General features: G+C 46.2%; 3 protein-coding genes and 1 long non-coding RNA gene across 11 annotated transcripts; 1 reads left to right on the forward strand and 3 right to left on the reverse strand.

Moving 5' to 3' along the window:
* Positions 1-24,163: 24,163 nt before the first annotated feature.
* Positions 24,164-33,392, reverse strand: LOC125523557. Its single transcript, XR_007290289.1, has 3 exons — positions 32,548-33,392; positions 27,897-27,898; positions 24,164-24,176 (listed from the first exon to the last, which is right to left on the reverse strand). It is a non-coding gene; the product is annotated as an uncharacterized LOC125523557 (long non-coding RNA).
* A 3,064-nt stretch (positions 33,393-36,456) lies between these two features.
* Positions 36,457-43,568, reverse strand: LOC125523663 (diphosphomevalonate decarboxylase-like). Of its 8 annotated transcripts, none has more exons than XM_048688721.1 (13): positions 42,943-43,568; positions 42,714-42,773; positions 42,539-42,619; positions 42,307-42,393; positions 41,938-42,095; positions 41,806-41,854; positions 40,404-40,535; positions 39,811-39,927; positions 38,596-38,860; positions 38,402-38,484; positions 38,020-38,180; positions 37,441-37,495; positions 36,457-36,784 (listed from the first exon to the last, which is right to left on the reverse strand). In XM_048688721.1, the coding sequence occupies exons 1-7, from the start codon at positions 43,555-43,557 to the stop codon at positions 40,473-40,475; spliced, it is 1,113 nt and encodes a 370-aa protein (XP_048544678.1). In that variant the 5' UTR covers positions 43,558-43,568; the 3' UTR covers positions 36,457-36,784; positions 37,441-37,495; positions 38,020-38,180; positions 38,402-38,484; positions 38,596-38,860; positions 39,811-39,927; positions 40,404-40,472. The 8 variants fall into 8 exon arrangements, with proteins under 8 accessions (XP_048544678.1, XP_048544677.1, XP_048544675.1 ...); XM_048688720.1 differs by having other exon boundaries at positions 38,596-38,875; XM_048688718.1 differs by having other exon boundaries at positions 39,811-40,171.
* A 4,791-nt stretch (positions 43,569-48,359) lies between these two features.
* Positions 48,360-49,791, forward strand: LOC125524201 (ornithine decarboxylase-like). Its single transcript, XM_048689276.1, has one exon. The coding sequence runs from the start codon at positions 48,435-48,437 to the stop codon at positions 49,659-49,661; it is 1,227 nt and encodes a 408-aa protein (XP_048545233.1). The 5' UTR covers positions 48,360-48,434; the 3' UTR covers positions 49,662-49,791.
* Positions 49,792-64,984: 15,193 nt separating this feature from the next.
* On the reverse strand, positions 64,985-67,571 carry LOC125522281 (lysine histidine transporter 2-like). Its single transcript, XM_048687354.1, has 6 exons — positions 67,251-67,571; positions 66,077-66,869; positions 65,882-65,987; positions 65,690-65,781; positions 65,456-65,524; positions 64,985-65,346 (listed from the first exon to the last, which is right to left on the reverse strand). Exons 1-6 carry the CDS (start codon positions 67,427-67,429, stop codon positions 65,248-65,250), a joined length of 1,338 nt encoding a protein of 445 aa, XP_048543311.1. The 5' UTR covers positions 67,430-67,571; the 3' UTR covers positions 64,985-65,247.
* Positions 67,572-72,089: the final 4,518 nt, after the last annotated feature.

Consider the following 72,089-nt stretch of genomic DNA (forward strand, 5'->3'; position numbering starts at 1 on the left):
GCAATCGTCAGAGCAACTCCTTGGAGGTGGTGGACAGGGCGGCTGAACCGGCAGGACGACAAATCCTCATCTGTGGAGATGGATGAGGGACGTCGAGCTGTTGCGGTGGACGACGTCGTGAGGAAGAGGCTCCGGCTGGGCAACGGTGAGGTGGCGGACGGAGGAGTGTGGGGTTTCGCGGCTGGAGCGGAGAGGTTATGGCGGCCTAGGATTTCGAATGGTGAAAAGGAGGCGATGGGAGGGGGAACCATGACTTAGGGACGCGCTTGTCCAAAATGTAGAGTGTGTTACAAAAGTACCCCTGCCGATTTGAACTAGCGGCCCTTTTGGCTCAGGGTTAGAAGGGGGATTTCGCGTGTCAGGATTTGGCAGCTGGAGGGAGTTTTCGTGCGCATTGTAATTTCAGGAAAGCAAGACACAGGTTGTGAAGGCGCCAGTTTTAGAAGCATGATATCTGAATTTTTAGAAAATAACAAGGCAGGGGTTGAATTTTAGGGACAAGCCTAACGTGTAATATTGTACTTGTACATACCAAATAAATTCGCACTTTCCTCAAAGAAAAAAACGAAAAAATAAAACTATTCACACCACACAAAGAGAGAGTCTTGTCCCGTTTTACTATACAAATGCTATTCAAAATAGAGTATGAATCCATGTTATGTCCAATTAAATTTTTTCGCTAACTGTATAGTGCATGTAACTTACTCATACCAACATTCTAGTGCATTCTAAATGTATATACTACCGTTGCAATTCAAATTAAATTTGAATTCGTTTCTCTATTCAATAAAAATCTACAATCATGATTATTGCCAATTTCAATCATTATACGTGTATTACCTTAACAACACGCCACATGATTACTATAGAGATAGATATGAACTATGTGTACTATATAAACCATGATGTCCTCGTCTACCACTTCCACCTTGCCACAAGGCCTTGCGAGCGTTTCTCCAGGTTTATCAAGAGCTCCGACTACAGTTTCGCTACGGTGGACACCACAAACGATCTAAAAGCGCTCAAGGTTTCGAACTTGAAATGCCCGAATCTTGTCAACCTCCAGCACCACTACAAGGTCTGGGGCACCGACAAAAGCGAACTGAACTCCCTGGTTGACCTCGTCTCGGCCATCATCGACCCCTACTACGCGAAGATGAAGCAAGAGAGCAATAAAGACAAGAACGCCTGGCACAGTATGTGGCATAAGAGACTGGATGAACAACATGTCAAGTACACGGCCATGGACACATGCACAAGCTACGAGATGTACGTGCGGATCGTTGACATGAGGAAATGTCTTCTTCCTGACCCAGACGAGGGATCGAGCCACATAGCAGTGACAGGAGCGTCACAAGAAGTAGATGACTACACGATCGTTTCTCCTACTTTAGAATGCATGCAAATGTTTATTGAGGTGTGTTCGAATGATCTGTATAGTCACTTATGTAATTGGATGTTTATTTCAGTTATATATATACATGTTATTCTACTGTAGACAGAGCAATTCACACGGCTTATTAGCAGCAATCGTCTGTGTTATTATTGGTCTTCACACAAATTTCAGATTATGGATTTGTTTGCCGCGTATCACACACATCTTGTTCAGTTGAACCGTTTCCATTGTGTTACCTAATCACACACAGTTCATCCCAGTGAACCGTATGCTGTATATCGCACACGCCTTCATCTAGCTGCTCGTTTCTTTTGTGCCTCCTCATCACAAACAGTTTATTGAACTGAACCATATGCCCTGGATCGCACACGGAACTAAATTCTGAACCGTGTTTTATGCATCTGTCATCGCAAACATTTTGCACCTTTTTTGAATTTTTTTACACCACTGTTTGCGATTATGGCATCGCACACAGTTTCGTAGAAGGGCCTCTGATTCGAATGTCGCATTTGGACCATCCTGCAAGAGTGCATATCCATAACTAAACATAGAGAACCATAGAAAACCAATAGTCGAAATGGTTCTCTATGTTTAGTTATAGAGAACCATAGAGAAACATAAAATCCACTTAGTGATAAAGAATATTCTCATGTGTGCAATCCCTACCGCAGGGATCCCTCATGCTTGCGCGACACGGAGAGCACCATAGGACAGCACCAATAATAAAACATGCAACTCAAACCAATCACGTTTATCAATTAACCCATAGGACAAAATAGATCTACTCAAACATCATAGGATAGTCATACATCATTCGGAAATAATATATAGTATTGAGCACCATGTTTAATTAGAGATTATAGCGGGTAAAATAGGGGTTACACCGCTGCATAGAGGGGGAAAGAGTTGGTGATGACGTTGGTGAAGTTGTTGGTGTAGATCGTTGTTGCGATGATGGCCCCGGCGGTGTTCCGGCGCCACCGGGAGAGAGGGGAAGAGCCTCCCTTCTTCTTCTTCGTATTCCTTGACCTTACCTTAGATGGGAGAAGGGTTTCCCCTCTGGTCCATGGCATCCATGGCGGCAGAGGGGCGAGAGCCCCTCCGAGATTGGATCTCTCTCTTAGTTTCCTTCTGTTTCTGTGCTCCCTGATTATTCCCTTTCACCGTTTCTTAAATTCCCAAAGATCCGTAACTCCGATTGGGCTAAAACTTTGACACGTTTTATCCAGATATTGCTTTCTTGCGGCGAAAGAAGGGCACCAACCGCCTCACGAAGTGCCCGCGAGGGCCCAAGGCACCCCCTACCCCCAGTGGCGCATGCCTCACCCTCGTGGGCCCCTCGGGCATCGTCTCATGTTGATTCTACTTTCCAAAATTCACATATATTCCAAAAAAAATCTCCGTAAGTTTTTATCCCGTTTGGAGTCCGTTTGATATTGATTTTCTGTGAAACAAAAAACATGCAACAAACAGAAACTAACACTGGGCACTCGATCAATATGTTAGTCCCAAAAATAGTATAAAAAGTTGCCAAAAGTATGTAAAAGTTGAAGAATATTGGCATGGAACAATCAAAATTTATAGATACACTACTAGGAAAAGGGCTATAGATAATATGGACACTAATGGCGCACCAGACATGTGGTGCGCCACTACAATATAGCAGTGGCGCACCATGTGCTGGTGCGCCATTAGTGTCTATCACACTAATGGCGCACCACACCAATGGTGCGCCACTACTAAGATATTTTTTTCCAAAAATACTAATGGCGCACCAGAGAACAGTGCGCCATTACTAGTTAAACTAGTAATGGCGCACCACTCACCACGTGCGCCACTAGTATCATTTTTTTGCAAAACTACTAATGGCGTACCACAAGCTGGTGCGCCAACCAGGGTTACTAATGGCGCATTTGTGGGTGGTGCGCCATTAGTAACTTGGGACCAACTAGATATTTTGGATAGCCACACCTACACACTCACTTTTCCCACTTCATTCTCTCCACCTCCTCCTCCAAGCTTGTCTCGGCTGCCTCCTCCTCCTCATCTCATTTGCACCATATATTCATCCAAATTAAGTGGTTAAATTGCCCTTTTTTGATAGGTAAGTAAGGGGAAAGCTATCTTTATGTTGTAGATCTACCTTTTTTCTCCCTCCAACAACGTGCACATGCATTTTTTATGGCCTAGCTAGATCTATGTATGTTTGTGGTGTTGCATATGTTTGTGGTGTTGCACATATGTTTGTGGTGTTACATATATGTTTGTGTTTGCAGCTACCGGTATTTGAAATGCGATAGTTGCCAATATTTTGCCGGAATGTTGATTCATTTCCGTTTCAGCGAGAATTTTGGCACTACGCATTCTTATTGGTCCTATTTTTAGGGAAAGTCATGCCAAATCTTTTCTTGGTTCTAAAATATCGTTTTGCTCTACCCCGCAGGCGACCATGGTCCGCACGATGACCGAAGGCATCATGAATAGGTTTTTGAGTTCTGCGAAGGCCGAGATGCTTCAAAAGAACGAGACGGAGATAAGATGTCCGTGTCAAAGATGCAAGCTGAAGAGCCTTATTGCGGACCCGGATTCCGGGTAGGTGCGGGACCACCTGCTCTTGCGTGGTTTCATGGATGGTTATCGGTGTCAAGGTGATGAACATGACTATGAAGTCGTTCATGCGGTCCGGGCAAGAAATGAGGAAGGGCAGCAAGACAACCACCGCGGCGAGGGCGGGCGAGAAGACGAAGAATCTCCAGGACATGATCACGACGGTGATGTTGTACACAGTCATCATGTAGAAGATGCCGGACATGATGATGAGGAAGATCAAGACGGAGGGCATGCTCATGAAGATGAAGATTCCGGAGTAGACAACGATGGAGGCTGGGTGCAGGACCCTCATATTCAAGAGCTGCTTCTCAAGCAGACGGATAACGCAAGAGCTGCCGCCCGAGAGAAAGCCAAGCTGGATCAACTGGAGATAGACGTGGTTACTCCATTGTATGAAGGATTCAGGCCCGAGGATACCCGCCTGAAAGTAACGCTCATGGCTCTGGAGATGAAGGTAAAACACAAAATGACCGACGCATGCTTTGATGAGAACATGTCATTCTGGCACGAACGTCTTCCCAAGGGGAACAAGTGCCCGACCAGTTTCGAGGAGGCGAAGAAAATCATGTGTCCTCTGGATTTACCACACGTGAAATATCGTGTGTGCATGAACAATTGCATCATTTATCGAGACGAGCACGCGGAGTCTACCATATGTCCGGTGTGCGGCGTCACTCGATACAAGAAGAGGAAGAAAGCTCCTCGAAAAGTGGTGTGGTACTTTCCGAACACTCCTCGTCTGCAGCGATATTTCGCGGACCCTAAGCTAGAAAAGCTCCTGCGTTGGCACGCGGATAGGGATGAGAAGAAGCGAGAAGATGACGGAAATGATCCGGAGATAAATAAAAAAGACAAGATGCTGAGTCACCCTAAGGATGCGAGCCAGTGGCAAGCGTTGAACTTCGAACACCCAGAATTTGGGGACGATCCAAGGAACATCGTGCTGGGCGCGAGCACCAATGGAGTCAATCCGTTTGGCAGCCAGAGAAGCACACATAGCACCTGGCCTGTGTTTGTGTGGATGTACAACCTTCCCCCCTGGTTGTGCATGAAGAGGAAGTACATTCACATGAGTATGCTAATTGAAGGGCCGAAACAACCAGGGAACGACATCAATCTGTATCTAGGGCTGCTGAAAGAGGAGCTAGACACGCTATGGAAAACGCCAGCCAATAAGTGGGACGCCGCAGAGAAAGAATATTTCCCTATGAGAGCCACAATCCTCACGACAGTGCACGACTATCTCGGTTACGGATATCTCACGGGGCAGGTGGTCCACGGATTTTCTGGATGCGTCAGGTGCATGGATGGCACAACGTATCGCCAGCTAGATAGAGATCCCTAGTCTTAGAAAACCGTGTTCATGGGACATCGAAGGTGGCTTCGCGACGATGACCCATGGAGAAAACGCAGGGATCTGTTCGATGGTGAAACCGAACCCCAAAGACGCCCGCGTACGAGGAGCGGCGAGGAAATAGACGAGCTGTTGAAAAATTGGAAAGATTGCCCACTGCCGGGAAAGAAGCAAAAGGCGCCAGAGCCGGGAAAGAAGCGAAAGGCGCCAGATCCACTGCTGAAGGTATGGAAAACGATGTCTGTTTTCTGGGACTTGCCGTACTAGAAGATCCACCGTGTGCCTCACAGCCTTGATGTCATGCATATCACGAAGAACGTGTGCGAGAGTCTGCTTGGTACCTTGCTCAACATGCCAGAGAGGACCAAAGAGGGGCCGAAAGCAAGGGCAGACTTGAAATCAATGGGCATCAGGGAGGAGCTTCACGTTAATGATGATGATGAGGCGAAGCGGGACACGGAAAGTCGTCGCAAAGGCAAAAAGGCCAAGAAGATCGGAAATGACTACCCTCCCGCGTGCTTCACTCTAAGTCGGGAGGAGATCAAGCAGTTTTTCACCTGCCTCGTAGGAGTAAAACTTCCTTACAGTTACGTGGGGAAGATAAGCAGATACCTAGACCCAGCGAAGCAGAAGTTCAGTGGGATGAAGTCTCATGACTGTCACGTGCTGATGATGCAGATACTTCCAGTTGCAATCCGTGGGATCATGGATGCGCACATCCGTGAAACGCTATTTGGCCTATGCAACTTTTTTGACGTCATCTCTTAGAAGTCGGTTGGCGTGAGGCAACTCAGAAGGCTACAGGAAGAGATCGTGGTGATACTATGCGAGCTTGAGATGTACTTCCCGCCCGCATTCTTCGACGTTATGGTGCACCTGCTGGTCCATATCGTGGAGGATATCATCCAACTCGGGCCGACGTTCCTGCACAGCATGATGCCGTTCAAAAGGATGAATGGTGTCATCATCAAAGGATACGTTCACAACATGTCACGTCCAGAGGGAAGCATAGCCAGGGGCTTTCTGACCGAAGAGTGCATCTCCTACTGCACAAATTATCTAGGCATCGAGAACCCCATTGGTCTGCCCGTCAACAGGCACCTCGGCAGGCTCGCTGGATGGGGTCACTGTGAGGGTCGCCGCGAAATGCATGTCGACTTGGAGGGTCGACTCACCGACTTTGAAAGAGCAAACCTAGTCGTGCTACAACACAAAGACGTGGTCGATCCTTTGGTGGCAGAGCACAAAACCTTTATTGAGAAGACGTACAATGACCGAGGCCAACAGAGGACGGACGGAGATATAATCAAAGAGCACAACTCATGTGAGGGAGTCCTGGATTAGGGGGTCTCCAGACAGCCGGACTATATCCTTTGGCCGGACTGTTGGACTATGAAGATACAAGATTGAAGAATTCGTCCCGTGTCCGGATGGGACTCTACTTGGCGTGGAAGGCAAGCTAGGAAATACGGATATGTATATCTCCTCCTTTGTAACCGACCTTGTGTAACCCTAGCCCCCTCCGGTGTCTATATAAAATGGAGGGTTTTAGTCCGTAGGACAACATACAATCATACCATAGGCTAGCTTCTAGGGTTTAGCCTCTCCGATCTCGTGGTAGATCAACTCTTGTACTACTCATATTATCAAGAATAATCAAGCATGATGTAGGGTTTTACCTCCATTAAGAGGGCCCGAACCTGGGTAGAACATCGTGTCCCCTGCCTCCTGTTACCATCCGCCTTAGACGCACAGTTCGGGACCCCCTACCCGAGATCCGCCGGTTTTGACACCGACATTGGTGCTTTCATTAAGAGTTCCTATGTGTCGTCGCCGTTAGGCTTGATGGCTCCTACGATCATCGATAGCGATGCAGTCCAGGGCGAGACTTTTCTCCCCGGACAGATCTTTGTATTCGGCGGCTCCGCACTGCGGGCCAACTCGCTTGGCCATCTGAAGCAGATCGAGAGTTACGCCCATGGCCGTCAGGTCAGGTTTGGAACCTTAAACTACACGGTAGATATCCGCGGAGACTTGATCTCCGACGGATTCGAGCCTTTGCCTAGTGCGCCACACGGTCACGATGGGCGTGATTTAGCTCTGTCATCGGACAGTGTCCAGGAGATCGCACCGGCAACCGCTCCGACCCTCAATTCGGAGCCAGCTGCCCCATCCATGGGCGGGTGGATAGACCCCGCCACGGAGGCCATATCCTCAGCGGCGATCGAGCCGAATATCGGCCTTACCCTTCACGAGAGCTGTGATGCCGAACTACCGGATTCTTCCCCGGCCACGGACTCCGAACCGCCTGCGCCCGTACCTATCGAATCCGATTGGGAACTGATCATGGATTTTACCTCCACGGATATCTTTCAGCACTCGCCCTTCGGTGACATACTGAACTCATTAAGGTCTCTCTCCTTGTGAGGAGAGTCCTGGCCGAACCATGTCCGGCAGGATTGGGGTACGGATGACAAAGAAATTCGCCGCCCACCCACCACCCACTTAGTAGCCACTGTCGATGATTTGACCGACATGCTCGACCTCGACTCCGAAGACATCGACGGTATGGACAACGATGCAGGAAACGAACAGGAACCACCGCCCACAGGGCACTGGATGCCCACCTCATCATATGATGTATACATGGTGGACACACCCAAAGAAAATGACGACGAGGAACGGAAGGACGCAATGAAGGGTTGTTCCCTCGAGAAGCAGTCAAAGCGGCAACGTAAGCGCCGCTCCAAACCCCACCTCGCCAGAAACAACGGTCACATAGACCCAGCGATAGAGCAGGCTGAACCATCGCCCGACCAGGGCAACACGGAGAATCAAACCGAACAACCCGACTCCGTCGAAGATAACAGTCCGGACGATATCACACCAGACAGGCGCCCAGAGCAACAGAATGGCCATCAAAGGCTTGTTGCCACTGCGAGGAGTCTGAAAAAGCAGAAGCAAAGGCTCGGGACTGCGCAAGACACACTCAGAATCAGATGGAGTGAAGTACTCAACACTGCAGCGAAGTACGACGGTAATCGCCACACCAAGAGCTACCCGAAGCGAAAGTTGCTACCTGAATTCGACGAGGAGGCCTTAGATCCCCCGCAATTAGAAAATAAAACGGCCATTCAGTCGGATAGGCAACCTCGCGGCCAATATGGAGCGGCAAACGACGCCGCACATAAGCCAGTACGCGATCCACGCGAGAACTCGCATCAAAAGGACAGCGCAACCAGATCCATATACGGGCCACGCAAGCGCGCTCCAGTATGCAATACAACACAACAAACATCCGAATACCACGGTACACCCAAATACAGGGGTGCCGCACACCCCCTATGTTTCACCAATGAGGTGCTGGACCATGAATTTCCAGAGGGATTCAAACCCGTAAACATAGAGGCGTACGACAGAACAACAGATCCTGGGGTCTGGATTGAGGACTATATCCTCCATATCCACATGGCTCGAGGAGACGATCTCCATTCCATTAAGTACTTACCCCTCAAACTCAAAGGGCCAGCTCGGCACTGGCTTAAAAGCCTCCCAGAAAACTCCATTGGAAGCTGGGAAGAGCTCGAATATGCCTTTCGGGCAAATTTTCAAGGGACCTATGTCCGACCACCGGATGCAGACGATTTAAGTCATATAACTCAACAGCCCGGAGACTCAGCCCGAAAGCTTTGGAACAGGTTCCTCACTAAGAAGAACCAAATAGTAGACTATCCGGACGCTGAAGCCTTAGCAGCTTTCAAGCATAGTGTTTGAGACGAATGGCTCGCCAGACACCTCGGCCAAGAAAAGCCGAGAACAATGGCAGCATTAACAAGCCTCATGACCCGCTTTTGCGCGGGCAAGGACAGCTGGTTAGCCCGATGCAGCACCAGCGATACAAGTATATCCGAAGTCAGGGACGAAAACGGGAAATCACGACGCAGCAAAAACAAGCGCCGGAATAAAGAAGACAGCCCAAAGAGCACGGCGGTAAACGCCGGATTCAGAAGCTCTCGGCCAGGTCAGCAAAAGCCGCCGCCCCCAAAGGCAACAGAGACAAATTGTCCAGTCTAAACAAAATTCTAGACCAAATATGTCAGATCCATAGTACCCCCGGAAAACCTGCAAATCATACCCATAGAGAATGATGGGTCTTCAAGCAGTCCGGCAAGCTCAACGCCGAACATAAGGGGCAGGATACACCAAGCGAAGACGAGGACGAGCCTCGCGAGCAAAGCACTGGGGAACTGAAGAAATTCCCACCAGAAGTCAAAACAGTCAACGTGTTATACGTGATAAAGGGGAAAAACAAAGCGGCACTCCCAGAGACACATGCCCCAGGGCCTATCACCGCGGAGTTCTGCCACTAGTCGTCCCAACCGATCACTTTTGACCATCAGGACTACTCAGCAAGTGTCCGGCATGCAGGATGGGCTGCCTTGGTATTAGACCCAATAATTGACGGATACCACTTCACACGAGTCCTGATGGACGGTGGCAGCAGTTTAAACCTGATATATCAGGACACAGTCCGCAACATGGGGATAGACCCAGCAAAAATCAGCCATAGCAACACTGCCTTTAAAGGAGTAATGCCAGGCCCAGAAGCCCATTGCACGGGCTCCCTGCTACTAGAGGTTATATTCGGCTTCCCCGATAACTTCCGTAGTGAAAAATTAATCTTCCACATCGCTCCGTTCCAAAGCGGCTATCAAGCACTACTCGGACGCGAAGCTTTCGCTCGCTTTAACGCAATACCACATTACGCATCCCTCTTGCTTAAGATGCCCGGTCCACGCGGCACCATTACAGTTAATGGAAATATTGAGCGCTCCTTGCGCGCGGAAGACCGTGTGGCTGCCTCGGCAGCCGCACACTAAACGGCCTCACTAACTAAAGCACCTGACATGTCGTTAAGACCACGGACACGGTTGGACAAGTCCGGCGCAGTTACATGTAATTGCTACAGGTTTGATGGCTATGCCCCCATTACAATACAAGGAGCTCAAAGCGCGCAAACAAGTGGCAATTAGGCTCAACTTCACTCATCTCGAACTGTACATATTTTCTTTAGTACAACCTACCTTTTTGCACGACAACTTTTCAACTAAAGTACCTCTCTTTTACAGATGACCATCATGCTACGCCCGTCCAGGATACGGCACAACGGAGACACAGGCGCAGACGTGCAGCAGGGACCCGTTCCAAGGATTCTTTTTAGATTAAGACCCTGTGTAAACCTTTTTCACTGTCTCTTGTTGATACACATCCCTCGGATTCTTAGTACAATGGAGAAGGATGCTGACGTATTGGCATGTGGCCACGTCAGAATATTGCACGTACCTAGACACCAGGGGCTTATTACAACGGGCACTCTTTAGACCCAGTTTACACCATAAAGACCGAATACCTTAGGGAGTGTTCGGCGTCGCGAGTTTGGCCTTATATGCATCAGCTCCGAATCATCTCTTTGGTCAAATGTTGGGATTGCCCGGCTCCTGTGTTTTGCAGCCTTACGTTCCGCTATATCGGCTAAGGCGGCACCAGGAGAACTACTGCGATTGTGCCCTGATTCATCCGGACGAGCACCTCAGTAGAGAAAGCCGAAAACCGATTGTCATGATATAGCGTGAGACTGGTCAACCACTCGATGACCTACCGGAATCTTCGGGATTTCTCCTCCTTAACGAAGGGCCGTTTCCTGGCCAGGCATGTACGCACCACGTATTCGGAGGAGTGCGAAGCCACCAGGGGCTATATAGTAGCCCCACCGTCAAACTCCTCTGGCTAAGTGAAAGTGTTAAAGCATTATAGTCCGGTTGCCTAGTTCGCTGTGCTATCACCTCCTTAATGGACCAAGACATTGGATCAAGTGTGAACATGCGTTTTCTGCGAGAACCCCTGCATTATATGTGGGGGGGGCTGAAGCCGACGACTGTAATCTTTCAGGTTATATACATATATACATAAACGGCCGCACAGGAGGCATCATAATACTTTCGGGCAAAAGTATAAATACAGCCTTGATAAACTTAATAAAACATTGTTTTTACAATGGGAATACATGTCATTCAAACATAATATTCTTCGAGCACTGGGCCTCTATCAAACGAGCGCCTTCAAGAACTTCTTCAAAATAGCGCTCGGCAGCCACTCGGCCTATGGCCGAACCCTGCGCCGCAACTGTGGTGGCGTCCATCTCCGCCCAGTATGTTTTGACACGGGCAAGGGCCATCTGCGAGCCTTCTATGCACGCCGACCTCTTCATCGCATTAATGCGCGGCACCGCATCAAGGAACTGCTGCACCAACCTAAAATAGTTGTTCGGCTTTGGCCTTTCCGGCCACAAATGATCCACAACAGACCTCATGGCGAGTCTGGACAATCTGTTCAGCTCGGCCCATTCGGCAAGCCGATCAGTCAATGGAAGCGGACGCTCTGGAACGTTAAATTGTGACCAGAATAGCTTGTCCACTTCACGATCTGTTTGATCTCGGAAGTATTCGGCCGCATCAACAGCACTCACTGCCAAATCCAGATATGTGTCTGCCGAACTCCACAGCCGATCCAAAGGGGCATACTAAGGATCTCCAAACTTCCTCCGCAGCATGAAGGGTTTCCCAGCCGCGATATCCCCGGCTTGACGCAGCTCCTCCGTCTTCGCTCTCATCGCAGAGCGGGTGTCTTTGGTCGCTATCATGGCCTTTTCCAGGTCTATCGCCTTCGCCCGGTTTTCTTCTTCAAGAAGCTGGCAACGGTCGGCAGTGTCTTTTAACTTTACGGCCATCTTGGCCATTTTCTATTTGCTCTCGCAATGCGCAGCCTTTTCGGCTCTTAACTCTTCGGTCGCCTTTACAGCGGCCGCATTACTACTCCTTGCTTGCTCCTTGGCTCGGGCAAGCTCCGCCTGAAGGGTCTCCACGCTGGCCGCTCCATCTGCAGTCACAACATATTAAAGATACTAGCATCACGCTGCTCTTATTATGTGACGCTCACCAGAAAGGCCACTTATCCTGTGCCTCGTCAAGCCGCTCGTTGACAAGCACGATGTCGGCATCTGCCGCATCCAGCTGCCGCTTTATTTCGGCATACCCAATAGTCTGACTAGCCACCGGAGCCTCCATCACCTACACATAAAGGCAATTTGGTTATTACCTGGGACTACGATCTCTATTTGCCACCGTTTTTGATGACAGCCAGAGTCTCAGGGGCTACTATCTACACATGGCACATCTAAAAATGTGCGGTACTTTTCAAAAATATACATCATTTCACGTACCTCAAAACCCGTCAGTAGACTCATAAAGGCTTCATGCAGCCCACTTTCGGCGGACGAAATCCTTTCAATCACCGTACCCATCAATGAGTGGTGTTCTTCTGAGATAACCGCCTTCTCCAGCAGATCCCTCCGCACATCCGACCGCGCACCAAACAGTGCCGGACTCTTTTGGTTGCTCTCTTCAAGAGCCGGATACTGGGGACTTCGGGTGGCCATAGGATTATCTTCTGGCCTCGCCGGATCCGGAGAGACCCTCCGCGACGACACTTCAAGGTCGCCCGCTTCTTGAGCCGGGGAGTCCGGGGGAGGCGTTTCGCTCTCCATCATCTCCGGAAGAAGATCCCCCGAAGACGAGCTCAGCTGAGAAGGGCTAAGATCTGAACTACAAGATAAATACTTCAGTTATTTTCCTCAGAAGTAAGGTAGGATATCTTCATTATTAAATACCTTTTGATTACTTACAGCTCGTTAGAGGGCTGATCCCCGCGCGGACATTGTGCGGCAAGAACACCCTCCGAGGCAGGACCCTCTGGCGGAGATTTCTTCTCCCATTTGGAAACCTTGATTTCCGGTTCTTCGGAGGTGGTCCTTTTCCTTCCCTGAGGAGAGAGAGTGTCAGGCTCTTTCTCTCGGTTATCCTCCCTCGCGGAGGTGCTCGTTCCCTTGGTTGGAATAGGTAGCGATGGAGGCCCGCTTTCGCCCTCTTTATTCCCCCATTCATCTTCCTTCGAGGGCACCAGACAAGGCGCTGGCTCGAGCATCTTTTCCAGCACCGGATTGTCCAAGCCTTCAGGAAGGGGGGCCGAACACCGGATCATCTTCGCCGTTGTTATCCAGTCCTGGTCAAAGAGCGATTTTTCAGGATGACGTCATGATAAATAAAAGGACGGTGTGTTCGGCCATGGGATTACTTACTTGGGCAGCGGTGCGGTTGCTGCTTAGGCCCACGTCCTCGGTGGTGTCCGGACACTCTATTTGGGGTCCGAAGAACGATTTGTACATCTCCTCGTGCGTCAGGCCGAGGAAATTCTGAATAGTGCGCGGTCCTTCCGGGTTGAATTCCCACATACAGAGGGGCCGGCGTTTGCAAGGCTGGACTCGACGAACCAGCATGACTTGCGTTACCATAACCAGACTGAAATCTCCCTCGAAGAGATCTCGGATGTGGCTCTGCAGTATGGGCACGTCATTGACTGGGCCCCAGCTCAGCCCCCTGTTGATCCATGACATCAGTTGTGGTGGAGGGCCCGAGCGAAAGATGGGAGCGGCTACCCACTTGGCACTTCGGGGAGCTGTGACGTAAAACCATTCCCGTTGCCACAATCCAGACACCTCTGGAAAGGAACCCTTTGGCCATGGAGCTTTGGCAATTTTGCTTATTAAAGCACCTCTGCACGCTGCGTACTGTCCCTCGACCGTCTTCGGCTTCACATCGAAGGTCTTGAGCCACAAGCCGAAGTGAGGGGTAATGCGGAGGAAGGCTTCACAGACGACAATAAATGACGAGATGTGGAGAAGGGAGTCCGGGGCTAGATCGTGAAAATCCAGCCCATAATAGAACATGAGACCCCTGACAAAGAGATCCAGAGCGAGGCCTAGTCCTCGGAGGAAGTGGGAGACGAACACAACGCTCTCGTTGGGTTCGGGAGTAGGGATGACCTACCCTCTGGCGGGCAGCCTATGCGAAATTTTAGCGGTCAGGTATATGGCCTCCCTCAACTTCTTGATATCCTCCTCCGTGACGGAGGAAGGCATCCACCGGCCTTGAAGGCTGGATCCGAACATGATTGAAGGTCCGAAGCACCTAACCTGGGCTTTGGGTGTTAGAACTCGAGGTGGGGGAAGGATTCGATTGAGCACGGGAGGGAAGAAGTAAAGGCCTTGTCCCTTTATAAAGAGGGTGAATATCAAGCGTCCTCCTCATGGCCGTTTGGGACTTGCCTAAAAACTAGGAGTCCTAGGCATGGTTGGGTTACCCACGTCCGTATTGATGAGAATCCCGTAATAAGGGGAACACGATCTCTGCTTTGACAAGATGTGTCAAGAAACTGCCTCGCGTTATGTGCGGGGCTGGTTAAAGAAAAATGGTTCAAATAATTACCGGGCCGTGGCATGATGTCATGCTGCCAAAACGTGTCAGCAGATTAGATTTGTGGAAATATTATTCTCTCTACGGTGGTATGTGGAACTTATTTTGCAGGGTCGGACACTATCCTTGTATTCAAACTCTTTTGTGGTGTGTTCAGAGGAGGAACCCGCCTTGCAATGCCGAAGACAATACTGCGCGCCGGACTCATCGTCATTGAAGCCTGGTTCAGGGGCTACTGAGGGAGTCCTGGATTAGGGGGTCTCCGGACAGCCGGACTATATCCTTTGGCCGGACTGTTGGACTATGAAGATACAAGATTGAAGACTTCGTCCCGTGTCCGGATGGGACTCTACTTGGCGTGGAAGGCAAGCTAGGCAATACGGATATGTATATCTCCTCCTTTGTAACCGACCTTGTGTAACCCTAGCCCCCTCCGGTGTCTATATAAACCGGAGGGTTTTAGTCTGTAGGACAACATACAATCATACCATAGGCTAGCTTCTAGGGTTTAGCCTCTCCGATCTCGTGGCAGATCAACTCTTGTACTACTCATATTATCAAGAATAATCAAGCAGGACGTAGGGTTTTACCTCCATTAAGAGGACCCGAACCTGGGTAAAACATCGTGTCCCCTGCCTCCTGTTACCATCCGCCTTAGACGCACAGTTCGGGACCCCCTACCCGAGATCCGCCGGTTTTGACACCGACATCATGTTCCACGCGTTGGTTCAAGAAGAAGCTTCTGTCGTACCCTTTACATGAGGATTCTTCCGCGGAAGAAAAACTCATATTCGCCTTGTCACAAGGTGCCGAGCACAACCTGATGACCTATGAGGCGTACGATATCAACGGCTACACATTCTACACCGAGGAGAAGGACATGAAGCGCGATGGTTATCAGAACTCCGGGGTAACGATGTAATCCTACACCAGTAACGACAAGGACAGATACTACGGAAGGATCGAGGAGATCTGGGAGCTAAGCTACGCTGGAGAGAAGGTCCCGATGTTCCGTGTCAGATGGGCCAAGAGCGTCATAAAAGAAGACCGGTATTTCACCACCATGGTTATACCCGAAGCCAAATCCAAGACTGCGGGCGCAAACGTCACCGCGAAAAATGAGCCATGGGTACTGGCTTCCCAAGTGGACCAATGCTTCTTCATTACCGACCCGTCAAAGCCCAGTCGTGTTGTCGTGAGGAGAGGTAAAAGGAAGATCATCGGAATGGATGGAGTCGCCAATGAGCAAGACTTCGACAAGTACGGCGACCCGAAGATGGAAGATGACGACGACGATGAAGTGCCATACACCACAAGAAGAAGCAGGACCACCCTACCTAAAGGACGTCCGTTCAACAGAAGAACTCTATTTGCGAAAAAGAAGGGCAAGAAGATTGTGAAAAGATAGCTACCTAAGATCGATTGTATTTAAATCATAGTCTTCATTTCTCGATTGTATTTCGACATTTTGAAATGATATTTCTTCTATTCTAGTCCTGATGAATATTGAATTTGTTAATATTTTTTGAACTCATGAATATTTTTAAATTTCATGGGCACTTTTTGAATTCATGAATATTCTTCCAATTTGATGATATTTTTTCATATTCATAAATGTTTTACCAATTCACAAATGAATGCAACTAAAAATCCAAAAAAAATATTGATGATATTTTTAAATAACAAATTTGATGATATTTTCAAATAAAAAATTTGATGATATTTTCAATTAAAAATAAAAAACAAATTTGATGATATTTTCAAAAAAACAAATTTGATGATATCTTCTGTTCTAGTCCTCATGAAAATAACAAATTTGATAAAAAACAAATTATTAGATGCAACAAAAAATAATGAAAAAAAGTTACTAATGGCGCACCAGAGGATGGTGCGTCATTGCTATCAGTGTTTTATGGCGCACCCCTAGATGGTGCGCCATTACTAACATTCCCCCCTCTAGCTGGATACCCCTTCGCCCGATCCCCCTTCCCTCTCCCTCACCAGATCCCCTTCCCTCCCTCGCCACACCCACTCTGACGACCCCCGCGCCCGCTCCGACGACCCCCGCGCCCGCTCCACACCCGCTCCGACTCCCCTGTTGGATAAGGCCGAGCCAGACCCCTGTGCAAACCCTAGCACCTCCCCACTTCCCCTCCCCTCGCGCTGCTTCACCCGACTAGGTCGTCGCCGTCACTGCATCGTCCCCGCGACCACCGTCATCCCCGCACCCCACCAAGGAGTCCAGGAGCTTTGCAGTGGTCTTCTACGTCATCTACGGCCACCCATTCTAGCTTGACGACTCTGCATCATGCGGATCGTGGTCTTCTTCCACCTCCGGCCACCGCGGCCTCACCGTCGATCCGCGTCACCTCGTCAACCCCGGCCCCGCACGAGCTCGCCATCGTCTTCCTCTTGGTGAGCTGCACCGGTTCCCCTCCCCCCCTTCGATTTCGTCGCCGTAGACTGTCGCACCACCGCGCCCCAGCTCCTGGTTGCCGCCCCCGTGGCCGTGCTCTCCTCAGGGATTAGGAACTTAATAGTTGAATGTTGAATTGCTGATGCTATCTATTAATAGTTGAACTTAATAGTCAACCTATTAGTATTTGTAAGTTTTGAAAATTCAGTTTATTCGGTTACTGAAAATTCAGTTACAATTAGGCACACAAATTTCAGAACTTTGGTTTGCCCTAGTACCTGGTGTTTGTAGAAAACTAGGAGTGTCAATGTGCCCTAGTACTTGATGTTCACTTTTTTTGCTATCTAAATTGAGTGTCATTATTTTGTTTGCACCTGTTCTTATATGGGTGAAACTTCACTTGTTTTTAGGCTAGTGCAGGGTGTCGCTTTATTCTGTAAAGATGATGATCATCTTTTACAGAAAACAATTTGTGTGCTAAACAAAGGTTAGGTTCAGAGATAGTGCTGCATTGTTGAGTTTTACTCCTTTTGATGTAGTAAATTTATTGACTGGTGTTTATCTTTCCCTGTTCCATTGAGTAGTAAATCATTATTGGCTTCTATAGATGTCAGCATGCTCCCTTTCTACTCATTTTGGAGAACCTGTTCTTCACTTCTAAGAGTTGTTGTATTGAATGGTCGTTCTCATCCATTGGGGTTTTGATTGACATGGCACATTTGCAATGGAGTTTTATATATCTTTAGCATGCTTTAAATTATAAAATTCTAATATTCAGTATTGACAGGTTATTGAGGTAGTTGATATGGACACAAAGAAATGTTGATTGTATTCTACATGGAACTGTTATGCAGTGTTGGTTGTTAGTCTGATATGAATCTAGAAGTGCTGATTTTCCTTGGTATATGTTGTGTTCAGTTTTGGCAGGAGTTCAGAACAGTTAGGCAAAGGTCATGTCTCCGACCATCGTGTCGTGATGATTTTGCAGGTCCCCCGAGAGGCCCTTGAGTTTGCCGGAATGTCGATTAACTTCCGTTCTGGCAAATTCGGGTACTCCAATGTCCTATTTTCAGCAAAGGTCATGCTGTTCCGTGAATTTTAGCATGACTTTGCTAAAAATAGGACATATGGGGTACTTGCGACTAATGCATGGGCCGGGGTATCTTAGTACTTAATTAAGTAGGATCAACTGCCTCAGCATCAACCTAGCTAGGGTGCCTCGGCCTCGATAAACCCTAAATGATGAAAACTTAACTTAGCGTTTAGGGTGCCTCAGCGTCGACAAAACCTAAATTATAAAACCTTGGCTTTTAGGGTGCCTCGGTGTCGATAAAAACCTAAATGATGAAAGCTTAGGCTTTTAGGGTGCCTCGGCGTCGACAAACCCTAAACAATAAAAGCTTAGCTTTTCGGATGCCTCGGTGTCGACAAACCCTAAATGATGAGACCATGATCTTGTTCCTTGACAATAACCAACTTTTTGACCAAACTTTTTTCCTATTTAGAGCGAAACATGGCCCACAACAATGAGGTCGGTGGTTCGGGCAAGCAATTCTGGGAGCTGTCCCAGGAGATGGAGGAAGAACCTCACCGCTATGAGGACGCCGCGGAAGACACCGATCCTGACTACACAACCCCTAGTGGTGTCGGGGATGACACCACTGATGGTGCCGCCAAGGATGCCACCACTGATGATGGCAGCGCACGCACAGATTGCAGCCAACCGAAGAGGCAATGGAAGGACCGGCGCCCGAACGTGCTCCGCACCATCAAGGAGGAATTTACTCAAGCGAACTCCGACGGGCATCCAACGGTGCCCAAAGAATTAGTCAAGGGGTACTCGCTTCAGCTCGGGTGCATTCTCCGGAGCACCGTCTCGATCAACACCGAGAACCTAAGGCATAAGGACCGAGGGAATTTGCGCAACCTCCTCTTCACAAAGCTGCATGAACGATACAAGTTCCCCACTGACTTTGTAAACACACGCCTCTCAGGGAATAAAGTGAACAGTGCCACCCTCACGACGATGAGCACGGCCCTGTCTACTTGGAGAAGCGTTGTGAAGAGAATGATTGACAAAGGTGATAGTTATGAGAATATCAAGGCGAAAAATCCTTCGATCAGTGAAGATGACTACAAGGAGTTCAAGATCAAGTGCAAGAGCAGCGCAACCTCCGAATCAAGTCAGTGGGGGGAAGAAATGCGGGAGTTGAACTTAGGGGAACACAAACTCGGTCCCGGCGGTTACAGAGTGGCGAAGCCTATATGGGACAAGGAGGACGCGGAGCGTGCCGAGCAAGGCCTACCACCCCGCTTCGAGAAATACCGTGACAAGCAGACCAGGAACTATGTCAGGGCCCGGTACAAGGAGGACCCGGTAACAAAGGAGCTTACCACGGATCCGAAGACCAGGGCGCTTGAGCTTCTTCTAGTAAGGAATACACCCCCGCGTAATTGAAGGAAATATGCCCTAGAGGCAATAATAAAGTTATTATTTATTTCCTTATAATCATGATAAATGTTTATTATTCATGCTAGAATTGTATTAACCGGAAACATAATACATGTGTGAATACATAGACAAACAAAGTGTCACTAGTATGCCTCTACTTGACTAGCTCGTTAATAAAAGATGGTTATGTTTCCTAACCATGAACAATGAGTTGTTATTTGATTAACGGGATCACATCATTAAGAGAATGATCTGATTGACATGACCCATTCCATTAGCTTAGCACCCGATCGTTTAGTATGTTGCTATTGCTTTCTTCATGACTTATACATGTTCCTATAACTATGAGATTATGCAACTCCCGTTTACCGGAGGAACACTTTGGGTACTACCAAACGTCACAACATAACTGGGTGATTATAAAGGAGTACTACAGGTGTCTCCAAAGGTACATGTTGGGTTGGCGTATTTCGAGATTAGGTTTTGTCACTCCGATTGTCGGAGAGGTATCTCTGGGCCCTCTCAGTAATGCACATCACTTAAGCCTTGCAAGCATTACAACTAAATGAGTTAGTTGCGAGATGATGTATTACAGAACGAGTAAAGAGACTTGCCGGTAATGAGATTGAACTAGGTATTGGAATACCGACGATCGAATCTCGGGCAAGTAACATACCAATGACAAAGGGAACAACGTATGTTGTTGTGCGGTCTGACCGATAAAGATCTTCGTAGAATATGTAGGAGCCAATATGGGCATCCAGGTCCCGCTATTGGTTATTGACCGGAGACGTGTCTCGGTCATGTCTACATTATTCTCGAACCCGTAGGGTCCGCACGCTTAAGGTTACGATGACAGTTATATTATGAGTTTTTGCATTTTGATGTACCGAAGGTTGTTTGGAGTCCCGGATGTGATCATGGACATGACGAGGAGTCTCGAAATGGTCGAGACATAAAGATTGATATATTGGAAGCCTATGTTTGGATATCGGAAGTGTTCCGGGTGAAGTCGGGATTTTACCGGAGTACCGGGAGGTTACCGGAACCCCCCGGGAGCTATATGGGCCTTAGTGGGCTTTAGTGGAAAGGAGAAAGGAGCAGCCCAAGGTGGGCGCACGCCTCCCCCCCCCCCTCCCTAGTCCTATTAGGACTAGGAGAGGTGGCCGGCCCCCCTCTCTCTCTTTCCCCCCTCAAGGAGTCCTATTCCAACTAGGATTGGGGGGGGGGGAATCCTACTCCCAGAGGGAGTAGGACTCTCCTGGCGCGCCACCCTTGGCCGTCCAGCCTCCCCCCTCTAGTCCTTTATATACGGAGGCAGGGGCACCCCAGAAAGACACAAGTTGATCCACGTGATCTATTCCTTAGCCGTGTGCGGTGCCCCAGCCACCATAATCCTCGATAATACTGTAGCGGAGTTTAGGCGAAGCCCTGCTGCGGTAGTGCATCAAGTTCGTCACCACGCCGTCGTGCTGACGGAACTCTTCCCGACACTTTGCTGGATCGAAGTCCGGGGATCGTCATCGAGCTGAACGTGTGCTCGAACTCGGAGGTGCCGTAGTTTCGGTGCTTGATCGGTTGGATCGTGAAGACGTACGACTACTTCCTCTACGTCGTGTCAACGCTTCCGCAGTAGGTCTGCGTGGGTACGTAGACAACACTCTCCCCTCTCGTTGCTATGCATCACATGATCTTGCGTGTGCTTAGGAAATTTTTTGAAATTACTATGAAACCCGACAGTAATTAGCTCCATATGGTTGCATTCTAATTAATGAAGCCAAATTTCTAAATGGTTCACAATCCTTCCGCAGGAGACTGAAAGCAGTAGCGCAGGGTCATCTCAGAGCACCCCTTGGGACATCACTCTAAATAGGGCGTTGAACGTAATGAAAAACAAGGATAAGCTCAGTAAGCCGTCGTCAGCTGGTCATGTGGCCGGCAAAGGCTTGTCCACAAAATGGTTGTCATACTATAATGCTGGTGGGCGAAAGGAGAGAAAGACCAGCTCGGAAAGCCAGTCACGCAAGGTTCAAGAACTCAAGGCACAAGTGGCGCGGATTTCAGAGATTGTCCAAGAGCAAGTGCAACAACAACTGGGATCGACGCTCACCGCCATTGTGCCTACCTTCATTCAGGGGCTGACGACGTGGATTGCGGGCGGCCAATAGGGGCCGCCCCCGGTTCCCAGCTTCACGGCCAGCAACTCGCACAACGCGCAGGTGGCGCCATTGGTGTCTCCGGCGGAGGCGGTATTGGTGTCTCCGACGCCGGCACGGGCATTGGAGCTTAATGCACCCGGGTGTACGCCGGCCGGCACCTCGGCAGCAAGCGGCCCCTCCGTTAGTTGCACGCCCTCCGTTGGCGGTGCCTCGACATTAGCCGAGCTCGACGCCATCACGGTAACTAATTAAGCCTCTCGGCCGATGACTTCATCTCCTTGCCTTTGACTGGGCATCCCTGACGCCCTACATGTTTTCGCAGGGCGCCGCCGACGTTCCATGCACTCTCCTGCACTTCGTGGGTGGCGAGTTGATCGATGTCGCCAAGGGCAAAATCTTCAACCGGGCAACCCCGTGTTCCACGGTAATCCGATGCCACCCACCGTGTATAGGGTTGAACTGATTCGGGTGCTGCCAGGCTGCGACGAGTTGTTACCTCCGATTCGACCCACTGGGGCCGACAAAGATGATGTGATGACCCTCAGCGCCGCGTAAGCTGGCCCCTGCTTTGGCCGAAGAGCCAAATTCGTTTGGGGGCGAGGGACACCACCCCACAGACAACACCGCCAGTCGTGCCGGCGCCAAGCCATGGCAAGACCGCCGCAACGCTACCGGACATGCCGGACATCCCTATGGCACAGGATCCGAACATGCATATGGCACAGGATCCGGACGACAACGACAACAACGATGGTACATTTACCAACGTCGATAAGTACTTTGCCGAACATGGGTACGGTGACGAATTCTTCGGGCCTCCTTCTCAAGAACCCAACCCTGAAAAAAGATGACCGCGATCATGCTGGCACCACGGAGAAACCAAATTGCAACAGGCGTCGTCTGACGTTCAGTTCTCAGGAGACGCCTCCAGCTGCCGCCTTCACCGAGCCTCATATAGCCGAGGTGCCAAATATTATCAGCCCCAACACACTCAAGAAGGCGGTCTGTGAGCAGAACTCGATCCCATTACAGCAGAAGAAGAAGGGACGGAAAAGAAAGAGTAACAAGGGTGCCAGCCAGCCGGCACCGAGTACGATCCGTGCTCAGGACGGTCCACCTTCACCTAAGGATATCTCGAGGAGGGTGCATGTGGCGGGGAGGCCGATGCTACCGACTAATCTGCTCAATGCTGCAACCGATGCTATGCAGAGTCTGCATGATAGTGTTCTTTCTTTGGAGAAGCGCGTCTCTCCGAGAATGATGTGGCATACCCGGTTTTCATGGCCAAGGTGCCAGAGTGCAAGGGCTTTGTGGATAACGCCATCGGGGATACAATCGTCCTGCGGTTTGATGACATCTTCACTATGTTTAACCTTCATCCACTGCACTACACCTTCGTTCGGCTATTTTCGCTGAGTATGGAGATGCGGATCATTAGAGTTAAGACCCCGGACATCGTGATAGTCGACCCCTTCTACATGCGTGCCAAGATCTTGGGCAGCGCTGGGGACCGACAAGTCGTGAGTTCTTACCTCGAAGGCGTCATTCTGGAAAACCCAAATAAGGATAACTTCCTCGTGCCTTACTTTCCTAAGTAAGTCATCCCCTCACCGCCCCGTAACATATGATTTCTTAGATTTCGGTCGTTCTTTTTTTTAACATTCCGTGTTTTGTGCAGTGACACACATTGCACACTCATCCTCTTAAGCCCAAAATATTCCATGGCCACGTATTTCAACTCGGACCGTCAGTCAAAGAAAGACTACACAAATATCAAGAAAGTTCTTGATGATGTTCTCCCCGGCTATGCCAGATCTGGAGGCACCTTCACCAGGCCAGTTCATAGGTACGGCAAGCACGTGTTCGCCCACACTACGACGTTCCCCTGCGTCAAGCAGCTGCCTGGCGGTCATAAGGATGCCTACTACGCCCTCCATCACATGTGGGCGATCGTACGGGACCATAATCACCTTCTGCTACCAAATAATCTCAAAGATTGGGCCGCAAGATTGTCGGCAATCCAGGACGCGGACATCAGACAAGGATTCTTTCGCATCCAGTCGGAGTTTGCGGAAGTCATCCATCAAGATGTCCTTCATACCTCGGGGCAGTTCTACCTCAGATATCAACTGTCGAACAGTGAGATAGACACAACGCTACAAATGCAGGCTGACAACGCCCGCGATTTCATGACCATCACGAGAGACGGCGGCTTCATCCACGCTCCGGTCCCTGAGTCGAGTCGAAAGTAGTGATGCTATGTGTAGTTCTGAAACATCGATTGGCTCATGTTGTAATCAAACTTTAATGAACTTGTATGTCTCTTTGGTTTGGACAGTCGTTCAACTTATATGTAATCGATGCTATTTATTAGTAGGACCATGAATCGTGCTATTAATGTGTTGCTTTTCTCTTCCGATCCTTTTGTTGCATACTTATATATTGCTTATGTATTGTCTGTGAATTGTTACTAACGTTTTGTTTGGCTAGTGCATAGAGATGGCGTCGTATGTCGTGTACAAGGGTAAGGTTCCCGGAGTCTACGACGACTGGGAGGAGTGTCGGAGACAGGTTCACCATTTCAGCGGTAACAGTTACAAAGGGTACACCACTAGGGCGGAGGCGGAAGTTAGATACGTGAGCTATCTAGCGGGAGAGAGGAGGGAGCGTTGGAGGAACCGGATGAAGACCATTTTCATCGTGATGACCGCAACTCTCTTCTATGTGATGGTAGTTTAGATGATCGATATCGACTTGTAATATGAAGACAAACTCGCTACTCGCGGTTTTGAGACTTGTAATGTTCTAACTTTGTTTGGTATTTTAAATTCGGAGACTAATATGATGAATTATATTCGGAGATAATCTTCTATTGTATTTGATAAATCTGTTGTTTATATGTTGTGCTCTCTATATTATATGCAATAATATGTTTTGTAACCTGTGCAAATATCAGAAAAGAAAAAAATTCTTAATATTCATACTAGTGGCGCACCACTCAGCACACTAATGGCGCACTGCAAAAAGGACTCTAATGGCGCATCATCCACCAGTGTGCCATTAGTATGTCAAAGCACATGGATAAATATGGCCCCCTGGGAGGCATACTAATGGCGCACCGTGGGCTATACTAATGGCGCACTGCATGGTGCGCCATTAGTATACCAGATACTAATGGCGCACCACAGGTGCGCTATTAGTGAAAAAATACTAATGGTGTGATACTAGTGGCGCACCTGTAGTGCGTCATTAGTAGGCAAAACAGGTGTGCCATTAGTAGGCCTTTTCCTAGTAGTGATACGATGGAGATGTATCACGCACCTCCAGGACGCCGCCCGCCATGCCATCGTCGCACACGGCTCCGGCGCGCCATCGCGCCCGTCGTCTAGCGCGAACCCTAACCTAGCCGCCTTGTCCTGCTCCGAGCCCGCTGGTCCTGGCGCCAACCAGGCTTCTCCTAGCCACGCTCTCTAGCGGTGGCGAGGTGGAGAAGAAGAAGGCGGGAGACCCCACCGGCGGCGACTAGGGTTTCCTCCCGGTAGTGTGCGGAGCGACCCGAGAGGAGAGGAGAAGTATCAGTCCGTTCCCGCTGAACACAAGGAATGTTCCGAACCTATATATTTATTTATTTGTTGTGAAAAATCTTAGAATCTAGATTTTTCACAAAATGAATAAATAAATAAATAAAGGAATGTTCTAGGGAGCGGTCGGCTGCTCCCCAGCTCTTCGGAGCAGCCAGACGAAAAAGGAAACATCAAAACTATTTTGTCCATCTAATAATCTATAAATAGAAATAGTTTGACCCCTAAGAGTACCCATAGTGGGAGTAATTTCAGCAGTAACATAAGGTCCAACTCAACAAATTTGCTTATGTGGCAGTGATTTAATGAGGAGAGAAATGAATTGAGTAACATAGCTAGTTACTCATACTATGAGTAACATCACACATACCAAGATAAGATGAGTCTACAAGCTAATAAACAAAGTGTTGCATGACACCATACATATGTTACAATCCACTGTAGATTTAGCAATATAGACTAGTAACATATGTATATTACTAGTCGAAATTACTCCCCACTGTGAGTAGTGTAAATCCATATTAGAAAGAGTGAAAATATATGAAAAGAAAAACTAAAAAGTAAATGCAAATCACCAACATGAACATGTGTGAACGCACTTAATTCAGGTTTTCAAAATTCTGAAATCAAATAACTTTCAAACCTCGTATCGAAATTAAAACCCATTTTCACTGTCGAAACTTCCGTGACGTGCTCTTCAAACTAGATCCCGCATGGTATGTTTCGACAATTCTTTTGTGCAATTTAGTCTCAGTTTTGTGCAACTGCCTAGCTGTCAACGTGCAACTACCTGGCCATGGATGTGCAACTTTTCACCTACGCATAGATGTGTAGTTTTCACTCATGGTACCTCCACCCCCAAACTAACTCCTTCTAGTGAGATGTGGAAATTCGTGTGCTGCGCAGGCCAACTACCCAGTAGTTGATGTGCAACTTTTCTCCTCCCCATGGTTGTGCTTTAATTGTTTCCTGCATCGGCCAACTGTATAGCAGTGGATGTGCAGATTCGGATACTGCGATGGCCAATTGTCTATCAATGATATGCAACTTTCCCTCATACCCCGTGGATGTGTGATTTCCCTAGCAGCACTCGGTCCAAACCACCCATCTAGTGTGATGTCAAACTTTAATGCCCTGTTTATATGCAGATTTCACTACCCTCATGAATATGTGACTTTTCACTACCCTCATGAATATGGAATTTTCACAATCCAACTATTGCTGCCTGTGAGATGTAAAACTTCATATGTTGCATCGGTCAACTGCCTAGCAGACTTTGTGCAACTCCGTTTGTTGCCCCAACTGAAACTACATATCCACAAGTAGGGGGAGAGTTGCACATCGAGTAATATGTAGTTGGCTCAAACAACAGACTAAGTTGCACATATCGCTGGTAGGAGAGGTGGGGCAGAGTGTGTCAACTATTAAAAAAACTACACATCCACGAGTAGGGACAAGGGTTGCATATTAACTACTAGATAGTTGGCCGGGACAGTAGAGAAGTTGCACATCAAGTTGTCATGGTTGCTAGTTTGCAACCTCATATGAAGTTAGATCATGCAGCTCCAAAAACTGGTTTTGCAAAAAGTTACATCATGTAGCACAATGTAGTTCTGAAGTTGCACCATATAGCATCAAGTTGGCATCAAAAAATTTGTCAAAATATAATCATGCGGGATCTAGTTTTAAAGATTTCGTCGCGAAGAATCCAACAGTGAAGACGGATTTGAATTTCGATGCGCTGTTTGGAAGATATGGTTTTTAAAATTTTTGAAAACCCGAGATAAATGCATCTGTGCTCTGTTTTTTCCAACTGATATGACCGGTATGAATGCATTAAATTTCAAAAGAGATATGCGCTAGCAGACAAAAATTACACACATGCATGCCTATATGAAGCGGCTATTCATAATCCCCAAATAGTGTGTGCGCACTAATAAGAATTCAGGATAAATAAATATATAGATTCTAAGATATGTCATAGGGATGACACAAATTGGCTTCTTGTTCACTCCCACGGGACTTCGATTATGTAAGATCATTGGACCCGGCTCCTCGACCGATCAGTGCGATTTGCTGTTAATTGTTCGGTCGGTCTTTCTCGCACCTACGTACAGCTGCACCGCGTGAGGGTCAAAGGCATGGAGACATACAGCGTGCACAAGGGTCGGTTAGTTCGTTCAGCGGAGGATTTTTTTTTTCGAATATGTTCAGCGGAGGATCTGATCTGGGCCGCAGAGCGAGGTTTTTTTTTCAAGGTTAAAAGGATTTCATTGCTCAACTGTTGGAATATTCGTTCCTACATAGCAGAGAAACGTCTACAGGTCCAGAGTGCAACCAAACTGCAGTTCGGCCCATCGTTCGAAAGCAGCAAGGGTGTGACTAACAACGTTATGCAGTCCATCTCGATATCTACCGGGCGAGTAGACCATTGTAGAGCAAGGCTTAATCACTCCTCGCACGCCAACAACTCAGCCTGGAGCGGTCCGGAACAATGCAAGATGAAACGACAAGCAGAGAAGATAATGTTGCCGGCATTATCACATAGGATCATACCGACTCCTGCTAATCCACCGTCGGTATCAACGAACGACCCGTCAACATTCAACTTCACGCGACCGGCCGGCGGGGCAGACCACTGGACCGTGGCTGCATGCTGTGTTGATGTATTTATCATTGTAGAACTATACCCAATCGGCGGTAGCACCATCTTCCCTTTGATGGTGTCAGTGGTTGGAAAATTAATGATGCATCGAAGAGATTCAATATAGCTAATCAGAAATATGCACGAAGCTTCAATTGGAGGTGGTAGCTTATGGTGTACTATTTCATTACATGCATACCAACTACTCCACAGCACCATCAACACATGCATGTGATCATCTTCATTTAGCTTGTACAGAAGATCAAAAAGCCACTCACGGCCTGTATTCATCACTGAAGCTAAGTCCAGCAATAGCCATTTATCCTGCAGGGCGTTCCAAAAAGCAGCAGTCAATGGGCATCTACAGAATGTGTGGAACATGTCCTCCAGTTCCATCGTACACAGCAGACAAAGGTTAGACACCTCAAGTTTTCGTGATTTTTTATTCACCCAAGTAGCCAATGAATTTTTGACCAAACGCCATACAAAGATATATATGCACCTTAGGTGAAGCAGGGCATCTTCATATAAGTGCCCAGACGACATGTCGCCCGTCCGGTGCCCTACTCGATGGACTGTAGTCTGACGGTGAATCTCGTCATAGGATAGACGATAAGCACTCCGGACTATGAACGATACAGTATGCTCAGGCGCCCAACTGTGGCACCACCTTGATCTTCATAATTTCTATGACATCTATCGACATGAAATGTTGATTAAGTAGTTGCACGTTCCAATTTCCTTGATCGTCCAGGAGCTCGCTAACACGATGAAGGCGGCAGCGCCCCTAGGGTAATATTGGCAACCTTGCAAGTGGATGTGGTATCCACTAGTCACACCAAATACGTACAGAAGCACCATCACCAATGCGCCAAATTAGACCTTTCTTGAGAAGCTCAAGACCGTGGACAATAGACTGCCATGTTTGGGATGAGTTATCCGAAAAGGCCGTATCTTTCAGACGTCCCGCCGGGTAATATCATGCTTTGAGCACATGTGCAGATAAACTGTCAGGGTAAGCAATAAGACGCCAAGCCTGTCTAGCCAGAAGTGACTAATTGAAGAGTCTGAAGTCACGGAACCCCATGCCACCTTGCACTTTTGGTTTAATCAATGTATCCCACGCACGCCAATGTGTCTTCCTCTTCCCCTCCTTGGCCCCCCACCAAAAGTTATGTACCATGCGAGTAAGATCATCAGAAACACTCCGGGGCAAATGGAAAACCCCCATGATATATGTAGGTAGGGACTGCGCAACCGCCTTAATGAGAATTTCTTTGCCCCCTTGTGACGCCGCTTCTCCCCATTGTAAGATACTCTTAGTAAGTTGCTCTTGTAGATTTTGAAACTTGCCCTTCGACATTCTACCAGATGGTGTGGGGAGACCCAGATACTTATCATCGAATCCCACCGTCTCAACCTGCAAGGTATGCACAACCTCCTGCTTGTCGTTGTCACCACAACATGGGCCAAATAAAATAGAACATTTCACCGGGTTAATGAATTGTCCTATAGTGCGCTCATAAATAGCCAGTGCATCTCCCACCTAGATAGCTTCTTCCTGAGTAGCACGGAAGAACATTAAAGTGTCATCCGCGAATAGGAGGTGTGAGATACCTGGCGCCCTTGGACACACATGAATAGGAGAAATCTTTGCTTGTCTGACCTTCTGTTTCAAAATAGCATCAAGTCCATCAGCTACGAACAAAAACAAAAACGGGGATAGAGGGTCACCCTGCCGAAGTCCACGCGATGGTGCGAACAAATCCGAGAGGGCTCCACTTAGTTTAACACTATATCTCACCGAGGTTACACACGCCATAATCCGCTGTATCTACCGGTGATGAAAACCCAAATGTTGCATCATTCGCTCTAGGAAATTCCAGTCTACCCTGTCATATGCCGTTGATAGGTCCAACTTGTAAGCACAGAAACTATTCTCCTGATTCCTTTCCTGTTTGATGGTATGCATACACTCAAAAGCTATGAAAGCATTATCTGTAATAAGTCTACCAGGGACGATGGCGCTCTGCTCAGGAGCAACAATAACATCAAGGAGAGGTCTCAAACGATTTACCAGATACTTAGAGATGACCTTGTAAACTAAGTTACATAGACTGATTGGTCTGAACTCATTCAGCTTCTTTGGATTCGCAACCTTAGGAATAAGCACAATAGTAGCTGAGTTTACCTCATCCGGCATGTGTCTAGTCTCAAAGAACAACCTGACAGCCATCATTACATCCTCTTTCCTTAAAGCCCAATTCCGCTGAAAAAATCGAGCCGGAAATCCGTCTGGACCCGGGGCTTTTAGTGGCCCAATCTGGAACAACGCATCACATATTTCCTTATCCGTGAATGGAGCACAAAGAGCAATATTCATATCAACGCACAGCGAGGGTTTTAGTTAGCTATATACGGGCTTACGGCCACAGGCGAGATGAATCGATCAATGATTCTCCTCCACAGTAGAGTCCACTGCTTCGGGGTTTAAAAAATGTACAGCTAAAAAACAAGAATTCAGCATAAGAAGCCAGTTTGCTATTCCAGGTACGTCATCCTACAACATTCTTAAAAATTGGATGGAGTTATTTTTAAGGTGGATTTCGAGAAAGCATACGATAAAGTAAAGTGGCCATTCCTACAACAGGCGTTGCGTATGAAAGGTTTTGATGAAGTCTGGCGACGCCAAGTTGAATCATATACGCAAAAAGGGAGTGTTGGAATTAAAGTGAATGACGAGATTGGTCATTATTTCCAGACACAAAAGGGCCTAAGACAAGGGGATCCGATGTCCCCTATTTTGTTCAACATTGTAGTTGATATGTTGGCAATTTTGATAGGAAGGGCTAAGGAGGCTGGTCAAGTGGGGGGCCTTGTACCTCATCTCGTTGATGGAGGGGTGTCCATCCTCCAGTACGCCGATGATACAATCATCTTTATGGAGCACGACTTGGCAAAAGCGAGAAATATGAAGCTAGTGTTATGCTTATTTGAACAATTGACTGGGTTAAATATTAACTTTCACAAAAGCGAATTGTTCTGCTTTGGTAGAGCCAATGATGAACAAGAGGTCTACAAGCAATTGTTTGGGTGTGATTTGAGGGCTTTGCCTTTCACATACTTAGGAATACCAATCCACCATTGTAAGCTGACAAACAGAGAATGGAAGTGCATCGAGGACCGATTTGAAAAGAAACTGAGCTGCTGGAAGGGCAAGCTCATGTCATAAGGAGGCCGCTTAATTCTGATAAATTCGGTTCTCACGAGTATGCCTATGTTTCTTTTGTCTTTCTTCGAAGTCCCAGTTGGTGTTAGGAAAAGGCTGGACTTTTATCGATCCCGATTCTTTTGGCAGGGTGATGAGCTAAAAAGAAAATACCGTTTAGCCAAATGGGATATCATCTGTAGACCGAAAGACCAAGGGGGTCTTGCGATTGAGAATCTTGAAGTCAAGAACAGATGTCTTTTCAGCAAGTGGTTGTGCAAGTTATCTAGCGGAACTGACGCCACTTGGGCACAAATCCTTCGTAGTAAGTATCTTCAAACCAAAACTTTGTCTCGGGTCACAGTAAGACCGACTGATTCACCCTTTTGGAAAGGGCTTATGAAAGTAAAGCTTTCCTTGTTTAATAGGACAAAGTTTATTGTTGGTGACGGAGCCAGTACGAGATTCTGGGAGGATACTTGGCTCGGAGAGGTACCCCTATCCGCATGTGTAGAATACTAGCAAGAGAATATCCCTCCTTTTTATGTAATTGAAATGGTATTGACGAATAACAAATAAACATACTAGTGTTTATTAGTGTCGCATAAAACCCGAAATGGGGCGTGGCCAAGTGGTAAGGCAGCGGGTTTTGGTCCCGTTACTCGGAGGTTCGAATCCTTCCGTCCCAGATTGTTTCTGATGAAACAAAGGGTGAAATCATATAGTATTCCGTACGAGACAAAAGTTTATTAAAGAGAATAATGATATCTTATTCTTTCTCAGAAAACATAATAAAGTCTTAAGTTTGACTATCTTTATTTTCATGAAAAAATGGGATCTATCAAGCACATTCAGGATATGCCTCTACTATAAAATCACTTAGTCATATTTTTTTCTTCCTTTTGGTATTCGAGTTGAATAAGTACGAGAATTCTATAACTACCAAAAAATTTCAATATTTTCATTGGAATAGTTTATTTAGTTATTATAGTTAATTGTTTTTGGTACTGAAAAAATATATTACTACTAGAATTCTAATTCTAGTAATTAAATTAATTAAACTTTTTTGGAGGTTGATAGTTTATTTATTGAGGAAGAGTCAATCCTTCTTTTCTCACTTCAAGATTGATCATCTCGAGCCATCCGTTGAGGGTGGAAATTTAAGAATAAATAAGTTTTAAGCAAACTTGTTTAGTCGTCTTTTTCAAACTATGTTTCATTCATATGATAGAATTTTAATATGGGTTTAAATAAATTGGATCTTGGCGGAGGCTTCCCGGATAAATACTTACTTTCTTTTATCCATATTGCTCCATAGATAGAAAGTTTTAATTAGTATAAAAAAACTAAACCAATGACTATTCATGATTCCATCCATATTGGATCAATTCTCTATACCACTTTGCAATGAAAAGAGGAATGTTTGTTATGGTAAAACTTCGTTTAAAACGATGTGGTAGAAGGCAACGTGCGACTTGAAGGACATGATCGATTGTGGATTTTGCTATCCATCATTTTCCATAGTAATGAAAATGCTCTTGGCTCGACATAGCCTGTTCTATTCGTTCCGAACCAAATTTGCGCTGGGTTTAAGTAACATAGTACATGATGGAGCTCGAGAGGACGGAATTTTTTTTATCAAGGGAAAGAATCTAGGGTTAGTGAAAACTAATAAATTAGGCCAACTTTGTCAGTCTATCCTTAATATGGAAATAAATCGAAAGGTTAAAATAAGAAGAAAGTCCAATAAAAGTATATCAGAATCAATCCCTCTTATTAGATTTCTATAGAAGAGATAAATGCTTTATCGAAGGAAATAAGAAAAAAGGGTATGTTGCTACTCTTTTGAAAGAAAAAAATAGGAATTCCCGAAGTAATGTCTAAACCCAAGGATTTCACAAATCAAAGATAAAGGATTCCAGAACAAGTAAACACAATTTTCAATTGTCTCAACAACAGAGTTGGATTAGAATAAGGAATAAAAGTCAATTCGTTCGAAATGAGACAAAGAAAAGAGTTTAAAGACGACTCAAAATTTTTGGAAGGATTTTGCCTTCGAAGTTTGTCAGGCAAAATTAGCCCACTTGAGTCATGAGTATAAATGAAATTTGTTTTTTCTGTAAGGAAATTAATGCACGTCATAGTCTAATTTCTATTATTATCGACAGAAATTCGAATCATTTTCTCGAGCCGTATGAGGAGAAAACCTCCTATACGTTTCTAGGGGGGGCGTTGTTTATCTACATCTATCCCAATAAGTTGTCTATCGAATCGTTGCAATTGATGTTCGATCTCGAAGAGAAGGAAGAGATCTTCAAAAAGTAGGTTTTTATGATCCGATAAAGAATCAAACTTGTTTAAATGTTCCAGCTATTCTCTATTTCCTTGAAAAGGGTGCTCAACCAACAAGAACTGTTTATGATATTTTAAGGAAGGCAGAAATCTTTAAAGAAAAAGAAAGAACTTTGAGTTAATTGAAGAACTAAATGAATCAAAAAGTAGGATAGGAGAAGATTATTAGTATTCCTAGTTGTCTAATTATTTAGACACAATTTACCTCTTTTTTAATCCTATTTGGATTTATATTATATCGTGCCAATCCAACATAAGCCCCTATTCGGAGAGGTATTGTTCAACGACGTGAGGTTTTTGTTGCAACGGTATTTCAATCAATCCCCCTTAATATTCAGTTCAGAAGGGCGTTAGTGGGCAATCGTTGGGAAGAATGGTTACATCTAGTAAGGAGACTGATGGATGTTCAACTTTCCCAATAACCCGATAAATTACGCTGGAAGCTTACTAGGTCGGGAGAATTTACAGTTAAATCAATGTATGTTGATGTGATCAATTCAAGCTCGATTCCTAGTTCCAAACATGTGTGGGCTGTCAAAGTTCCTTTGAAAATTAAAGTGTTTATGTGGTTTCTCCACAAACAAGTTATTTTAACCAAGGACAAATTGACAAAGCGTAATTGGACAGAACCTACTAGGTGTAGTTTCTGTGATTGGGATGAAACGATTAAACACATTTTTCTTGATTGCCCACTAGCTAAAGTTTTATGGAGGACAGTCCATATTACTATCAATATTTCTCCACCAAGTTCAGTCAACACGTTATTTAGAATGTGGCTTAACGGGGTAGGGCCCGAGTTAGCGCGACATATTCGTGTAGGAGTCTGCGCCTTGGTGTGGGCGCTCTAGAATTGCAGGAATAATTTGGTTTTTAACAGGACAACACACATTCATTTTTTGCAGGTTATTTTCAGAGCTACGACGCTGATCCGTTCCTGGTCGCTACTCACTCCGACGAAGGCCAGGGAGCGTTTGGTTACTGGATCTATCCGCTGAGAGACGGTAGCTCGGGATATCTTCAACCGGTTTGGATGGCGGTCATGTAATAGGATAGACAATTAGTTTACCTATCTCTTTTTAGCCAGCCGGTTGTGGCATCCTTCTTTTGGCTAGTTTGTGTTTCTAGCCTTTTTGGTTCTGTGTGAGCCTTTTTTTATTTACATTTTGCTTTTGAAGACTGTGAGACATTGTTGGATCCTATTTATTTGGATTAATAAGATGATCGTATGCATCATTCTGATACAGAGGTCGGGGAGCCCTCCCTTTTCGAAAAAAAAGTACGTCATCCCGTATATATATCTGCGCACAGCATGCGGCGGAATCCTTCAGAATATACCCCAGTATCTATCCATCGCATTCCAAAAAAGTTGAGGATTGATATGGAGGCATGGAGCCGAACTCAATCTACAGACTACGTGGCCCAGTTCAGTACGACCATATTGTACCCGGAGTCCCACAAGTTTGTTCCCCAAGCCAAGGCCACTCACCCTAGCCTAGAACAGCAATAGTGGGACGTTCACATCAAGTAGGCAACAAGGGCAATGGAGAAGGTCGTGATGACCAATACACATACAAGCGGTTCCCAATATCTCCCAATCTCATGAGTTGCAATTTGAGTCCCGGTGGAAGACCACATCAGAACCATGGCAAACTTTGAAGTACCTCTTTGTTGTTCTCTTTCACTTTTGTAAGAACTACTGTTGTTCTGTCTATAATGCTCTACCATCTTATATAACTTGGTTCGCTGGAAGCATATGCATCATTTTATTATCACTTCTATTTATTTATTTTTTGAAGAAAATGTTTCACTAAACAAAGGCTATTAATTATTTGCCATGGCCATGAGTGCGAAGCATGTGGCTCCTGACTAGCACCACTTTCTTTTCTCTTGTGAAATTTAGGTGCATGTCTTTATGAAGGTCCAGGTCAAGGCAATAGCTAGCTCATGGGTTTTTCGCTGGCAAGTGCCACTTATATATGTGCGGCCACAAGAAACTTGTGATCTGTGAATAAGATAGTGATTAAATTGATTTTAAAAAAATGACATGTCGAATATAAAGGAAACGGAAGACTACCTTAGGAATACGATGGCATTGGGCTTCTGGCCCTTTAATAGAGGCCAGGAGAGAATCTGAGCTTTGTTCGGAGCATTACATCTTTTTGAATAGGAAATGATGTGGCTAAAACTGGGTGTTGGTCCCTTATCTACAACTAGTAGAATGCCCGTGCGCTGCTACGGGCACAAGAGAAATATAGATAAGCACAAAGGCATAAGTTGTGGTCGTCTTTTATCTTGTTCACCAAGATGCAAACCCTCGGCTTTTCTACATACATAGATAATGTAATTCTAGATACATATCAGAATTGTGAGAAAAATTGTGGGAATACATAAGACAATCATTCTCTTCTCTCTGTTTCTTTCTATTTACTCCTCGCTCAAAACCGCATCAAGACATTGACACCATCTTCATTCTATTTACTCTTCAGTCAAAGCCGCAAGAAGACATGACACCATCTTCATTCTCCCTTCCAGCGTCCTATTTTCAGCGAACCCTACGACCTCATCTCCGATATTGCTATCACATAGTGATTGCTCTTCTTTGTCATGGTTCATATCCTTTCTATCCATGGATGATAGTACATTAAACACCTTACGTTAATATTCTCTCACTATCACATACATTTGACAATAGTGACAAGTGTCTAGACATATCAACATATTGGTTATGCATTTCTAGAAATATATTATACACATACCATGGTCCTAATATGTGTTGTCGTCTTCCTTTGTTTCCTTTCATATTTATAACACTGAGTTAAAATAGTCCATTGCCTCCAATGCCATTGTGACATTGCATTGCTCCACACTGTGTCGTAGATGTTGTGACACGCCAGGGTTCTCTTTTAGATGAAAATATGATAAAATAGCTAGTCCTTGCTGGCAATTATAAGGAGTAAAATACATAATTACAAAGAAGGTTGGTTCGTTTATATCTTTGTAATTTCTTATCTACAAAATCACATCAAAATGTTCAGACGTGCATCCATGTGTGTACATGCTAGTATTACCATGAGTCAATCTAAAAAAGAAATGGCAATTTACTTCCAAGACAGGTTAAAAAAATTAGGAACTTTTGTGTACGATTGACAGCAAAGATTATGAGTTGAAATCTTCCATGGGTTCAATTCAACCTGTACCACCGGCACCCCTGCACTTTCGCACAAACTCTCTACCCCTATAAAATCTGCAAAAGAAAAAACAACATTTCCAACATTAGAACATGATTTAGAATTTCCAAGGACTTGAAATGACAGGATACAAAGTAACATGGCACTCTTCTGTTAGTAACATGACGCTCTTCTGGTAGGCATAGACCGGATAATATTAACCCCCCCCCCTCCACCCACCCACCCAAAATCATATAAATATAATTTTGAACTTATGTTTTTAAAAAGTAAGGGTATGATGATACATAGGCGTAAATCAAACTGAAACCGAAATTGTCGTTCATTGATCCAACATTACCACACATGCTTATCCTGTATATTTGTTGTCTACCCATCAAGATCTTTCATAAGATATTTCTACTTTCGAATATCCTATTCCGAAATAAAAAGTACAATCATAAAAGGAGAACCCAAAGTTTCTTCTCGAACATAAATCGACCCCCACCCCCCTCCCCCACCAGCCTGTTCTAGTTGCATTGAACCATACGCAAACCTTTTCTCTTGCACATCTGTGTAAGTATAAAGTAAAAAAGAAATCCTATGTTATTGAATATTTCCAATATATAATATGGTAGTGTGACCTATAAAACAAAATGCATGAAGAATTATTGGCGTGCATTTTGTAGTGTCAAAGAATACAACTTTTGGATGTAAAACGTGAATCGGTTTTTACCAAACAGCACATGGAGTTAAATGGAGCGGCATCCAGTAGTGCAAACAAGCTTGGACTGTACCAAAAAAATACAAGTTATAGAAGCTTGTTACATGGGTGCACTTCTTAGAAGCAATGAGCTTGTTAATGATGTGATGGAATTAGGGCAAGAATAATATAAAATAAACAAACTTCAGAGTCATAGTATATTTATGAAATGATAAATTTAATATGGGAACTTTCTGAACACGCATAAAATGACAACGCCTAAAATATGATATTTACTGAACTAAATGATAGATGTTCTCTTTTGCTTCTCCATTCTGCTGACCACATGATGTACTCCCTCCGTCCCAAAATTCTTGTCTTAGATTTGTCTAAATACGAATGTATCAAGTCATATTTTAGTATTAGATACATCAGTATCTAGACAAATGTAAGACAAGAATTTTGGGACAGAGGGAGTAAGAAACAAGATATTTTTCTGAACTACAAAGCTTACACGACGATTCGTCAAATATAGTACATAGTTAACTCACATAGCGTGTTTCTTTAGAAGTTCAGATACATGCCTTCTATTATCTAAAAAAAGATGCATACCTCAATCGCACCAATAACTTGGTGATGTGAAGCAATGAATGAAACAAGCATGATTTTAGAGAAGGTAAGCAAAATTTTATGGCGTGCTACCAATTCCTCCAATCCCCTCAACACAGCATGTGCAGACTGCAGTAATGTAGTAGTGCCGATTGCGTTTGTTCCTGGAAGGGAAATCAATACAATTTGAGAAAGCATACATACGTTCAAGACCAACACAGTTTGTGCCATACTAATTGACCCTAGAAACCTCATTAGTCCAAAATAGATCACCAAAATTTACTATGTACAACCATTCACATAGAGAACCAAGATCCAATCTAATGGTAGCTAACAAACATCGGAACATGAGGGGAATAAGGAAGGAAGTCAAGCGTAGGTTTACCTTGGGTGATGAAGGATCCCCGACGTGCCACTGGCGCCACGCTATGTAGGGGCATCCGCATCTCCAGACCTGACGCCGCTGACCTGCAAGCAATCTCGACATAATTAACATCCGTATTAACGATCTCAGCTTGCAGCCGCCGCCGTCTTCTGTCGATGTCGATCCATCTCCAGAGCAGGTACTGACGCACCCACCTTGCCAGGCCTATCGTCAATGCCACCATGGCGTTAGACAACGCCACCATCCTGCACATATCCATCCACACGCGCCCGTCGTCGGAACTCCGTGGCGCCTTGCAGTAGATGTAACACTGTTCCCCCTCTTGTCCCCTCTAGCCAACACTTGATCCAAAGCAATGCTCCCAGGAGGGAGAACGACACCGAAGGCGCCGTCATTGTCCGATCCGGTAGACCCAGATCTAGGGTTTCCCCCAGAACATCCCGATCGAGTTCACGTGACCTGCAACGACAAGGCCTTGAGAAGGAAACGACATCAGAGACACCGCCATCGTCCGCCAAGACCGCAGTCAGACGCGGTTTTCACCGGAAGCCGTGTCGTCCCGATCTCCCGGCTAGCTAGAACCGTGCGGAGCTTTGCCATAAAGACGTATGTTGCCGCCGGAACTCCGCCGGAGACCCTCCATCCCTTCACCGGGGCCCTCATCGCGCTACCGACCATCCACGTGAAGAATCAATGACGGATCTGGATGGGATCCAGATCCGCGGCCGCCACCATGCACACCATCGCCAGCACCACCAGCCATGGGGTTGTCGGTTGCCACCGCACGGCCAGGGAGCTGCCCTAGACTAAGCGCAAAGCCCCCAGCCCGAGGTGCCCCAGCCGCCTCGAGTGATTGCCGCCGCCTCCGCCATCCACGTGAAGAAAAAGCCAAGTGACTTTGAAGGGGCACTAATTTGGGTTGGTTATGAATCTCCCCTTTAAAAGATAATGGGTACTAATTTTCTGAAATTGTACCGGAATAAGAACGCAGAATAAAACAATCGAGAAATTGCACTAATTTTTTAACTTTTGCTTTGCCTAAAGGCTAAACTTATCTTCATAAAGAAGGGCCAACATCTACAGCTAGGCATTGCTCCCTGCTTCAGCTAGATCAAGATCTGTAGTAGAAAACTGTTGTCGGTGATGCCAATCACCGATGCACAAACAGGAGAAGTTCACATACTCTAAGTGGGTCTGACGAGCTTAGCTGAGATGGAAGTTGCAAAATCGAGCAACAATATTAAGAGTTTTCTTACGTTTTTGTAGTAGTTTTAACTGAAGCTCAGCTATTGATAAGCAGTTCAAGGTTAGATTACAACTTGTAAGGAACTAAGCAAACAGGACAAAGTTTCGGAAATAACCCCATAGGAATCAGTCACTATCAGACTGAAAGTACAATAGACACGCACCTTCTTGAAGTTTTGTGGCATTTCTTCGCCTCTGAAAACTGAGCCTTCACTTCTACAAGTGTGTCAATCTCCTCAGGGTGTTGGTCACAATACCTCACTTGTTCTTTAAGCTTAGGCCTGGAAAAAGAAGATATCCACTGTATAGAATAGTAACTCACATTGTTTACTCTTTTCTGAACCATGCACACTGCTCATACTAATAGTAATTTGTTATTCACGTTATATGATTAGACACTTGCTAAAACTTTTGAAATATTGCACAGATATCACGGAAAGTATCCATTTTCTTGTTTGAGGCTATTGGTAGTAGCACTTATGGCCTCTTCTCCGTTTTTATTTCTTGGTGAAATCCTCCTTAACCCTGTAGATGAAGCCAACTGGAAGTTACTGACCAGCAGACTCGTAGCAACAACACCATATGCACTCTCACATAAAAACTAACTGAATCTGAGCCCCTCGTACATAAGTTTCCTACACTAACTATTCTATCTCTCATACTGAACCACCGTGCAAAAAACACAAAATGCAGTGACTTATCAAGATGAAGATAAAAAGGTGTTATTCACAAAAAACACAACATGGCATTTCCATACCTGCGCAGCTTGGTAGTATGCTCGCAAGATGGACGATGCTGCAGTTGGTGTTGATAGTCATCTGCCCAATCACCACGAAGCAAAATATTCATTGCATCTTGGTCTGGTGTCTCCTCTTACTCCACATTTCACCTATCAAATTCAGCAAGCATGAGTTTATGTTATGAACATTATATACTGGAAAAAGAAGAGTTTGCGGTCACACATACGAAGGAGTTCTTTGTAGAACCAGGACCTGTTATCTGGTACTCTTGGTAACTTCAAGATTCGTGCAAACATTTAAGAGGTGTACAGAAGCAAAACTCTTTAAACCAAATTACTAACAGGGTCGATGTTCTGACCATGATATAGTTACAATGCCCTTCCTAGGGAAAACAAAAACAGACTGATGATTGCACATGCCTTATTTTATAAAATATGTAAGATGCTCCCAGAATTAATAAACAGGGTGGAGAAAATAATCCTGGACTTTACGCATCAAAGCAAATTCCAGAACCAACATGATAAATATCACTGGATGGAGAAATGAATCCTGAACCAACGTGCTACTCTTTGCTTATATCCTATTCCTACCCATGTGAGCCTAAGGTACCAAGAAAAAAGAAAAACCTAAAAACTGCAGAGATGAATACTTCGATGCATATATTTTGTAGGCTGCATATACATGGGATGTATATATGCTTATTAAATTATATGTGCATTTGGAACAACCAAATCTTCCCACCTCTCCACTGACCGCAACACCTTCCTGAGGGACCCGATGCACTAATTCACCACTCTGCACCTCCCAAGTCCCAAGCGACCCTCGGACATACCTTGCTAGGAGTTGGCCAGTGTGGCAACAAGCTGCATGTGTGTGTGTGTGTGTGGTGGGGGGGGGGGCGCAAAAGAAGCAAGGAGCATGGTGTACAAGGAATACAGGGAACGAGATTATCTACAGGGTTGTTACGTTTTCCTAAATGTGGTGACTTTAGGAGCATCTCCTTTTCAGTTTCCTGTGCCAAGACCTGAAGAAAAAAATGCAGAGTGTGGGGGCTGACCTTGCTGCTGCAGGCTAGCGTAGATCGAGGAGGCAGTGGCTGCGGGAATATGTTTTCATCATGAACTCTTCAAACTGAACTATATGTTCCCTAAAAACCAAAGGATTGGAAGCTTAAACTCGTATTTTCTGGACCTTTTTCAGAAAGAGGGCAATAATTTTGTTGCTCTTTTAAATTAAGTTAAATTACTTCATTGTGTGATGCTAGTTAAATATGTTATATCCAGTGCAGTGAAAACTTATTGTACCGGCATATCATAACAAAGCTTAACCAACCTTATTTTAGAACCCTATATGCAGCACTGACGCAGGTCAGAAGAATTTAAAACAAGGTAGCAAGTGTTAAACAGGAACAGAATATACATGTGGGGTTTCTTCCGAGTGGTTCCACTTCTCCACAAGGCTAATTATCCTGCAGTTGGTTGAAAGAGCGATCCTCAACTCTGGGATTTCAGTACTAACAGAACCTCAAAATCAGGACTGCCAAAAAACTACCTGTGTGGCGTATCATTCATGTAGAACATGGGAGGACTCGTGTCCAAACATACAACATGAAACTGGTTGCTATCTGCACAAGTTAACCTAGCAAAGGATTCAGAATCACAATTCTTGATGGCCTCCTCCATTTTCAATATGCGACTTGGCACTACAGTCTGGAATACAAGAAAAAGTAGTGCAGTGCAGAGTGAGAGCAAGAAACAGTAAGCTGCAGCTAAAGAGATAAATGGCCAAAAGACTTTTAAAAAATTGAAACAACAAAACTTGAGGGTCCACACAAGAGGAGGGTATTTGTTTCCTTGATGATTCGTAAAAAAAATTGTACTATATGTGCCAAAAACAAGTTAAAGATGAAAATGCAATCACCTGGGCCCTGTACTGCAAGAGGGGGCTTGTTTCAATAGTGTCCCGCATCCCACTGGTGCTACTGGTTTCCTTCTGCTTTGAACTGACCTAATTCCACAAAGCAACATAATAAGAGAAAGATGTTGGGATAAAAATGGTAAAACGGTGTCACTATATAGTTAAGGATTGGTGTTAATGGAACCATGACTCGATGAGCAATATCTGTTATACAACAGAGATCACATTGACATACCACTGCTATGATTATAACAAGATCATCCCAATGCGATTCGTCAACAAGCTGTACTGCCATACTGTCACTTCCATCATCATTCTACAAGTATAGGGTCAAACTCAATCGTTTTACAATAGAAAAACAATTATATTAACCAATTCAATTTCTCTGCCTTAACCAAGAGAAAACTTACTTTTCCCATACACCATTTCACAAATCCACCGTATATACTGCGGCATGCACTTCCAGACCCCTGCCTGCATTGAAATTTGTCAGCCCGAGAGAAGTATAACTAAAGAGAGGACATAAGTATACAGAGTAAGATGAAGTAAAATTGCTGTTATATCATGAAGCAAACATCATGAACAGGATAGTGCACAAACAGAGTGTTGCTACATAATGTATCAGTACAGAGTACAGACCTTGCTATTGACAGATGCTATTGGACCAAACGCAGGCAGCCACAATAGCCAAAGCATTCCAGTCTCGCGTTGAGAGGAAGAAACGGGCGGGCAGGCAGGTACCTGCACTTGCCGGTGCGCGGCGGCGAGGGCCCTGGAGAGCGGCAGCACCCGCTCGATCTGCGCCTGCATCTGCTCCTTGCGGCGCTCGACGCCCTCGGTGGCCCTCCGCCTGGCGACGAGGAGCTCGTCCGCGCGCGCCCGCCGCCTCAGCTCGTCCAGGGCCGCGCCCTGCCGCACCGACTCCCTCCTCACCTGCTCGAGCGCGGCCTCGAGGCGGCGCGCCAGGTGTGCCCGTTCCTCCGGCGATGTAGAGGAGGGTGGAGGTGGCTGAGCGGGTGATAGTGGAAGGCGGGGGGCGGCGGCGGCGGAGCGGGGAGATAGGGGCGGCGTTGCATCGCTAGACGAGGGAGATAGGGCGGCCGCATCGGGTGGATCGAGAGACGGATGGTGGCGTATGTTTTTTTTTTGTTTTGCACCGGGTGGTGGGAGGTGGGCGAAGGTTAACCGACGAAAAAAATCTGGACGAAAGTGATGGGACAAAAATTGACCGGCGGAAACTACTAACTGCTTCATTAGGAATAGAGATAAATTTCTTTTTTGTTTGGGCAGTGCAAGGTGTTGGTCGACCGGCGCCAACCCAGATCAGTCCCCTCCCCAATCGTACGATGTGCCTACCTCTAGACATACAATCCAGCCTCACATGCTCTCTCCTTGTATGTGACTTCTGCCTGGCACGCCCCATTCACACACAAAAAATGTCGCATGTCACAAACTTGGTAGAGGTGAGTATCGTCAGGGCATAATGAGCTGCCACCGGGAGGACGCAGACCACTACTGGTGGGCACCTTTCTGACTGCGTCATTTAGAGCTGTGTCGTCGGGGGACACGGCACTAGGCTTGGTTGTCTACTACATGGTGCTCACAGGGTGTTTGTCGAAATGGTAGTTTGGGGCTAATGGCGACGAGTGCAAACTGACAAGCGCCCGTAATGTCGATGGTGATTGCAAACACAGCGTGCCTTAAACTCTCAATGTTATGCCGTGACAATTTTCTAACTATTATGTGCACCGCTACATTGCAAATACAAATCCGTCTGAGGACGAAGCAATGTTTTAATCTAGATCATGCCATTGTTTTAATTTTTGTTCGGTTAAAAAATTGTACCGTTGCAAAAGTTGCAATTTAATCTCACCACCTCGATAAGAAAAACTCATCATATTTTCAAACCAAACACATTCATGGCTATCTCCAACCATTTATCATCCTACCCAACCAAATAAAAAAAGAGGCTATACCTAGCTAGGTGGTTGGAGATACCCCACACAACCATCCTAACATATCCATGAACCAAACACATCCTTAATGAAGACTTATGGGAAGGCTTAGATATGATTTTTTTAGCCTCCTCGCTCCACACCCAACACTCATATTTTGTTTTTGCCCATCCATGAATAGATTTTGTCTAGCTCCGCCACTGCATACTATTATAATTTATTAAAAGAACGTATTAATAAGTTTAATTTTACAACTCATATTCTGTCTTCGGCCCTAGAAATTATCAATAAGTACATAATTTACGAAAAGGACTTATCAATAAGTTCAGTTTTACAACAATTCTATAATAAATAAAAACAATTCTACAATAAAAAATGTTTTATCAATTGTGAGTTTGAATGAAACCATAATAATCATTAATCGGTCAGCTCAATTTATCATTTTTGAGTTTTAGTTTGCACTCAAACTTATTCAAGCCTTGAAGGGAAAATCATACTCTAAACTGAAGAAGAAAAATCTACAAAAGCAACACCGTGAGGCTATGATCGGTCAGCTCAATTTATCATTTTTGAGTTTTAATTTGCACTCAAACTTATTCAAGCCTTGAAGGCAAAATCATACTCTAAACTGAAGAAGAAAAATCTACAAAAGTAACACCATGAGGCTATGATCCTTGGCTTGGCCTGAAAGAGAGCTTCACATGGCAGCCTACCTCCTCCTGTAGTTGAATTACTCATTCATTTCTTGGCTACAAATTTCCAAAGGTAATTGATTAGTTAGACACGCATCTCAATGTGGTTGATTTGTTGGCTCCACAATTTTAAGTTCAATTGATTTCTTGGAGAATCATCCCACCGTTGATGTGTACTACTGGTACTACCTCCATCCTGGTTTATTATTCCCTTTGTAATTTGTGCTAAATTTTGATCAAAGATTTAACTGATAAAATGTTAATGCATATTAAAAAAAGTTATATCGTTGAATTCGTATTTAAACATAGTTTTGAATGATATAATTTTTAAAGACATGCATGAATATTTTGTTAATTAAATTTATTATCAAAATTTGGCACAGATTACAATAAGGATCAATAACCCAGGACGAGAGAGGTAGTACTACCTCATTTTCCATTTCTATTTATTTAAGGAGAGGAGTGTCCAAGGAGAGAATCGGAAACATGGGAGGAGTGGGCGTCGGTATAACTCCACCAAGCGTCCAAGCGAAGGACCGACCCATCAAGACACCACTTCGTTCCATAACGCATAATTCTCGATTGAAGCTCGCAGCCATGTACATGTCCTCAATGATTTGGTATCGATGGGGATGAAAATGATTCGGGGAAAGCACGTACCTTGGCCATGCCGGCCTCTTTTTCAGGTCTGCATTTTATTTATTTTAATTTTCGGTTTTGACGGAAACGATACGAGTGAGCCGCGGGATCATCGGGCGGCATTTTCTGTTTTAAATTTCTCACAGCCACGTTAGATTAGTTGCAGACCATAATTCCAGGTCTTACAGCCAGTGACATGAAACTCAACACATTATTTTTTTCTGCGGGGTAAAGGGAGATTTCATTACTTAAGGAGGCATATCAGCCTTCGAAAGGTTTACAACAAAGTCCAGCCCCAGGCAGTCGAGCACAGCCAAACTGCAGTGCGGGGTGTAGCACGTCCATACGCGGCAAGCGCATGACTAACCTTATTCTGCGAATGACTAATAAGAGTAAAAGAAATCTCCCTACGAGCATCTTGTGCTAGTCTTCGAATCTCCTCAACGAGCATACGGTACTGCAATCTATCTCCAGTACGTGTTAGCAGCATAGACACCGCTTTGGCACAGTCGAGCTCAACCATAATGGGCGGGTTCGTACGGTAAAGCGCAAGCTCCAGGCCCTCTCTCTGCACGCAGCCAGCTCTGCCCCAAGGCCATTATCGCATGTAAGGAGCTGTCTCTAAGCAGTATAGATGATGTTGCCTCTATCATCACGAAGAATCATACCACCCCCTGCCTCTCCGGTTGGAGGGACATGGCTGCCATCTGTATTGAGCCTAGCCCACCCCGGTGGAGGAGGGGTTCAATGCAACTCCGGCTTGGGCACTTCCCTTGTGTGTATAATCGGGAGGCTATCATGCACCACCATTTTCCCTTTCTCCAAGTCGTCATGAGGGTGTTGATGGATATAAAGCAGAGAGGTGATGTACCCATGGAGGAAACGGCGAGATGCTTCTGTTGGGGGAGGCGCCTTGTCATGTGTGATCTCATTCCGCACATACCAAGCTCTCCACATGGTCATAAGGACAACCATACGCGCCGTTTCTGACAGCGGCTCAAGGAGGGAGAGTAGCCACTCCGAACCATTATTGCATATAGTGTCCACCTCCGGGATTGGCCAATCCAAGGCCATGGCATGCCACGGTTCATGAGCCAATGGGCACCTGTAGAACACATGGAACCCGTTCTCACGTTCCATACCACATAGGGGGCATATGTTAGTAAGCGCCAGATGGCGAGAAAATTTGTTGGCCCAAGTAGCAAGCGAGTAGGACACAACTCTCCAAGCAAACACACGTACCTTAGGGGGAGCAGAGCACCCCCATATGATCTTTCAAATGGTGCGATGACCATCTGGTGCCCTGCTCGTGGCTGTCGCAGATGAACGTTCGCGCTCGTCCATGGCAAGGCGGTAGGTGGAGCGAACGGTAAAGATACCATTCTTCTCCGGGCTCCAGGAGATCATGTTGTCGGTGATGCGGGTCGACGTGCGGATGTTGGTCATGGTATGCACGTCCGCCGGTAGGAAGTGGCGTTGTAGGAGGTCCAGCCGCCAAGCACCAGACGCATCCAGGAGCTCTGGCACTCGTCGAATCCTGCATGTTCCTTGCTGCGCGATCGGGCGCCCAGTCGGCTGCATGGGCAGCCAACGGTCCCGCCAGATCCTAATGCTTTATCCGTCATCCACGCGCCAGACTAGGCCCTTTATCAAGAGCTCAAGCCCATACTGGATGGCCTGCCAAGTGGGGGATGCATTCCCGGGAAAGATCGTGTCCTCAAGACACCTCTCGGACAGTATTTGGCTTCCAGTACCTGCGCACATAGACTGTTAGGATTGATTAAGAGCCTACAGGCCTGTCTGGCAAGTAGGGTTTGGTTAAAGAGAAACTCAACACATTATATTATTATTAGTCCGCCCATAATTCAATGTTTTCATGAGCCTAGCTGGCAACGAGCTGATCAGGTAGACCGAGCATGAAAATCACGAGCTTCTCGTCTCGGTGTACCTTCTAAGCACCATGGGTTGTCAGGTCATGGCCGGCGGCTCCTGATATGAAGTAAGAAGGCAAAGACGGCCATCATCTATGGCAGCGGGGGCCAGTAATGTTTGTAGTGCATGCCACAATCTTGTACTCGGTCGTGTCTTCGACCACGGTAGGGGCACCACCGATCAACCGCTCTCCTTGGTGGCATACATTTTCTTACCGTTGGAGGTGATGATAGATCTGCTAGAAGAAAACAAACACCCGATCGACTTCTGAAACGGCAAACATGCGACAAAATAGGCCAGCGTCGAGGCCTACAGTTTACCATCACATAACTCGATTTATAACCAGATCTTCCGTCTGATATGCGAGGCAAACACCACTATTAGCCGTTCAAATTGCCAAGAAAGAGTTCAATGCCAGTTACTCCTATCTCTGATCGAGTTCATGTGTATATCCCATGGAGTAGTTGACCTTGGGACATTCTCTAGTTTGTGCAAGTTAAAAGAATAGGCACTGTTCATGAAGAAAACCGAAACATGTCTAGGTCACGTATCATTACTGTGGCATACTACATCATTACCGTGGGTTTTCCAATGATGCTTTGAACTCGCTTTCCTCTTTCTACATTTTTCTTGTTGTCGTCTGAACTGTTGTATTTTCGTTATGCAAGTAATGAAAAGGGGTTATGCCGGGTTGAAAAAAAAACTCGTTATGCAGCACGCGCAGACGCACGTACGCCAGCCGCGGCGTCGCATTTCCACAGCCATACCATGCACGCACGCACTATATATAAGAGCCTAGCTAGCTAGTTCAGTTCATCCCAGCCACCCAAGCCGCGCACACACCTCGCCGGGGAGCTAGCTAGGAATAGGATTCGGCTCTTCGTGTCCACCACTAGATCGCGGCCGGACAGACATGGCCGGAGGCAGCGCAATGCAGGCGGTGCTGGCGGCCCCCGGTGTGAAGGGCCGGAAGGTGCGCGCGTTCAAGGGCAGCGAGAAGGACGCCGTTGCCGGCGTCGTGCGCTCCATCGCTGGCACCGAGGAGCAGGGCGCCTTCTTCGTCTTTGACCTCGCCAAGGTCGTCGACCTGTACAGCGGCTGGTGCCGCGCGCTGGACGGCGTGCGGCCCTACTACGCCGTCAAGTGCAACCCCGAGCCGGCGATGCTGGGCGCGATGGCGACTCTCGGCGCGGGATTCGACTGCGCCAGCCGCGCCGAGATCGAGGCCGTCCTCGCGCTCGGCGTCGTCGGGCCCGGGAGCATCGTGTACGCGAACCCGTGCAAGCCCGAGGCGCACCTCAGGTACGCGGCCGAGGTGGGCGTCAACCTCGCCACCTACGACACCGAGGACGAGGTGGCCAAGGTGAAGCGCTGCCACCCGGGCTGCGACCTCCTCCTCCGCATCAAGGGCCCCGACAACCCGGACGCCAAGATCGACCTCGGCACCAAGTACGGCGCGCGCGCCGACGAGGTGGTCCCGCTCCTGCGGGCCGCGCAGAGCACGGGGCTCCGCGTCGCCGGCGTGGCGTTCCACGTCGGGGCGTGCACGTCCCGCGTCGACGTGTACCGCGGCGCGATCGAGGCCGCTCGCGCGGCGTTCGACGCGGCCGCGCAGCTCGGCATGCCGCCCATGCGCGTGCTCGACATCGGCGGCGGATTCATGCCGGACGCCACGTTCGAGGGGGCGGCGGAGGCCATCGGCGACGCGCTCGCGCAGCACTTCCCGCGCGGGTGCGGCGTGGAGGTGATCGGCGAGCCGGGGCAGTACTTCGCCGAGACGGCATTCACGCTCGCGGCGCGGGTCATCGGCAGGCGCACGCGCGGCGAGGTGCGCCAGTACTGGATCGACGACGGCATCTACGGCGCCCTCAGCTGCACCATCCTGGGCGACTACGTGCCGCGCCCCAGGCCGCTCGCCGCCCAGCTTCCGCCCGGCGGCGAGAAGAAGTACGCGTCGACGGTGTTCGGGCCGACGTGCGACTCCCGCGACAAGGTGGTGAGCGGGTACCAGCTGCCGGAGATGCAGATGGGGGACTGGCTCGTGTTCGACGGCATAGGCGCCTACGCCGCCTCGTCGGGCTCCAACTTCAACGGATTCTTGATCTCGGACATAAAGACGCATTTGGCCTACTCCACCTAGCTCCCGACGTCCAGCTAGGGAGGTACATGCACATGCACATGCATGCATGGGCACGCCCGAAATCCTTGCCGTCGATTGGTGTTTGTATATTGCACATGCATGTTCCTTTCTCCTTTGTTTTTTTTAGGTATTTTTTGCATGAATAACGCGCGGGTCTTTCTTCTCGACAAGCTGTACTTGTTGTATTCCCACACATAGAAAGAAAATTTGTACTCCCACACACACAAAAAAGAAAAATTGTACTCCATCCAGATATAGCCATAGTAATCTCATCTTATTGTATTGCACACGCGTGCCGAGTTATGTAACAGGTCCTATGTATTTTACGACTGCAAGCATCAAACCGAACATTTATGCCAAGCATCAAACCGAACATTTATGCCAAGTATCAGCACAATTGAGCGGGTATTGATCTGGGACACGTTTGGTTCAGAAATTGGTAACACGGACGGTAACAAAATCAGAATACGCTCATAACGGAAACAGAAAGAGAAAAGGTGGACTTTGTTTGGTTTGCCCACGCAACGGTATGCATTGGATTCAATTACACAAATTGGAGAAATGTTATCTGAAGAACAAGCCTTGCAAGCAATGGACTCAAATTTAAGAAATTTATAAATTGAACCTTTTCCGTTGCTTCCACTCCGCCATGCAGTTCATGGACCGGCCCTCCTCGTCATTGTCGGAGTCCCTCTGTGGTTGGCCGTTGACATTGTCACCAGGGTTCCCTTGCTGCATCTCCCTCCCCTTCGATCCGAATCCGCCGACCTCCCCACAACCACTATGTGTATCTGCTGGTGCTCTCCGCCGTATATTACGACCCCATGGCTGTCGTGCCATCCTCTTGCACTGCCACCAAACTGCTGAAATGCAGCAGCGATTAGCGAGACTTTGTTTTAGCCTTTTTATTTTGTATGTTGCACCCGAAGCTTCTTCGTTGTTTTTGTTCCATTATCTCTTTATAGAATCTGATCCATTTTTTGGATAGATTGGATAAGAAAATCCCACTAAAAGAGAGCCGGACTAAAACCAACCACACCTTATAGATTATTGCAAACTCATGAATGGTTGAACAAGGTGGAGTTCTTGGTTTCAAACCAACATTGTAATCGTTTTAAAATTGTAGAAATGGTTTGCGTCATCGAGGTATTTTTATCTAAAAACTGTGTGGTTTTCATCTTTGAACCTTATATGTATAGTTTTATTTGTGGCATCTTTTCATCCATTTCATTCTTCCATCTTCGTTAATCACTTACCATCTTGTACTATATTATGCAGATCTGCCACCGATGATTTTGAGGAAGCTATGAGTTTCTATGATTGAGAATTCAGCGGCAGATTATGCAAAGAAGTAAAGACTGGATATGAACTTACCCAGTTGATGCACCAAGACATGCTAAACCTCGCCGGCTTCTTGATTGCCAGCCACATAATGGAGGGAAGCTGCATACAAATAAGTTATAGTCCTCCAGTTAATTAAGAAAACAAACTGGTTCATCATGTGATTTACTACTATAGATGAAGCTAACTAGTAAAACTAGTATATAGTTCCCTAGATTAAAAGAAGTACAGAGAAAAGCTTAGGTTGAATCTTACGAAGTGTAGGTTGTTGGGGCAAATGCAAAACCACCAAAGAACCCTAGTAGCCCACCGAAGAAGGGGATGGCGATACCGACGAGCATGGTGAGTGCTGAACGAACGGATCATATCATCAGAGTAAACATGATGGATCTTGGTCTTATTACGGGTGGCATTTTTACTACTATATCACATAGTTGTTACCTACTCTTACCACCATTGCTACATATATGTTGAAGATTTTATTATTACGACTTCTTAACTTGTGACTCTCTTCGTTCACGCAGAGAGGTTTATTAACTCTGTTGTTATATGTTGGCAGAGAGGTTGCTTGCAGTGAACAACCTAGGATCTCGGAAGCATAGGCCCCACACAATTTATGCAACTGGTCCACCAACCCAAGGGCTTCAAAACGGTAGTGTAGGGGAACCTGGGAAGGTCTCAGGATAGATGCAACATGTTAGGCCACCGTCGACGACACCTGTTGGTGAATACCCTCGCATGTTGATGTTTCTGTCGATACCTGTGATGTGACCATTCATTCAAAGAGAAGAAGAATGACACACTAGTAGAAAACGGGCCTATTGTCCCGGTTCGTAAGGGCCTTTTGTCCTGGTTCTTGAACCGGGACTAAAGGGTCGTTACTAATGCCCTATCCCTTTAGGCCCGGTTCAGTCCAGAATCAGGACAGATGGGCCTCCACGTGGCCTGTGCGCGGAGCCCAGGCAGGAGGGCCTTTGGTCCCGGTTGGTGGCACCAACCGGGACCAATAGGCATCCACGCGTCAACATTTCTGTGGCTGGGGGTTTTGTTTTTTTAGGGGGGGGGTGGGGGTTTTGGGGGGTTAATTTAGGTGTTTCATATATTGTGTTAGCTAGCTATAATTAATAGAGAGAAGTGTCCTCTCTTATGTCCGTGCTTGGTCGACACTACGTACTATACATACGTATAGAGAGGAGTAGACACGCTAGCTAGCTAGTAAGCAAACGAAGGAAACAGAAGATCGTCATGAACATATATGCATACAGAGAGAAGTGATATCAACCACCTCTCTTTCTCCGAGAGATTGGTCGAACAACAAGTTCTCGTATATCTATCCGACACTACCGGCTACATATATACAATAATTATCTCTTACAAATATAATCTCTTAACATACGGACGCACGGTCCACATAGTATTCTCCGTCTTCAGCGATCACATGGTCAAGAAAGAATGCCGCCAATTCCTCTTGAATTGCTCGCATGCGAGCTGGTGCTAGGAGTTCATCCCGCTTCTGAAACATCTAATTTGAAGAAGGGGGTCAATACATATATATATGAATGAATGAAACTCAACACAAATGATGGTAATAAAATAAAATTGTGAATATTGTTATTTACGTACTTCATATTGTTCGTCAGAGTAGCCCCGCTCACAGGTCGTGTGGCGGATGGACTCGCAAACGTAGTATCCACAGAAATCATTCCCTTGTTCCTGCCACAACCACTTTACAAGAAATAGAGGTCAATCAAATTGATAAGCAAGAATGCCAAATGGTATTGATGAAACTAGCGCTTGAATCACTAGGAGATGCGTGAAACATGCTACTATAGTACTTACTTTCGGGTATCTAAATTCCAGCTTCTTCGGCAGTCCCGAAGCTTTTTTTGGTGAATTCTTTTTTTTTCTCCAAACCCTACCAGATAAAGAAAACAATTACTTGATATCAGAAATGAACAAAGTTACTAATATGGTGGATAATGATCGGTTTAACTTACTTCTTGAGCATTTGAGTCATGTCCGCATACTCCTGGGGATCTTTTCGTTTAGAGTCCAGGACAGTTACTACTCCCTGCTCAAGCTTAATCTCTAGAAGAATATAGTGGAACCTGCGCACGCATGCATAACTCATCAATTACATTACTATAACCTTGACTAATATATAAGGGAAACCGAATATGCATAAGACAGTAACACTCACTTGAAGTTGTAAGGAAAGAGTATTATATCTTTGTTTTCATTTATTACCAACAATCGTAGCAAGTTGGCCTCGGTATCTGCGGCATGAAATTTAACCTCAGTTGCATCTATTAGATTTGTGTTAATGAACCCAATATCACCGATTTGTCTTTTCTTCAATTCAATGATCTTCAATCTGCATAATATAGTGAGGATAATTATAAATACATGCAATGAAAGAGCTGAGCTATATAGAGAGACTTAATGACAGAAATAGTACTACTTACAGACAGTAGCAGGTGACCGTTGCTTTATCGAGGGCCAATTTATTGAAAAACTGAAAAAACTCCTCAAATGGAATAGGCAACAATTCAATTCCAACGAGGTCATGCTCCTTTTTAACTCTCACATACAAAGTATTCCTCCCCCCAGACTCTCTGCAGATTTTCAACTACCAATCATGCAATCTTCGCATCATCATTTATAGAGATCTTTCATCTTTGACGAGAGGCTTCCCGTACTCATATCTTTGTATCTGCACCTCCAAGAAATCATAATGTACATCGTCGGGCAGGTAATCTCCAAGATTGCTATAACCGGGCACCATCCTTGGATCATTAGCGACGATGTCGCTAGGCACCTTGAGCGGGGGGCACAATTGCTTCGCTTGTTCGCCGAGCTGGGCAATTTGTTTCCCACCTCGTTGTTCTTTCATCCTTTGATCACTGACAGTACTTCCCGACCGCTCCGCTTCGGCAAATGCCTTTCCAATAATGCGCTCATAGTTGCCTTTCGGCGGAGACTTGGGTGGTGTTGTCAGGGCAGCCAGAGTGCGTTTCGCTTTCACCGGATCTACCTTCTCCTCCGGAGGTGGATGTTTCTTTGCTTTCACCCCTTCAAAGAAGTTCCTCACTTCTCGCGCGATCTCGGCGTTCTCCTCCAGGGTCCTCTCGTATGGTAACTTCTCTGGAGTCTTCAGAGAAGGACCGAATATGTATGTCCTCCCGCCTCTGGCTGTATTGCTAGACGCCGGCAGAGCAGACGGAGCGGTTGTCTTCTTTACTTGCTTACGAGGCGGAGGAGAAGGACTACGACGCGCCGGAGCAGCCGGAGCGGCGGCGGGTCTCTTCCTCCCTTGCTGACGAGGCGGAGAAGGAGGAGGCTGGCTGCTCGGGCGCGCCGGCGCAGGCGGAGAAGGAGGCGGAGTGCCGCCACGCGCCGGAGAAGGAGCCGACCGAGTGCCCTGATCGTCACTCGCCGGAGGAGGAGGCGGTGGAGGAGGCGGAGTGCCCTGACTCACCGGAGGAGGAGGAGGAGGCAGAGGCGTCCAGTTCAGAAGATTGATGAGCTCCTTCTGCCATAGGCATGGAGTCTTCAGAGCAGAACCCAGCCGAGTCTCCCCTTCACCGGTAGGGTGGTCAAGCTGGAGGTTCTCAAATCCCTCCGTTATTTCATCCACCATCACCCTAGCATATCCTTCTGGAATCGGCCGACAGTGAAAAGTTGCGCCGGGTTCAGTAGGAAAAACAGAGCCAACAGCCGCCTTGACCTTCATATTAATCCATTGCGTCATAAGGTGGCAATTTTGAGACTCCGTGATAGCATCCACGGGATAGCTGGAAGGAGCCGTCAAGACATGCTCCGGCTGAAGTAGCTCAGTGGAAGCCACGTTGCTTCTCCACTGAGATGGCGGGGTAGCTTCAGGGGAAGTTTCGGCAGTTCGTTTGCTGCGATTTGCTTCTCGTTCCTCTATCGCTTGTACCCTAGCGTGCAGCGCCTGCAGTTGGGTCTGCTCCACTTTCTTCCTCCTCTCGTGGCATTTGTAACCGCCTGCGACCGGAAACCCAGCCTTCCACGGAATGGAGCCTGGCGTGCCTCGTGTCCGTCCAGGGTGCTCAGGATTCCTGAGGGCTATTGTGAGCTCGTCGTTCTCTCTGTCTGGAACGAACGTCCCTTGCTGCGCTGCTTCGATATAGTGCTTAAGCCTCTTGACTGGTATTTCAATTTGCTCGTCCGTCCAAATGCACTTCCCTGATACAGGGTCCAAGTTTCCGCCAGCCCCGAAGAACCAAGTCCGGCAGCGGTCTGGCCAGTTAATTGTCTCTGGTTCGATCCCTTTATCAACCAGATCATTCTCAGCCTTGGCCCACTTAGGCCGGGCTACGAGGTAGCCACCTGACCCCGTGCGATGGTGATGCTTCTTCTTCACAGCATTTTGCTTGTTTGTCGCCGACATCTTCTTACTCTTTTCCGATGTATTGTGGGCCACAAATTCGGGCCAGTGATCTCTGATCTTCTCATATCTGCCCTTGAATTCAGGTGTCTCTTTTTTATCGACAAACTTATTCAGCTCTTTCTTCCACCTCCTGAATAGGTCTGCCATCCTCTTAAGAGCAAAAGACTTGATTAATTGCTCTTTAACTGGCTTCTCTGGATCATCCTCTGGCGGTAGGGTGAAATTTGACTTCAATTCAGTCCAAAGATCATTTTTCTGCATATCATTGACATAAGACACCTCAGGGTCTTCTGTAGCCGGCTTTAACCATTGCTGGATGCTGATCGGGATCTTGTCCCTAACCCGAACCCCGCACTAAGCAACAAATGCGTTCTTTGTCCGGATGGGTTCAATCGGTTGGCTGTCGGGCGCGATTGCTATGATCTCAAACCTTTCATCCGAACTCAACTTTTTCTTCGGGCCTCGTCTCTTTACCGAAGTTGTGCTCGATCCGGAGGGCTAGAAAAAAGAACAAAGACTTAATTAATATGTGTACATACCAAAACAATGAATGCATCAATTAGCTAGTCAGCACAAGCTTAACTAATATATATACCTGGCCGGACTCGGTTCGGTCACCGGAGCCGTCATCACGGTCTCCTTCTTGCACCAGCATTGGGTCACCGGAGCCGTCCTCACGGTCTCCTTCTTGCACCGGCATTGGGTCACCGAAGCCATCATAATCATAGCCAGCTACTTCCAGACCATCGGTGTCATTGAGAAACAACGAGCAGACGGCATCACTTCCCCGTGCGATTATGTCCCCCAACAACTCTTCTTGTACTTCGTCTCGGGCGGTGTCCATAGTTTCTACAAATATTTACAACATGTCAATTATTATTCAAACATGATATATGGATATATTAGTGGAAAATGTAGAACTAATATTAATTAGTGGCCTCGATGCTGCTTCTCTAGGGTTTGGGGTGGCCTCGACAACGCTTCAAGGGTTTGGGGTATATCGACAACAACGACATACGTACATGGGAAAATAATATTATCGGGGCGGCGCGGGGAGGTGACCACGACGGCGCGGGGTGGCGCGCGGCGACGGCATCAGGGCGGCGCGGGGTGGCGACGGCGTCGGAGGCAGGGGCGATGACGGCGACGGCGAGGCACAGAGGGGTAGTCTGGCGGCATCGTCGGGGCGGGATCGAAGAACTGATTTTTTTTTCACAAGTGTTGTATATTTAGATGGAGTATTGGTCCCGGTTTGTGCCACGAACCGGGACCAATGCCCCCCTTTAGTCCCGGTTAGTGCCACCAACCGGGACCAATGGCCTTGCGTTGGCGCGGTGGTGGGAGTTTAGTCCCACCTCGCTAGTTGAGAGCGGCCAACACCTATTTATAAGCTCCGCTGCCTCTTCCCTCTGGAACTCCTCTGAACTGCAGGCCTATGGGCCTAATCTGACACATCTCTGCTTGTGGGCCTATTGGGCCTTTTGCGGGCCTGAATCCTGGCCCAGGTTGGGTTTCTAGTCGTATTCAGGCCGTGGTGGCCCAATAGGTGGCAGTTTTTTTTCCTTTGTTGCTTTATTTATTTTATTTTGTTTCTACTTACAACAAAATACTTATTGTTGCTATTTTTTAGTTTTTTGTTTTGTTTTCTACATTATTTATTTTCTTTTGTCTTTTGCTTTATTTTTTAATTCTTTTTGCTTTAATTTTAGAAAAATTATAAACTTTTTCTTAGTGCCATTAGTTTTCAAATTTGAAATCACTTTTTTAGTTTTTTGTTTTCTTTGTTGCTTTATTTATTTTATTTTGTTTCTACTTACAACAAAATACTTATTGTTGCTATTTTTGTTTTTTTTTCAATTTTTTTGTTTTGTTTTCTGCATTATTTATTTTCTTTTGTATTTTGCTTTATTTTTTAATTCTTTTTGCTTTTAGGTCAGCAAAATTATAAACTTTCTGTTAGTGCCATTAGTTTTAGAAAAATTATAAACTTTCTGTTAGTGCCATTAGTTTTCAAATTTGAATAGTTAAAATTTGAATTCTTTGAAATTTGTGTGAATCACAAGTTTGTGATTAACTTTACTAAAAAAATGAACATAGATGCACCTATAGAGAAAATTCGACCTAAATTCATAATCAATTTCTATGAATTTCAGAGAAATTCATTATGAATTTAGGTCAAATTCCCTGTATAGGGGCATCTACTTTCACTTTGAGAGGAGTTCAACAAGGCAGAGAGGGACGGGCTTATAAACCGGTGTGAGCGCCCTTCGATTGGCGAGGTGGGACTAAACTCTGAGAGCAACGAGGACCAACCCTTTAGTCCCAGTTTGTGGCACAAACCGGGACTAATGATCATGGGCCAGGGGCGAGCCCTATTTTTTTTTCCAGTTTTTTTGTTTTGTTTTATGCATTATTTATTTTGTTTTGTTTTTTTCTTTATTTTTTAATTCTTTTTGCTTTTAGTTTTAGAAAAATTATAAAATTTCTGTTAGTGCCATTAGTTTTCAAATTTGAAAACACTTTTTTTGTTTTTTGTTTTCTTTGTTGCTTTATTTATTTTATTTTGTTTCTACTTACAACAAAATACTTATTGTTGCTATTTTTATTTTTTTCCAGTTTTTTTGTTTTGTTTTCTGTATTATTTATTTTCTTTTCTTTTTTGCTTTATTTTTTAATTCTTTTTGCTTTTAGGTCAGCAAAATTATAAACTTTCTGTTAGTGTCATTAGTTTTAGAAAAATTATAAACTTTTTGTTAGTGCCATTAGTTTTCAAATTTGAATAGTTAAAATTTGAAATCTTTGAAATTTGTGTGAATCACAAGTTTGTGATTAACTTTACTAAAAAAATGAACATAGATGCACCTATAGAGAAAATTCGACCTAAATTCATAGTTTTCAAATGAACTCTGAAAAAGTTGGCATAGCATGTGCATGTACAAAATGGACAATGGTATCATACTCGTCTGTTACAAAGTTGGCATGGTATCATCATAATAGTTGGGGGAGAAAGTCTTCACTTTTTCTTCGCTTGTGTCATTTGCTTATTGCGCCGTAACCATGGATAATCTTCATCGTTTATCAGGATGCTTGGGTCAGCCTTGACTTTGAAGGGAGGAATTTCATGAAACTTTTCATAATCTTCAGACATGTCTGTCTTGCCCTCCACTCCCAGGATGTCCCTTTTTCCTGAAAGAACTATGTGGCGCTTTGGCTCATCGTATGATGTATTCGCTTCCTTATATTTTCTTTTTCTCGGTCTGGTAGACATGTCCTTCACATAGATAACATGTGCCAGATCATTGGCTAGGACGAACGGTTCGTTAGTGTACCCAAGATTTTTCAGATCCACTGTTGTCATTCCGTACTGTGGGTCTACCTGTACCCCGCCTCCTGACAGATTGACCCATTTGCACTTAAACAAAGGGACCTTAAAATCATGTCCGTAGTCAAGTTCCCATATGTCCACTATGTAACCATAATATGTGTCATTTCCCCTCTCGGTTGTTGCATCAAAGCGGACACAGCTATTTTGGTTGGTGCTCTTTTGGTCTTGGTCAATCGTGTAAAATGTATTCCCATTTATCTCGTATCCTTTGTAAATCAATACAGTCAAAGATGGTCCCCTGGACAACAAGTACAACTCATCACAAATAATGTTGTCACCTCTGAGACGTGCTTCCAACCAACTGCTGAAAGTCTTGATGTGTTCACATGTAATCCAGTCGTCGCACTGCTCCGGGTGTTTGAAGCGCAGACTGTTCTTGTGTTCATCGACATACGGGGTCACCAAGGTAGAGTTTTGTAGAACTGTGTAGTGTGCTTGAGACCAAGAATATCCGTCCCTGCATATTATTGAGTCACTTCCAAGAGTGCCTTTTCTAGTCAGTCTCCCCTCATACCGCGATTTAGGGAGACCTATCTTCTTAAGGCCAGGAATGAAGTCAACACAAAACCCGATGACATCCTCTGTTTGATGGCCCATGGAGATGCTTCCTTCTGGCCTAGCGTGGTTATGGACATATTTCTTTAGGACTCCCATGAACCTCTCAAAGGGGAACATATTGTGTAGAAATACGGGCCCCAGAATGACAATCTCGTCGACTAGATGAACTAGGACGTGCGTCATGATATTGAAGAAGGATGGTGGGAACACCAGCTCGAAACTGACAAGACATTGCGCCACATCACTCCTTAGCCTTGGTACGATTTCTGGATCGATCACCTTCTGAGAGATTGCATTGAGGAATGCACATAGCTTCACAATGGCTAATCGGACGTTTTCCGGTAGAAGCCCCCTCAATGCAACCGGAAGCAGTTGCGTCATAATCACGTGGCAGTCATGAGACTTTAGGTTCTGGAACTTTTTCTCTGGCATATTTATTATTCCCTTTATATTCGACGAGAAGCCAGTCGGGACCTTCATACTGAGCAGGCATTCAAAGAAGATTTCTTTCTCTTCTTTCGTAAGAGCGTAGCTGGCAGGACCTTCATACTGCTTCGGAGGCATGCCGTCTTTTTCGTGCAAACGTTGCAGGTCCTCCCGTGTCTCAGGTGTATCTTTTGTCTTTCCATACACGCCCAAGAAGCCTAGCAGGTTCACGCAAAGGTTTTTCGTCATGTGCATCACGTCGATTGAAGAGTGGACCTCTAGATCTTTCCAGTAGGGTAGGTCCCAAAATATAGATTTCTTCTTCCACATGGGTGCGTGTCCCTCAACGTCATTCGGAACAGCTAGTGCACCGGGACCCTTTCCAAAGATTACGTGTAAATCATTGACCATAGCAAGTACATGATCACCGGTACGCATGGCAGGCTTCTTCCGGTGATCTGCCTCGCCTTTGAAATGCTTGCCTTTCTTTCGACATTGATGGTTGGTCGGGAGAAATCGACGATGGCCCAGGTACACATTCTTCCTGCATCTGTCCAGGTATATACTTTCGGTGTCACCTAAACAGTGCGTGCATGCGTGGTATCCCTTGTTTGTCTGTCCTGAAAGGTTACTGAGAGCGGGCCAATCGTTGATGGTTACAAACAGCAACGCATGTAGGTTAAATTCCACCTGTTTGTGCTCATCCCACGCACGTACATTGTTTCCATTCCACAGCTGTAAAAGTTCTTCAACTAGTGGCCTTAGGTACACATCAATATCGTTGCCGGGTTGCTTAGGGCCTTGGATGAGAACTGACATCATAATGAACTTCTGCTTCATGCACATCCAAGGAGGAAGGTTATACATACATAGAGTCACGGGCCAGGTGTTGTGATTGCTGCTCTGCTCCCCGAAAGGATTAATGCCATCCGCGCTTAAAGCAAACCATACGTTACTTGGGTCCTTTGCAAACTTATCCCAGTACTTTCTCTCGATTTTTCTCCACTGCGGCCCGTCAGCGGGTGCTCTCAACTTCCCGTCTTTCTTACGGTCCTCACTGTGCCATCGCATCAACTTGGCATGCTCTCCGTTTCTGAACAGACGTTTCAACCGTGGTATTATAGGAGCATACCACATCACCTTCATAGGAACTCTCTTCCTGGGGGGCTCGCCATCAACATCACCAGGGCCATCTCGTCTGATCTTATACCGCAATGCACCGCATACCGGGCATGCGTTCAAATCCTTGTATGCACCGCGGTAGAGGATGCAGTCATAGGGCATGCATGTATCTTCTCCACCTCCAATCCTAGAGGGCATATGACCTTCTTTGCTGCGTATGTACTGTCGGGCAATTCGTTATCCTTTGGAAGCTTCTTCTTCAATATTTTCAGTAGCTTCTCAAATCCTTTGTCAGGCACAGCATTCTCTGCCTTCCACTGCAGCAATTCCAGTACGGTACCGAGCTTTGTGTTGCCATCTTCGCAATTGGGGTACAACCCTTTTTGTGATCCTCTAACATGCGATCAAACTTCAGCTTCTCCTTTTGACGTTCGCATTGCGTCCTTGCATCGACAATGACCCAGCGGAGATCATCATCATCGGGGACATCGTCTGGTTCCTCTTGATCTTCAGCAGCTTCACCCGTTGCAGCATCATTGGGCACATCGTCTGGTTCCTCTTGATCTTCATCAGCTCCCCCCCCCCGTTGCAGCATCACCGTATTCAGGGGGCACATAGTTGTCATCGTACTCTTCTTCTTCGCCGTCTTCTATCATAACCTCTATATCTCCGTGCCTCGTCCAAACATTATAGTGTGGCATGAAACCCTTGTAAAGCAAGTGGGAGTGAAGGATTTTCTGGTTAGAGTAAGACATCGTATTCTCACATTCAGTGCATAGACAACACATAAAACCATTCTGCTTGTTTGCCTCAGCTGCATCGAGAAACTCATGCACGCCCTTAATGTACTCGGAGGTGTGTCTGTCACCGTACATCCATTGCCGGTTCATCTGCGCGCATTATATATAATTTAAGTGTCCAAATTAATAGAAGTTCATCATCACATTAAAACCAAAGTACATACATAGTTCTCATCTAACAACATATAACTCTCCAGAGCATCTAATTAATTAAACCATACATTGAAACTATGTAAAACATTTCAATGCGAAAACAAATGCGATCATAATCGCAACCAAGGTAACAATTGATCCAACGACATAATGATACCAAGCCTCGGTATGAATGTCATATTTTCTAATCTTTCTCATCTTCAAGCGCATTGCATCCATCTTGATCTTGTGATCATCGACGACATCTGCAACATGCAACTCCAATATCATCTTCTCCTCCTCAATTTTTTTATTTTTTCCTTCAAGAAATTGTTTTCTTCTTCAACTAAATTTAACCTCTCGACAATAGGGTCGGTTGGAATTTCTGATTCACATACATCCTAGATAAATTAAATCTATGCCACGTTGGTCGGCATAATTTTCATAAACAATAAATGAACCAATAGTTATAATATATACCACATCCGAATCATAGACAAGACGAGGGCCGACGGGGGCGGATACCAAAACCATCGCACTATATAAGATGAAATAATAAAAGTAAGAAAATAATACAAGTATCTATGTAAACATACAAGTAAGAATATTTTTTCCTTTCAGAAAGAAGATAAGAACAAGAGGCTCACCACGGTGGTGCCGGCGAGCTCGGCGCGGGTGATCGACGGCGGTGAAGACGGGGACGGGGCGTGACAGACCGCTAAACTTAGACAAATATTGAGGAAAATGGAGCTTGGAGGTCGAGCTTGGAGAGGAGAAAGCTTAAGTAGTGTGGCTCGGGTATTCCATCGAACACCTTGTGTGCATAGGAGGTGAGCTAGAGCACCACCAAGCCCTCTCCCCCTCGGCCAGAAAAAACAGAGCAGTGTGCTTAGCTCTTACGCGAGGGGGTATATATAGGCACCTCATTGGTCCCGGTTCGTCCCACCAACCGGGACCAAAAGGTCCAGACGAATCAGGACCAATGGCCCACGTGGCCCGGCCAGCCCCCTGGGATCACGAACCGGGTCCAATGCCCTCATTGGTCCCGATTCTGGACTGAACCGGGACTAATGGGCTGACCCGGCCTGGACCTTTGCCCCTTTTTCTACTAGTGACAACACAAGCATAGAAGGGATAACGATGAGTAGTGGAAGTTGTCAGAGCTTTTTTTTAAGCTTGTGATGGTGTTGGATTAGCTTGTTAGAGCATCTACAGTGTGTGATATTTCTGCCTCTAAGCCCGCCTCCAAGCGTGTAGCAGCTGCCTCTACATACTGTGTGTTGCTGCCTCTAACCCAAAAACACTAGCATCGATGCTAGCGTAAGAGGCTGCCTCCAAGCTCAAAAGTAAAGGTCCGGACCCACTGGTCAGCTGGTGTTGTATGTACTGCTCTATTGTTTTTAATTGAAAGATGGGATCCACGTTAGAGGCAACAGTCTTGTAAACACACTGCAGCTTCAGACGCTAAGGTTAGAGGCTCATATGTGGGACCCAGCTTAGAGGCTGGGTTGCCTCTATACACTGTTGATGCCCGCAGTATGTGTAAATGATTTGGTAGGATGGAATGGGTCAAGGTTCATCCACTGTACTAACTGACTTGGAAGGAATTTTGAAATGAATAGCACATCATCATTCTTATTGATTTGGATGCTTCCCCACCAACGTGTTATGCTGCCAAAATTTCTAGTCAAAATCCTCCCGACTTGTTTGTGATGAAACAAAAGCCTTAGGGTCTCCAATGCAAACTTGTTTGTGATGAAACAAAAGCTTTAGGGTCTCCACTGCAAAATGCTAGGGTCTATTACATGGTCGGAGGCAGCGAAATGCAGTCGGTGCCGGCGGCCCCCGGTGAAGGGCCGGAAGCTGCGCGTGTTCAAGCGCAGGGAGAAGGACGCCGCCGCCGGCGTCGTGCGCTCCATCGCCGGCACCGAGGAGCAGGGCACCTTCGTCTTTGACCTGGCCACGGTTGTCGACTTGTACAGCCGCTGGTGCCGCGCGCTGGACGGCGTGCGCCCCTACTACACCGTAAGTGCAACCCCGAGCCGGCTGTTGTGATCCCGAGCTCATGTGAGGTCGTGTGAATTGTAAAAATAAAAAAGAATGACAAAAATCAAAACAGTCTGATTTTTTTATGTGAAACATTGAAAATGTTTTAATAGCTTGCAAAATTTCATCACCAGATGAAATTCATGGAAAATGTGGCAAAGAAAAAACAAAGTCGATACTCCAAAATGTTATTTCACTCGCATTTTGGAGCATCAAGTTTTTTTGCCACGTCTTCCACGAACATCATATCATGATGAAAGTTTGCAAGATATCAAAATGCTTGTCAAAGTTTCACACAAAAAAATCAAAAAAATTACATGAGTGATTAGAACAACACTTTCGGCAGTGTTAGGTTCAAGCACATAAATTAGGGAAAAGTTATGTGAAGAACAACCCTTGCAAGCAATGTACTCAAATCCAAGGAATTTATAAATCAAGCCTTTTCTGTTGCTTCCACTCCGCCACACAGTTCATGCACTGGTCCTCTCCGTCACTGTCGGAGTCCCTCTGTGATTGGCTGTCGGCACTGTTAACAGGGTTCCCTTGCTGCATCTCCTTCCCCTTTGACCCCGAATCCGTCGACCTCCCCACACCCACTCTGTGCATCGGCCGGTGCTCTCCACCCTATATTGCCACCCCACCCCCGTCGTGGCATCCTTGTTTTAGTCTTTTTATTGTATGTTGCACCATGAGCTTTTTTCGTTGTTTTTGTTCCATTATCTCTAGATAGAATCTGATCCATTTTTTGGATATATTGGATAAGAAAATCCCGCTAAAAGACACCTTATTGTTGCAACTCATGAATGGCTGAACAAGGTGGAGTTCTCGGTTTTGAACCAACATTGTAATCGTTTTAGGATTTTAGAAATGCTTAACATCATCAAGGTATTTTTATCTAAAAACTGTGTGGTTTTCATCTTTGAACCTTATATATGTATTTTATTTGTGGCATCTTTTCATCCATCCATTCTTCCATCTTTGTTAATCACTTACACTTCTACTGTATTTTGCGTTATTTCGTTCTGTATAACTGAAATTACACCATCGACACCTTCAGTTTACACAATTTTGTGTTTCTGTTTCTTTATCTAGACAAAAAACCTTGGGGCATCAACATGCAGCCCGGGCGGCTGAAAAGACCGACCGTAGGTTACCAAACTGACATTCCCACAAATATCTAAAGAGAGAACCTCCATTTAGGCATTGATCCTCTTTAATTATCACAAACTGATCGAGCAACATCCACAAACACACGAATATTTCTTTGGCCTAATTTAAACATGACAAGGTAACACACACTATGCATATAATACGCTGCATCTAAGTAGCTAGCTGGACTGCTGCATGCACGTTTCCAGCAGATCATGAGAAGAATTGGTACGTCTTGTAGTTGATGATGATGGAACGGAGGCCTCCGATGGGCGCCAAAACGGACAGAAGCATGCCGATGATTATGCAGATCTGACACCGATGATTTTGAGCAAGTTATGAGTTTCTATGATTGTGATGATATCATCTAGAGAATTCAGCGGCAGATTATGCAAAGAAGAAAAGACTAGAGAAAACTTACCCAGTTGATGCACCACGACATGCTGAACCTCACTGGCTTCTTGATTGCCAGCCACATAATGCAGGGAAGCTGTATATATACAAAGAAGTTATAGTCCATCCAGTTATTAATTAAGGAAACAAACTGGTTCATCATGTGATTTACTTCTATAGATGAAACTAACTAGTAAAAGTAGTATATAGTTCCCTAAACTAATTAAAAGAAGTAGAGAGAAAAGTTTAGGTTGAATCTTACGAAGTAGGTTGTTGGGGCAAATGCAAAACCACCAAAGAACCCTAGTAGCCCACCGAAAAAGGGGATGGCGATGCCAACGATCATGGTGAATGCTGAACGAACAGATCATATCATCAGAGTAAATCTTCAGTAAGTACATTCCTTTAAAGTTTGTGTAACAAAAAGATATGTGGGTATAGATGCTTGACGTACCAACGTAGAGCGAGCGTGCGATGAGACGAAGAGGCCACCCGGGCTTGAACCTCAGCTTCTTCACCAGGAAGGTCTCGAGCATGTCGAAGACCGGCATCGCATAGATCTGCCACTCCACGCGTGCCATGCACAAAGCGCGGTTAGTATATTTTCTAGTGGCAAAAGAGAGCCGACGTTAGATGACGAGGAGGTAACCTGGTAGCTGCCGATGACGTGGATGACGACGAACATGTTGGCGGCGGCGATGAGCCAGCGGGGCCTCTCGAGGGTGATGAGGATGTTGTCATCGACGGCGTTGCCAAAGACGTAGTAGCCAAGGAAGGCGACGGGGAGGTAGCAGATGGCGACGACGATGTAGGCCAGGACGACGCCCCGCCACATGGGCTTCTTGGACGGCTTCTCGGGCGTGGAGGGGATGGTGGCCTGGATCTCCAGCACCACGTTGTGGCCGGCGTAGGCGAACGCCACGTCCCCGAGCGCGCTCAGGAAGTTGAAGGTCCTCCCGGGGGTGGTGGACGCCGTCATGCTGTAGTCGACCACGTGGCCGGGCCCGGCCTTGCCGGCGTGGTGCAGCGAGGCCGCCCAGGCGATGGTGGAGTAGCTGAGCGACATGACGGCGGCGGCGAGGGAGACGCCGGTGATGGAGTTGAAGTTGGGGAGCTGGGAGAGGAGGAAGTGGGCGGAGCCGAAGATGCAGATGAAGTAGCTGGTGCGGATGGGGTGGCTGTGCTCCGGGCGGAGCAGGTCGTGCACCTTCTTGAGCGACTTGCCGCCGGTGACCATGTAGACGATGCAGACGCCGACCTCGACGACGAGCTGCTGCGGGACGACGATCCAGAGGCCCAGCTTCTGGCCGAAGGCGTGCTGGCCCAGCTCGTGGTACCGGTCGAAGCGCTTGCCGGGCACGCACTCGTGCATCTCCACCATCTGCCACAGCGTGTACAGGGTGATCGCCCACGACAGGATCATCGCCGCCACGCCAGGACCCCTGTGAAAAGGAATCATAAAAACAGTATATGAATGCATGCACACGTAGTACAAAAAAAAGAACAGCATTCGCAGACACATAATTTATCTCAATTCCCGATATAATGTGTGGTGGTAATTGCGATGCCAAAATGGTTTCCAATCTGAAAACCTCACTATAAACCTCAGGTCACCGCCTAGTCTGTTGGATCTTGACATGGCAAAATAAATCGGATCATGAACGCCGGCCGACCCATGCACGGGCTGGGGTAGGCTAATCTAGAAAAGGAATCCAATCTAATCTAAACGAGTGAACGTACGATCGAGGAGGCGGCGAAATCCAATCTGATGGTAAGCAAGCAGGAGCGAGAGATGGCAGAAGAGAGACTGAGCGGGCGCGTACCATCCGAGCTCGGACATGGCGTAGGGCAGGCTGAGGACGCCGGCGCCGACCATGGCGGTGACATTGTGGAAGGCCGAGTACCACCACTTGGCGTTCCGGGAGGAGGTGATGGGCAGCCAGTCGTCGATGTCCTGCAGCCCCTTGTCCGACGTCGCCGCCTTGCTCGTGTTCATGGCCATGGCGACGCGACCCGATCCGATCCGATCGGATCTCTCCGCTCCGGCGAACGGGATCTCTCGAGTATGTCAGAGGAGATGGATGGATAGATACTAGTCAAGTGCCGCCGTATATTCCCGAGGGAATGAAGCTAGCCAGCCACCACACGCGGCGGGAAAGCGCATATATATGGGATCCCGTTCCCCCAGTAATAACAACCTGCCGTTCTCAAAAGAAAAAAAGTTATAACGACCTGCCATCCAGTATCGGGGGATTCTGTTGCGGAAGAGAATCGTTCCGCGCGACGGGTATCCGGCGCTGACGTGTGGGCCCCACACCACACGTTGTCCCGCCAACCGCGTGCATGCATGCATGCAGGTGCAGCTCCTCGGGCGATCGATCGCGTTAAAACCGACGTTCCGTGTTCGACGGACCGTCGCGCCGGAGCTGGACAACGCGCGCCGTACGGTACCTGCGTGTGAGAGCGACCGAGAAATTAAGGACGCGTACAATTGTTTTTGTTGATAAGGCTATCTTATCTTATGCCAATCTTATCTATAATAACTAGACTAGATATCCCTAAATATATGATGAGTTTTAATTATGCGAAGATAAATACAGTACTCTTTTCATGGTTTCTTTTTTTTAGCATTACCCAAAAGGGTTAGACCAAACCATTACAATCATCAGCCAGGCTATCTAACACATCATCAGGCACTGAACCCACTTGAACGAAATCCCTAGAGTTCTTTGCTCGGCTCGCTAAGCTGTGGGCTATTTTGTTCTGATCCCTCCTGACTCAACCTATCTTGTACTCACTGAAGCCTTTTTTTTTTGAAAAGGAGGAATACCCCCGGCCTCTGCATCTCTTGATGCACACAACCATTTATTAAAAAAATATCTCAAAGGTTTCAAACAGAGGTCTCAAAATAAACAAAGGTCATGCTAAGCAAAGAAAAGCCACAAGCGGTCAAAAATAAAAATCACAACCGGCGCCAGAAAGACTAGGAGACTAAATGTATATCCTATTATTGGACCGCCATCCAAACCGGTTGTAAGTATCCCGTGCAACCATCTCCCATCGGCTGCACCCAATATCCATATGCTCCCTGTGGTCCGCACGACTGAGTAATGACCACGTACGGATCCAAGTAGACGCTCTGAAGATGACCTGCAAAAGTTGGTAATAGTTTGTCTGTTAAAGGCAACGTCATTGCGACAATTCTATAAAGACCAAAGTAATGCACATGCTCCCACTCGGATATGTGCGGCGGACTTTGGCTCCACTCCAGCCAACCAGTTATCAAACAAATGTGATATCGTGAGAGATGGAGTTATGTTAAATGTAGCATGAATAGTTCTCCAAAGCAGTTTAGCAAGTGGACAATTGATAAATAGATGTTCTATTGTTTCATCCTGATCACAAAAGCAACATCTTTTACTTCCTTCCCACTTACGCTTAACTAAGTTATCTTTAGTAAGAATGACACCCTTATGCACAAACCACATAAAAACTTTTATCTTCAAGGGCACCTTAACTTTCCAAATATGAACCGTCCTCGGGATAGTCCCGATATTAATCAAATCCTTGTACATGGATTTAACCGAGAAGACACCTGAGCTGGAAAGCTTCCATTGCATAGTGTCTGGTACATCCGAAAGGTTAACCTCCATTAACCTACGCACAAGATGTATCCACCTAGTCCAACGGTCACCAATAACAGACCGTCTAAACTGTATGTTGAGCGGAATAGTACCCAACACTGTAGCAACGGAAACCTCTCTCCGTTGCGCAATGTTGTATAGGGATGGATACTGTAAGGCCAGTGGCAAATCTCCTAACCAAGTATCCTCCCAAAATCGAGTATCCCGTCCATTCCTGACGATAAATTTAATCCTATTGAAGAAAGCCACTTTCGTCCTCATAATCCCTTTCCAGAATGGTGAGTCAGTCGCTTTTGCCGTAACCTGGGCTAATGTTTTGGCATAGAGATATTTGTTACGCAATAGTTGAGCCCAAACTCCATCTCTTTCTATGGATAACCGGTATAGCCATTTGCTGAGTAAGCACCTATTTTTCACCTCCAAGTTTTCAATTCCCAAGCCTCCCTGGTCCTTTGGTCTACAAATTACATCCCACTTTGCCAAACGATACTTATTTTTGTTCTTGTCAATTTGCCAGAAAAATCTAGATCGATAAAAGTCCAATCTTTTCCGTACCCCAACCGGGACTTCAAAGAAAGAAAGGAGAAACATGGGCATACTTGTAAGTACAAAATTAATAAGCACCAATCTTCCTCCATAAGACAAGAGTTTGCCCTTCCAGCAACCCAGCCTCTTTTCAAACCGATCCTCGATACATTTCCATTCTTTATTAGTGAGCTTACGGTGATGAATCGGAATCCCTAGGTACGTGAAGGGTAGTGTGCCTATTTTACATCCAAATAACTGCTTGTAAGTTGCTTGTTCTTCTCTGGCGCGTCCAAAGCAAAACAGCTCACTTTTATTAAAATTAAGTTTCAACCCTGATAGTTGTTCGAACAGGCAAAGCAATAACTTCATGTTTCTGGCCTTAACAAGGTCATGTTCCATGAAAATGATGGTATCATCGGCATATTGAAGAATGGATAGCCCACCCTCAACCAGATGTGGGATAAGACCACCTACTTGGCCGTCCTGTTTTGCTCTATTAACAAGAACGGCCAACATGTCAACCACGACATTAAAGAGAATCGGAGACATCGGGTCTCCCTGTCTCAGTCCTTTTAACGTCTGGAAGTACTGACCAATATCGTCATTTACTTTGATGCCGACACTACCCCCTTGTACAAATGATTCGACCTGCTTCCTCCAAGCCTCATCGAATCCTTTCATACGTAAGGCCTGCTGTAAGAATGACCACTTCACTTTATCGTATGCCTTTTCAAAATCCACTTTGAAGACCACTCCATCGAGCTTCTTCGAGTGAGTTTCGTGTAATGTCTCATGAAGAACGACCACTCCCTCGAGGATGTGTCGACCTGGCATGAAGGCAGTCTGTGTTGGTTGTACCACCGAATGAGCAATCTGCTCAGACGGTTTGTGGCAACCTTTGTGAAAATTTTGAAGCTTACATTGAGCAAACATATCGGCCTGAATTGCTTAATGCGAATCACTTCCGCCTTCTTTGGTAACAACGTGATAGTCCCAAAGTTAAGCTTAAAAAGTTGAAGGTGGCCATTAAACAGATCATTGAACATGGGCATCAAGTCGCCTTTAATAATACCCCAATATTTCTTGTAGAACTCAGCTGGGAATCCATCCGGACCAGGTGCCTTATTATTTTCCATTTGGGATATTGCGTCAAACACCTCCTTCTCAGAGAAAGGTGCAGTTAGCGCTTCGTTTTCTTCATCTCTCATTGAGGAATGTTGTCCACCATGCTCTCATCGAGGGCGACATAATTCTCAGCTGGGGCCCCAAAGTTGGTAATATACATTTTAAGATTTTCATGACCAACAATCGTACCCTCATCTTGTTCAAGTTGAATGATTCTCTTCTTCCTATGTTTCCCATTGGCAATCATATGGAAAAATTGAGTGTTATTACCTCCTTGAACCACCTGGCGCACTTTCGCTCTACGTGCCCATTTCAATTCCTCCTCTCTAAGAAGCTTTGCCAGCATAACCTCGGCTTCTCTTTTAGACACTCGCTCATCCATAACCAGCGCAGTGCTTTCAGCTTTTATGTCTAGGTCATTGATGATCTTTAACAATCTTTCCTTCTCCTTTCTATAGACATTGCTATTGTTCTTAGCCCATCCTCGCAAGAACTGTCTAAGATGTCTAATCTTATTCTGCCACCGATCAATGTTGGACTCTCCCCTTTGTTCCGCCGCCCATTCCCTTGCTATCAACTCAAGGAAATCTTCTCTCTCAAACCACGCAGTTTCGAAAGAGAAAACATTCTTGTTGCCATGGTGAGCTGCCTCACCAGAGTCTACAAGAAGGGGTGAATGATCAGATATTCCCCTTTGTAACACTTGCACCGTCACATGAGGGAATTTTTGTTCCCATTCTATACTTGTGAGAACTCTATCAAGTTTTTCATACGTCGGATTTGGAAGATTATTTTCCCAAGTAAATTGCCTGCCTGTGAGATCAAATCTCTCGCAGGTCCAGGCTTTCAATAATCGCATTAAACATGAATGACCATCTGCCATCAAAATTGTCATTATTTTTCTCTTCTCGCCTTCTAATAATGTTAAAGTCACCACCAACGAGAATAGGTAAGGTATCATCCCCACAAATCCTAACTAAATCTGCGAGGAAGTCCGACTTTAGCTCAGGCTGTGCCGCCCCATACACCGCCACTAAAGCCCACCTGAACCCGTCAGCTTTCGACCGCACATGGAACTTAACTGCAAATTCCCCCCAGAATAGATCAAGCACCTCCAGAGACTCGCAGTTGACACCTAGGAGGATCCCGCCAGATCTTCCCCGAGGTGGCAAACAGTGCCAATCAAAATCAAGACCACCTGAGATCGTTCCAAGAAACTGCGAAGCAAAATTCGCCCTACCAGTCTCTAGCAACGCAATAAAATCAAGTTTGTAATCCCGAGTGTTGGGGAACGTAGCAATAATTCAAAATTTTCCTACGTGTCACCAAGATCAATCTATGGAGTCATCTAGCAACGAGGGAGGA

Source organism: Triticum urartu, chromosome 7 (assembly GCF_003073215.2).
Source record: "Triticum urartu cultivar G1812 chromosome 7, Tu2.1, whole genome shotgun sequence".
Lineage (NCBI taxonomy): Eukaryota > Viridiplantae > Streptophyta > Magnoliopsida > Poales > Poaceae > Triticum > Triticum urartu.

Coding starts and splice junctions, on each gene's coding strand:
- LOC125523663 (XM_048688719.1), bottom strand. CDS start 43,557: ATGAAGCAGTTAGTAGTTTCCGCCGGTCAATTTTTGTCCCATCACTTT. Junction 42,620..42,713: donor TGAAATGGTGTATGGGAAAA/GTAAGTTTTCTC, acceptor CTATACTTGTAG/AATGATGATGGAAGTGACAG. Junction 40,536..41,805: donor ACTCGGAAGAAACCCCACAT/GTATATTCTGTT, acceptor TGAATTTGATAG/GTGAAATGTGGAGTAAGAGG.
- LOC125522281 (XM_048687354.1), bottom strand. CDS start 67,429: ATGGCCATGAACACGAGCAAGGCGGCGACGTCGGACAAGGGGCTGCAG. Junction 66,870..67,250: donor GCCATGTCCGAGCTCGGATG/GTACGCGCCCGC, acceptor TCCTTTTCACAG/GGGTCCTGGCGTGGCGGCGA. Junction 65,525..65,689: donor TTGCCCCAACAACCTACTTC/GTAAGATTCAAC, acceptor GTATATATACAG/CTTCCCTGCATTATGTGGCT.
- LOC125524201 (XM_048689276.1), top strand. CDS start 48,435: ATGGCCGGAGGCAGCGCAATGCAGGCGGTGCTGGCGGCCCCCGGTGTG.